General features: G+C 52.4%; 2 protein-coding genes across 5 annotated transcripts; one reads left to right on the forward strand and one right to left on the reverse strand.

The window, feature by feature from the left end:
• Window positions 1-2,548: 2,548 nt before the first annotated feature.
• On the forward strand, window positions 2,549-18,881 carry HNF1A (HNF1 homeobox A). Of its 3 annotated transcripts, none has more exons than XM_088828254.1 (10): window positions 2,549-2,880; window positions 10,473-10,672; window positions 12,341-12,527; window positions 13,478-13,719; window positions 14,588-14,739; window positions 14,852-15,053; window positions 15,725-15,916; window positions 16,939-17,081; window positions 17,140-17,284; window positions 18,607-18,881. In XM_088828254.1, exons 1-10 carry the CDS (start codon window positions 2,549-2,551, stop codon window positions 18,732-18,734), a joined length of 1,923 nt encoding a protein of 640 aa, XP_088684380.1. In that variant the 3' UTR covers window positions 18,735-18,881. The 3 variants fall into 3 exon arrangements, with proteins under 3 accessions (XP_088684380.1, XP_055261237.2, XP_088684381.1); XM_055405262.2 differs by having other exon boundaries at window positions 16,939-17,060; XM_088828255.1 differs by lacking the exon at window positions 15,725-15,916 and having other exon boundaries at window positions 16,939-17,060.
• Window positions 18,882-19,428: 547 nt separating this feature from the next.
• Window positions 19,429-29,938, reverse strand: C19H12orf43 (chromosome 19 C12orf43 homolog). 2 transcript variants are annotated; one of them, XM_055405265.2, is made up of 6 exons: window positions 29,783-29,938; window positions 26,182-26,224; window positions 25,890-25,988; window positions 22,226-22,299; window positions 21,591-21,681; window positions 19,429-21,112 (listed from the first exon to the last, which is right to left on the reverse strand). In XM_055405265.2, the coding sequence occupies exons 1-6, from the start codon at window positions 29,904-29,906 to the stop codon at window positions 20,776-20,778; spliced, it is 768 nt and encodes a 255-aa protein (XP_055261240.2). In that variant the 5' UTR covers window positions 29,907-29,938; the 3' UTR covers window positions 19,429-20,775. The 2 variants fall into 2 exon arrangements, with proteins under 2 accessions (XP_055261240.2, XP_088684382.1); XM_088828256.1 differs by having other exon boundaries at window positions 19,432-21,109.
• Window positions 29,939-52,947: the final 23,009 nt, after the last annotated feature.

The raw sequence follows: 52,947 nt of genomic DNA on the forward strand, positions 1-52,947 counted from the left end.
ACAGGGAAGCCTGACGTGCTGCGGTCCATGGGGTCGCGAGGAGTGGGGCATGACTGCGCAACTGAACACCAGCAGTGTAAGTAAATGGCAGAGCGATGCAGTCTAGTAAAGACAGGATCTGAGCCGTGAAAGTGATTTAAATGTTTCCAGTGGTACCATTATAGAAGTAAAAAGAAATGGGTGAAATTAAGGTTTCTAACTTCTAACGTAGAATGTTTAAAAATGTAGTTTTAAGACTGAGAACTTTTGGGACTTCCCCGGCAGTCCAGTGGTTAAGACTCCACGCTTCCAGTGCAGGGGGCATGAGTTCGATCCCGGGTTGGGGAACTAGGGTCCCATAGGCCACGGAGTGTGGCCCCGATTTTTTTTTTAAATACACACACACAAAAATAAAATTAAAAAATGTTCACCTGAAATATTGTTGTTTCGGCCAGAGGCATCAGCCACAGTTCAGGTGCTCAGTGGCCACACGGGCCTCATGGTTGCCGGATGCGTCAAGGAAGCGCAAAAATGAAGACTTGACCAGCCCCCTTTTCCCTCTGCTGGCCTGCAGCGAGAGCCTCCTGGCCAAATGACGTCTTCTCCCTTCCACCTTCCACTGTTGTCAAGCATGACCCCGGCTCCTCAGACCCCTGAGAGGTGCCCCAGCCCCGGGGCTCCTCAGCACCACCCCACCCACTCCAGGCAACGGTGTGCACCCCTCGTTCTGGGGACTTACGGCCACCCAAGGGAACAGACAGAAGGAAGTTTTGTCCAGTGGGAAGTGAGGGAGGGCTGGAACTTGCCTCTATTTAACATTTGATATTTTTTGTCATCAGATTTTTGGCATTAATTAAGAAATATATTTTATTCATATATTATAAAGTTTGTCCGTTTAAAATGCAAAATTCAGCTGTTTTTAGTAAAGTCACAGAGTTGTATAACATCACTCAAGCAATGTTAGAACATATCCATCGTCCCCAAAGAAACCTTGTTCCTACCAAATAGCCATTCCCTGCCCCTACCCCCATCCCTCCAAACCCTGGCGACCATGAATCCACTTTCTGTCCATATGGACTTGCCTATTCTGGATGTTTCCTATACGTGGGATCATGCAAATAGATGGCCTTTTGTGTCCGGCTTCTTTTCACTGAGCATGTCTTCCAGATCCATGCCTATTGTTGTATGAATCGGGACTTCACTCCTTTTTGCTGTGTGTGCTCAGTCGTTCAGTTGTGTCCAGCTCTTGGCGACCCCATGGACTGTAGCCCGCCAGGCTCCTCTGTCCATGGGATTCTCCAGGCAAGAGTACTGAAGTGGGTTGCCATTTCCTTCTCCAGGGGATCTTCCTGACTCAGGGATCGAACCCAAGTCTCCTGGGTCTCCTGCATGGCAGATGGATGCAGAGCCATCAGAGAAACCGACACTCCTTTTTGTGGTTAGATAATACGCCATTGTACTGATGGACCAGATTTTTTTCTATCCAATCTTTCACTGATGGATATTTATGTCTTTTTTATTTTTTGGCTATGGTGAATTATTTTGTCGTGAACATTCATGTGCAGGTTTTTGTGTGGACATTTCTTTTAAATTATTTTAAGGTTTGCATTAATTTAGAATTTTTAATATCCTTATTTAAACTATTATTTTATCTAGATTTACTGAGTTTTTCCATCATCCTCTTAAAATTTGCGCCTGAGTCAAGAACTTGACTAGCCTCACCCTGCTTCCACCCTGCAGGTCCTGTCCCTGCTAGCTACGTGACTTTGGGTGAGATGCTTACTCTCTCAGAGCCTCAATTTCCTCTTCTGTAAAACGGGCATAATCCCTGTGCCCACTCATGGCTGTTAGGGGGCTGCATGGAGGTAATGGCGTGAGCTACAGACCCAGTCCACAGCAGACGTGAGTCAACGAGTTTGTCCTCCTGGGAGGCCTGGTGCCCGGGCTGGCTGTTGGGGGTGTCCCCAAATGGATGTGACCTTGCCCTGCCCTTGAGGAGAGTTGGCCCAATAGCCTGGAAATCCTTGCTGCTTCTGTTCCCAAGGGTAACCTGCTGTTTGGTGCTCTTGCTCCAGCCTGACCCACTATGAGGTCCTGCGGGGGTGGGACCAGATGCTGGTCACCCAGAGGCCTCCCCAGCTCCCAGCACCTTGCACCCCAGCTGTCTGGGCCCCCCATCACCGCCTCCCCCACCCTCCACTCTGCCCATTCCCATTGAAGGCCGCGGCTCTACCACTCTCTGCACGGCCATGAGGCCTGCACTGCGCAGGGTGAAGTCCAAAGTTCAGTCCCTTCGCTAAGCACACGGATAAATATGAACCTTGGAGAATTTCCCCAGCTCCAATGTAAACAGAGCGGGCAGGGGCCCTGATTCACTGGCCACTGGGGCCAGGTTTGGGGGTTGGGGGTGCCCACAGGGCTTGGCTAGTGGGGTTTGGTGGGGGGCAGTGGGTGCAAGGAGCCTGGCTGGGGCCTGCCTGCGGGCCGGCCAGCACGGAACCAGCCCACGCGGTTGGGGGAGGCGGCCGGCTCGGTGGCCCCGGGCCGCGTGGCCGGCCCTAGTGGAGCCATGGTTTCTAAACTGAGCCAGCTGCAGACGGAGCTCCTGGCGGCCCTGCTCGAGTCAGGCCTGAGCAAAGAGGCGCTGATCCAGGCGCTGGGTGAGCCGGGGCCCTACCTGCTGGCCGGAGATGGCCCCTTGGACAAGGGGGAGTCCTGCGGCAGTGGCGGCGGCCAAGGGGAGCTGGCCGAGCTGCCCAATGGGCTGGGGGAGACCAGGGGCTCGGAGGATGAGACGGACGACGATGGGGACGACTTCACGCCACCCATCCTCAAGGAGCTGGAGAGCCTCAGCCCGGAGGAGGCGGCCCACCAGAAGGCTGTGGTGGAGACCCTGCTACAGTAAGGACCTCTCCCTTGCCCCCCGCGCCCAAGGAGCCCTGAGAGAGGGACCCACCCTCGGCTTCTGCCTGGCCCTTCCCAGTCCAGAGTCCCATGGGCTGTAGCCTGGTTGTTGCGATGGGGACAGGGCCCGGTAGAACTTGGAGGTGGTGAGAGGGGGGTTCTGGCTTGGAGGCTGGAGTCTCCAGCACCCGATCCGGCCCTCTGCAGGGTCCCATCCCCATGAGCCAAGGCTTCCAGCCCAGAGCTTGGGAAGTGGGGCATGTCCCACAGGGGAACCCCAAGATGGGAACAAAGCAGAGAATCCACAATTTGAGTACCCGGGGAGAGAACTGGGGAAGGGGTGGTGGTGGGAATTTTTAGCTACCAGGCGCATTTCTAGTCCCCAATCCTAACTTCCCTGCTAAGCATTGCGGTATACCCCTGGCTGGTGTTTTGGGGGGCCCCTTTGGCCTCCCAGAACCCGAGCTTTCAGCCGGAAGAACCCAGGTCTTTCTTACCTGCAGGAAATGGAGCCTCAGGAGGGGAGCTACTCCCCTTTCCAGCACAGCCTCAGGCCCCCCCATCACCAGAGGGTACCACTAGAAACCTCCCCGCTCTGTACCCCCACCCACTGGCTGGCTCTCCCCATCTCCTGGAGGACGGGGTGGGTCTGAGCCCTCTGCTCCCCTCTCCTCAGCAGAGCTGAACTGGTTACTAATTACCCACGGGCTTTATTATTTCTCTTTTGTTTTATAAATTTATAAATGGCAAAAGGCTCTGATAAGGCCTGTGATCATTAACTTGTAGGGCTGGTGGCCTGGGGAGGCCTGAGCCAACTCCGACTTCCCCCCAGGCGGGGGTGGGGGAGATTGGAGGTGAGGGAAGGGGAGCCTGGGGGCTGCAGGGACAGCCCCCCTCCAAGGCTCTGTAACCTCCTTCCTAACAGTCCAGGGAGGGGTGCCTGGCTAAGGTTTCACAGGTGTCATTTCGGGCAATATTGAGATGAACTCTGGAGGAAGCTGCATACAAATAAGGATGAGGAAAGGAAACTGGGACTCAGAGAGGGGAAGGAGCTGGACTAAGGACACCCAGCTGGGGCTCCACGTCCCTCTCTTGGGTGCCCTCGATCGCCAGGACCGGGGTCAGAGCTGGGGGCAACTGGGGGTGACTGGAGGGTGGGTTGCTGACGAAGAGTTCCCAAAGACAATCTCTTTTCTGTCCAAGGTCCAGATCCCAGCCTGGGGTGGGGGAGGGCGGGATCCATCCCTCAGGGAGCCCTCAGGGCCTGCCAGGCCTTCTGAGGGCCAGGGAGGGGGCATGGGAGCAGCCAGGGCCCCCTGACTTGGCAGGAGGAGGAGGGCAAAGGGCCCTGCCGGGCTGCAGGGGAGGGGCATAGAGTCAGGCATCACCAGACCCAGGGAGACGGCAGCCTGGACAGGGTGGGGCTGCTCCAGAACTGCTCAGGACCCCAGATGGGCCTGGGGGCTTTCACAGGGGAGTAGGGGGCGGGGGGTACCAAAGGCCTTACCTGGCTGGGTGGGGCCTTTTGACCAGTAGCCCCTTCAGTGGGATGATGGGTGGACGGAAAGGCTTGATCCACAGCACGCGAGCGGGAAGCAGGGGTCAAAGTGCTCCCTGGGGACCAGCAGAGACCTGGAGGTGGAGGGAGAGAGGGGAGACAAGAAGGAAGAGACAGGGGCATGGGGGGAGTCTTGGGAGATGGAGAGAGAGGCCTGGAGAAGCAGAGTGGAGCGGAGGAGCCAGGAGGGGCCTGGGGCTGACATGCAGCTGGGAGACGGGGCTGGGGAGAGAGCGAGGTGCCCCAAGCTGCGAGGGATCTGGAGTGCTTGCCTCCCGCCCCGATTGGGTTTTCTTTAATGCTAACAGCATGCTATTTACTTTCCATTTAAATTTGAGATGTTGCTATAAATTATCAACCAGCTCCTTGTTCCTGTGGAGTTTATAACTAACTACCTGGGTTACTTATTGTTCAGGTAACAAAAGGGATCCGAAAACACCCTGAAGGGGGAAAGTGGGGCCTCAAGCCTTAGGACACAGGCTGCAGAGGGGTGGGGGACCCCCATGGCGGCCCTGGTGGGGGTGGAAGTTGAGGCTGGAAAGGCTGGCAAAGGGGCAGGACTTCCCCAGGAAGCCAGGTGTGGCCCAGTGTTATATGGACATGTCTCTTCTGGTCCTGCCTTGGTTTCCCTGACCTGGACAATGAGTAAAACTCACACTCCCCACCCACCCTGGCTCCCTGACCTCTTCCTCAGGTACCTCTCCCCCTGCCACCACTTTCCTCCACTTACACTACACTGACTTCACTGATTCCCACCTCAGGACCTTTGTACATGCTGTACCTTCTCCCTGGAACCTTCTTTCCAGATCTTCCCATGACCAATTCCTTCCCCTTTTTGCTCCAATATCACCTAGTTGGGGAGGCCCTCCCTGATCACCCCATCTAAAGGTAGGTCCCAGCATCATCACTCTCTCTTCCCCTATTTTCGTTGACTTTCTCCTGAAATGTATCATTACTTATGATCATCTCATTTGTCTGTTTTCTGTCTCGGGCTGTGACTACCAAAGCTCTTCCGGAGCTGTGTTCACCACTCAGACCCCTGATCTCCATCCAGTCCGGTAGCTGACACACTTCATGAATGAATGAGTGACAACAAGGTTTCTCGGAGCCCTGGGGACATCTGCTGCTATGGCCAAGGGAGGAGCCTGTCCCCAGGGCTCCTTCCTGAGTGTCCTCCTAGGCCCTCCTATACCTGAGTGGCTCAAACTCAAGGGTCTCTGGTCCTCTCCATTGGGCAGTACCAAGGCCCGGAGACGCAGGAAGACAGGGGCTGAGGTGGGACAATCTGACACCCCTGACTGAGGCCAGCCTGTCTGGACTTGATCCCCAGCTCGGCCGGGGCTGGCAGCTTCAGTTTTCTGAGCTCTCTGCAAGGCCGAGCTTGATCATAACGTTTACCCACAGGGTTAAACAGCGTGTAAGTGCAACAAAGGACTGCTATTGTCAATGGTCCCATCTTACAGATGAGCAAACTACAGCTCAGAGAGGCAAGTGACCTGCCCGAGGTAGTCTTACAAAGCAGTAAGGCCAGGTCTTGGACCCAAGTCCTCCACACTTGACACAGCACCCTGAGGTCGCATGCCTGTCTTTGACGCGTTCATCTCCCTCTTTACCCTCCTCCATCAGTCTCACTGTTAACCACTGACTGACTTCCATGCAGTGCTCCAGGGCTCATGTGCTCAGTCACTAAGTCATGTCCGACTCTGAGATCCATGGGCTGTAGCCTGCCAGCCTTCTCTGTCCATGGGATTTCCCAGGCAAGAATACTGGAGTGGGTTGCCATTTCTTCCTCCAGAGGATCTTCCCGACTCAGGGATCGAACCTGCGTCTCCAGCACTGGCAGGCGGATTCCCTACCACTGAGCCACCTAGGAAGTCCCTTAGGGCTTATGAAGGGCTTACAAGTGCATGAAACTCATTTTCTCCTCCTGAAAACCTATGAAATATTATTAGCCCCCTATCATGATTGAAGAAACTGAGGCACGTGGAGGTTAAGCAACTTCCCAGAGCCAACTGGAGGGTGAATGGTAGAGCTGGGGTTCACGCTGAGAACTCGGCTCCCCTCTAGATAAATAGCCCTTCAGGCTGGTCTCCCAACTCTGCAACCTTGGACCCACCAAAATCCCATGGGCCTGTAAGCAAGAGGCCCAAAGTCTCAAACCTCTGAGGGACTCCAGAACCAGCAGGAGGTGGGAGGAGGGAGGGAGATATGGGCAGATCGCCACCATTCCTGAGCCCTCTTCCCTCTGCTGTGGGGCTGGCAGGCCCCAGGACTAAGCTGTGGATGTGATGATGGAGGTGGTGGTGGTAACAACATCGTTCCACTTACTGAGCACCTACTAGAAACTCATCCAGTTCTCCCAATAGACAACTGGGAGGCAGACGTGGATCTATCATCCTGTTACAGGGCGGATGAGAGGCGTGTACATGACGGGCGTGAGGTCACAGTGGTGGGATTCCAACTGGGGATTGGTTTAACTCAAACCCATTAGCGTGAAAACAGGGGATGCCTGGAGACCTGCCTTCTTGATTCTGCCTTGGGGAAAATGTTCTGAAAAGAGCCCTGTTCTTGGAGACTGTGTGTGTGTGTGTGTGTTTTGTGGAGGTGGAGAAAGCAGAAAACAGAGAAAAGACAGTGTGTGTGGAACAGTGACACGCAGAGACACACGGGGTCAGATGGACAGGGAGAGACAGCAGACCTCTAATTTGGGCCCGGAGAGGCGCTGCTGAAGGAACACTGGGCTTCTTCTCTCTGGAGAAGAGACGGAGGGAGGGAGGCCCTCTCTCTCGGAGGGGGGATGACTGCAGTTGGGGGAGGAGGGAGGCCATCGGCAGCCCAGCCCCGGAATCAGATAAACATGTTTGCCGTGGAGCACAAGGCTGGACTTTGTCCTGCCCTTCCCTCCCAGGACTGACTGGCATCTGGGGAGCGGGCGGAGGCGGCTGGTGGTGGGGAGGAGAGGCTTCTAAGGGCCCCTGAGAGCAGGGAGCCAGGGCCCAGGGAGCTGTCAGGGGTGCAGGCGAAGCGAAATAGCCCTGAGTCCCGGTGAGGTCCCCTTGGACAAGCACACACCTTTCTGACCCTCAGTCTTCTCACCTGTGAAATGAGCCGACAAGTAGCACCTACCTCCTCGGCTTAAGATTTAAATGACCAGCCCTCAGCACAGTGCCTGGCTCACTGCGAATACCCAAAAACATGCATTCTCCCGGCCACCAATCAGCTACTGACTGTTGATTGTTTTAATCGCATCTGCCCCTATCTTCCCTTCCTCGCTTCCTGTATGGGAACTGCTGATAAAACAGGATGAAGTCAGAGGGCCAATGAGGATGAAGGTCTCTGTGCCCTTGTGTCTCAGAAGGGCACCGTCAGAGGGGCAGGCCAGACTGGGTCCTGGAGGAAACAGAAGGGCCAGGGGAGAAGGCACTGCGGGGTGGGTTTTAGAGTGCTGGGGGCGGGGTTAATTTGCTTTTAGATTTTTTTTTTTTCATAATTCAGCTTTAAACATGTTCTATGTAGAATATTATCAATATATGACATTGATATATATGATACATGATCCTGTATCATATAATTTACAACGCAGAGGAGTAACAGAGCAAAGCCCCGCCTCGTCCCTTCCCGTCCCTAGCATCCAATCAGCGTCTCCAGTTCATTCTGTATCCTTCCGGTATTATATGTGAACACAAGCAAATACATAGAAAATTTCTTTTATCCCACTGAAAAAAGTTTTGTTTTTTTTTTTAAATTTGGCTGTACCAAGTCTTCATTGCGGCATGCAAGAGCTTCGTTGCCTCGTGCGGGCTCTTAGCAGAGGCATATAGGATCTAGTTCCCTGACCCGGGCCCCCTGCCTAGGGAGCACAGTCTTAACCACTGGACCACCAGGAAAGTCCTTGTCCCACTTTAAATTTTATTTTTTTAAAAATATATAATTTTACTTGTCTATTTTTTTGACTGTGCTGGGTCTTCGTGGCTGTGTGGGCTTTTCTCTAGTTGCAGCGAGTGGGGCTACTCTCTAGTTGCAGTGTGTGGGCTTCTTATAGTGGTGGCTTCTCTTGTTGGGGAGTACGGGCTCTAGGGCATGTGGTCGTCAGTAGTTGTGGCAGCTGGGCTCGGGAGTTGTGGCTCCCAGGCTCTAGAGCACAGGCTCAGCAGTTGTGGCGGATGGGCTTGGTTGCCCTGAGGCATGTGGGACCTTCCAGGACCAGGGATCGAACCTGTGTCTGCTGTATTGGCAGGTGGATCCTTTACCACTGGACCATTAGGGAAGGCCCCACACAGCAGAGGTACCAGACAAATTGTTCCAGCTGGGCTTATATAGAGCTTTCTCAGTGGGTTTGTATGGCTACATTGGAGGGAGGCACCGCAATTTGGTTGATCAGCATCCTTTTGCTGGACGTTTAGGTTGTTTCCAATCTCTGGCTGTGCCACGTGACACAGCAACACAATTGTCTCCTGCATAAGCCATCCGTCACACACGCCAGGATTGGAAGCAAATCGCTGCGACAAGGCGGTGGGAACACGGGCTTGGGATTGCACAGACCTGGGTTCAAATCCCAGTTCTGCCTCTCTCAGCACAGTTGTATCTGACACAGGATGTAACAGAAGCTCAGGAGAGGTTGAAGGGAAGAGAGGAAGGCTGAGCCAGAGCAGGAGAGGGAGAGGCAAGAATTTACATCACACAGGCAGCCTGACCCTTTCTGTTTCCCACGGTGAGCAGAGGAGGCTGAGTCACAGTGGCCTCAGGTCCCTTGAATCCCTCCAGTGACAGACTACATACATTTTTTCTTACAAGAAGTTCTTGGGATGCCAGCCCATAACCTTGGGACTCTGAAAAACTAGCCATCCACCTCAGCGCTGTGTGGAGACTGGCCACGCCACTGTCTAGGGTTTAGTGCAGATTTTCAGGAGGCATTTTGATGCTATGTAATTTTTACCAGATAAGCCGACTTAGAACTAAATCCCTTGAGCTGGGGTGGGACTCTTCTGGGCTGACCCCATGACCGTGGGCAAGAGATACATGAGGCAGTGCTTTGAGCCTCAGTGACCCTGGCTGTCAAGTGGGAGAATCATGTTTCTCGCCTTCTTGGCAGATCCAATTTTTTTTTCCAGTGGGTCACTCTCATCTGTACATCCACCCACTCACCCACCTATCCATCCACACATCCATCCATCCATGCTTTCAACTGCTCAGCCATCCATCTACCTTACCGCCTACTGAGCCATCCCTCTACCATCTACCCACCAACCATCACATTGCTTCATCCATCAGCCATCCTGTCACTCGCCATCCACCATCGAGCCATTGATCATCCCGTTACCTATCCATCCATGCTTTTATCCACTTATCCACCCATCTACCCTACCATCTGTCCATCCATACACCCACCTATCCATCCATTTATCTACCATCTGCCCATCAACCATCCCATTTATCCATCCATCCATCCTCTCACCCCCCACCCACCATCAGTCCATTGGCCATCACATCACCTGTCCATGCGTGCATGCATGTATACATACACTCAATCACTCGTGCAGTCACCAAGGGCATACTCTGTGTCAGGCCTATGTTGTGTGCTGAGAACTAGACAGTTCCTGCCCTCCAGGTGTTTACAGTCGCTCAGAGGATAAGACACAGTCACAAATAACATTTCTAGGTAGAATGAGGAGGGGTTTTAATGGAGGCACAAAGGTGAGGATCCTCCCCATGGGCCTGTGTAGCTTCCAGGGGGAGTCTGTTTAAGTCTACATGTGTGTCCGTGTGTCACTGTGTGTTTCTAAACCTTTATCTGTTCCTATGTGTGTGCAGGGCTAGTTGGGGCTGTGTCTACACATCGGCCACGTGTGTGTGTCTGTGAATCTCTGCCCCCATGTCCTTGTATCCTGACATGAGTGCCCATACTTCCCCGTCCCTGAGTCAGGCCACAGGCCCCTGGGCTCCACACCTGCCTCCATCCACCATCCCCGCCTCCCGGGTGGACAGGGCTCCCAGCACCCAGCCCTGGCTCAGCAGACCATCCTTCCCCCAGGGAGGACCCGTGGCGTGTGGCCAAGATGGTCAAGTCCTACCTGCAGCAGCACAACATCCCGCAGCGGGAGGTGGTCGACACCACTGGCCTCAACCAGTCCCACCTGTCCCAGCACCTCAACAAGGGCACGCCCATGAAGACGCAGAAGCGAGCCGCCCTGTACACCTGGTACGTCCGCAAGCAGCGAGAGGTGGCCCAGCGTAAGTAATGACTGACAGCAGCCCCATCTTCCCGGCAGGGCCTGGGACTCCCTGCAGCTCGAGGGCGGGGGGCTGGAAGTCTCGCCCCCTCCCCATTCCTCGGATAGGCAGACGGACAAAGTCGAGGAGCGGGTGGTTGCGGGGGATTCAACCAACATGTATCACCTGTTCTGCAGGAGGCACTCTGGGGGAGGGGAAGAGGGTTGATCCTGGGCATCGAGAGATGGATGAACTGGGTCCCTGCCTTCTAAGAGCGTTCTGTGAAGAGGGGAAGCCGGAGGACAAATCTGCATGATTTGGTGAGACAAGAATTAAAATGTGATAACATCAACAAGAGTCAGCGTTTCTGGAGCACGCACCATGTGCCAGGCCCAGCACAGGGCACCAGAGGGAATGTTTCCAAGTGTCGAGCTTGCAGAGAAGGAGCTCTTCTTCCTCAGGGAGGCAGGGGCATCAGGAGGGATCACATGAGGAATATGACCTCTCGACTAAGTCTTGAAGTATCAGTTGAATTTCAACCCCTGAAGATGTAGGGAAGGGTGTTTCAGGCAGAAGGAACAGCAGCAGCGAAGGCTCAGAGGCGAGGTGTACGGTCAGGGAACCCTCCGCTGCAAACCTGGGGAGAGCTAGGAGCGCTCTCATTCAGGGCATGGTGGGTTTTCTCACCTGAGATTCATACCCCACAGAATCCCAAGTGCACCTCCACACTTTTGAGCCTAAGTGTAAAAAAGATGTTTTTTGATGTTTCTAATTATCCAGGGTTTTTTTTCAGGCAATACTCATACTTAGTTGTAATAAAACAGAAGAAGGATTTTACAATAAAAATTAGGTGTCTTCTCCTAAAGCAGCCACGGTCATTCCTAGTCTCAGATCCTTCCAGAGGTATCATATGCACATACTGCTGCTGTTCAGTCACTCAGTCAGGTCCAACTTTTGCGGCCCCAGGGACGGTAGCCCCCCAGGCGCCTCTATTCCTGGGGCTTCCCCGGCAGGAATAGGGTGAACGTTGAGACACCAGGGATGACCCCTGTGCATACATGAGCCATATACTATATATATATATATGTATATACACACATATATTTTTTTCCCTGCTGTTTGAAGGGCAGCTAGCTGTTCTGTTATTTGGAGTTGCCATTAACTGGCCTCCTACCAAAGAATCAGCTGAGAAAGTGGCTGGTCTCTTCTCTCCTGGCTAATTCTTGTACTTTAAGCTTGATTTTCAAGTCTAGAATGTTGAAAATAACTCTTCAATCTACTCAGGAGATACAAGTTCAGGTTTCTGCTCTACTGTGTGGCCCTGGAAAAATATTTAACCTCCCTGACCCTCAGTTACATCATCTGTAAAATGGGATGGCATATGTGTCAAATGTGAATAAAAGGTGATGCTTACCTGGAGTCTTGTATTGAGGACTGTGAGATTATATCTTGGCCTAATAGAAAAGTATGCAGGGGTTGATTAGTGATGTCTGCCTTGGACACAGGTGAGGCAAGGGGTGACATGTGTGCTGTGTGTTTGTCATCACTGGATTAGGCGATTTCTGGGGTCGAGCTGTAAGGTCCTCTGGCTCAGCACCCTAGGAATGAGAAAGAAGCAGAGGCATGCTCAGGCTGATGCAGGAAGGTGGGACTGGCCAGTGTCCTGCTCACAACTCTCTGTGCCCACAGAGTTCACCCACGCAGGCCAGGGTGGGCTGATTGAAGAGCCTGCAGGAGATGAGCTACCGACCAAGAAGGGGCGCAGAAACCGTTTCAAATGGGGCCCAGCATCCCAGCAGATCCTGTTCCAGGCCTATGAGAGGCAGAAGAACCCCAGCAAGGAGGAGCGGGAGGCACTGGTGGAGGAGTGCAACAGGTAGAATGGTTGGCGGTCAGCAGGGCTGGTTGGGTCTGGGCTGGGGAGAGGCTGGGGAAGGTAAGGAGGGCTCTGGATCCTGAGGGAGTCTTCCCTGGTTTTTACAGCTCCTGGAAATGGCAACCCACTCCAGTGTTCTTGCCTGGAGAATCCCAGGGACAAAGGAGCCTGTTGGGCTGCCGTCTGTGGGGTCACACAGAGTCGGACACGATTGATGTGACTTAGCAGCAGCAGCAGCAGCAGCTGTTGGCCCAGGAGTTCTCAGTTCCCGTTCAGGGCCTAAGACCTAGCTCTATTTCTGGCACTCACCCCCCACCCAGGGGTCCCCAACCTCCAAATCTAATGCCTGATGACGTGATGTGGAGCTGATGTAAGAATAATAGAAACAAGTGTCAGTCACTCCCTCGTGTCCGACTTTTTGTGACCCCATGGACTGTAGTCTGCCGGGCTCCTCTGTCCATGGAATTCTCCAGGCAAGAACACTGGAATGGGTAGCCATTCCCTCCTGCAGGGGATCTTCCTGACCCAGGGATCGAACCTGGGTCTCCTGCACTGCAGGCAGAGGGATGCCCCAACAGAAACGAGTGCACAATAAATGCAATGCCTCTGAATCGCCCCCAAAGCATTCCCCGCTCCCAGCCCATGGAAAAATCGCCTTCCACGAAACTGGTCCCTGGGCCAAAATGGCTAGGAACTGCTGCCCCACCTACCCAAGCGCCCCTGAGTGGGGCTGCTCGTCTCCCCCCGCCCCCTCCCCACCCTCCCCCTCCCCTGTACTGTGCTCCCTCTGTGTGAAGAGACTCAGGAGAGGCTAAGCCGTTTGCTCAAGATCGCCGAGCAGACTGGGCTCGCAAGCCAGGTCTGTCAGCTTCCGCAGCCGCTCAGGTAGAGAGCCCTGCTTCTCAGAACCCTCCCCAGCCCCGGGAGGCTCACAGTGCCCATCTCTGCAGGGCGGAGTGCATCCAGAGGGGGGTGTCGCCGTCGCAGGCCCAGGGACTGGGCTCCAACCTCGTCACAGAGGTGCGTGTCTACAACTGGTTTGCCAATCGCCGCAAGGAAGAAGCCTTTCGGCACAAGCTGGCCATGGACACGTACAGCGGGCCGCCACCAGGGCCAGGTCCCAGCCCTGTGCTGCCTGCCCACAGCTCCCCTGGTCTGCCCCCGCCTGCCCTTTCCCCCAGTAAGGTCCACGGTGAGTGCCATGTGGGTAGGGGGACTGGGCAGTGGGCAGACGGAATATGGGGGTAGGTGGGAGAGTTGGGGAGCACCGCCCAAGGACAGCAGCCACACAAACCACTTAGCACCTCATTATGGCTCCAGCTCTATTCGCACTGCCCTGTCCACCTAACCGCCTCCACTCCTCTGACCACTCAGCTCCACCCACTGCCCTCTCTTCTGTCCTCTGCATTCACTCCAACCCCACTGGATTTCGGTTACTGCAATTCATTCCCAGTCAAACCAGCTCAATTCCTTTCAGCTCAGTTCAATTGAACTCAATCCAGTTCAACTCACTATAATCTGAGTTTCATTTAAATTTCATACAGTTTGGTTCAATCCCATTCCCAATGGATCAGTTTAACTAAATGTATATCAAGGAAATTCAGTTAATCTTGTATCGCTCAGTTCAATTTCAATCTAATTCGATTTGATCCAGTTCAACTCAATCAATCTCAGTTCATTTCGGATTTGATTCAGCTTGATCAGTTTCATTCAACTAATTCCAATTCATTCTATTCAAGTTTGCCATGGTTTAATTTCATTAGCCTCAGTTCAGTTTGGCTCTGTTGTCTTTCATTGAGCACCGACTGCATGTCTGGTATAGCCCTGGGCAGTGGGGGCCACAGAGCTAATAAAACACAAAGCTTGTGCTCAAGGGGTTGAACAAGCAGCCAGCACAGGGCGTGGCAGGAAGTGGATACTCCAGCAAAATCTGCTGGCTGTATTGTATAGAGAAAGATGGTGCGAGTGGCCCGAGCTAGCCTATACAGTTTGGGGTGTTGGGGGCCGTGGACTCAGGCAGGGAAGTGGGGTGCTGAGGCTGGACACTGCTCCCACTCCAGGCGTGCGCTATGGACAGCCTGCCACCAGTGAGGGAGCAGAGGTGCCCTCAAGCAGTGGCGGTCCCTTGGTGACAGTGTCTGCACCCCTGCATCAAGTGTCTCCCACCGGCCTGGAGTCCAGTCACAGTCTGCTGAGCACAGAGGCCAAGCTGGTGAGTGTCCCCCCACCTCGCCCCCATCTCCCCTCAGCTGGGGGATTCTGGGGCAGTCCCCAGGGAGGCAGGGTGGGGCCCCGCCCTGACTCAGTCTGGCTTCCCCTCCAAGGTCTCAGCCACGGGGGGCCCCCTGCCCCCGGTCAGCACCCTGACGGCACTGCACAGCTTGGAGCAGACATCTCCAGGCCTCAGCCAGCAACCCCAGAACCTCATCATGGCCTCACTTCCCGGGGTCATGGCCATTGGGCCTGGAGAGCCTGCTTCCCTGGGCCCCACGTTCACCAACACGGGAGCCTCCACGCTGGTCATTGGTAAGCTGGTGGGGCTGGAAGGGGGCCATCTGGGTGAGGGGCTCATGGGGGCTCCCGCTGAATCCAGGAATGGGGAGAGCCACTGGGACTCATTCATTCATAGATTTATTGAGTGCCTGCCCCATGCTCCACCAGTGATACACAAGTGAACCAAAGAGCCCCAGAACTCAGTCACCCAAGTAGGGGAGGCAGACAATAAATATACTACATAAGTTACACAGCACCTGAGACAGTGAAACAGCCACAGGAAAATGGAGCAGCGTAAGGGGGACTGACATTTTCTAGGTTTTTTTTTTTTTTTTAAAGCTCAGAAAGACTTTATTCACAGAACTATTATGCAGAAGCTCAATATATGACAGACAGGGAGTTGCTGGGGAAGGGGTACAGAGAGTTAAGCTCCAGGGCCTTTGCACTGCTGTGGAACCCCAGGGCACCAAGGAACCCTCTTTGACACACTCCCTGCCCTTATAGTGAGCTAGCAGCTCAGAGACGGGAAGTCACTTGCCGGGCCTTAATGCAGTGCAAGGCTGTTTCCGGATTACCTCGTCCCCTCCTCCAAGCCACGGACTCTAGGAGGGAGGGATGGTACCCCTAGGGGTCCGGGCTGGGCCTGGGGGTGCTGCGGAGGTGGCTGGAGGCTTGGCTGACCCCTGCCCCTCCCACCGCTCCAGGCCTGGCCTCCACGCAGGCACAGAGCGTGCCGGTCATCAACAGCATGGGCAGCAGCCTGACCACCCTGCAGCCCGTCCAGTTCTCGCAGCCGCTGCACCCTTCCTACCAGCAGCCACTCATGCCCTCTGTGCAAAGCCACGTGGCCCAGAGCCCCTTCATGGCCACCATGGCCCAGCTGCAGAGCCCCCACGGTGAGCACCCCTTGGCCCTCTGCTGGGGGGTGGGGTGGTGGGAACCCAGGGGAAGGGGCGGCATGGCAGATGCTGTGGTGTGGTCTGATACTCACAGAAGTGTGAGTGCTTCTGTGACGGGGGCTCTGGGGGTGCTCAGATGCACGTCCATGGGCTGACTACATTTCAGGGTGTGAATACACGTGGTCATGTGTACACACCCACGTGTGCCCTTGGGGCCACGTGTACCTCTCAGCTTTTAGAAAGGAGATATGGTGCATACACCATGGGGACATAGAACACTCCCAACAAGGCTTGGTCCAACAACCCTTCGTCAAACTCCATGGTTTCTGCAGCCAAAGGGAGAATTCCACGAAGCAGGGTTAATAGACTCAGGACCGGCTTCGCAGCAGAGGAGCTCTAGTACCAACCTGATGAACACCTGTTGGTTTTCAGACCTTTCTGGGACGTGGACTCTTGGATGAGGGATTTGTGGACCTGAACATCTGTGTGTGTGTGTGGTGGAGGGCACCATTTATGTGTGTATGTGGGTGGCTGTGTTTGTATCTGAGTCCACGTGAGCATGTGATTTGGGTTGCTTTTCTGCTGGCATCTGTGTGTTTTGCGGGGGCTGGGACTGCAGATGAAACGCTGGGTTCTGCTGTGGAGAGGGATGCTGGAGGTGGGGGATAAAATGCGCCCCCTCACCAGGGCGCCGACTCTTCCCACCGGGGCCGGTACTGAGTACCCCATCAGCACCTGTGTCTCTGGGTCCCTTCCACACCTGCGTCCTCCAAGTGATGGCGGGGGTGGGCTCCCCGCCTCCCCGCAAGACAGGCAGAGCAGGCCCCGGCGGTTGGGGACAGCGCCCATCTCTTCTATCTGGAACTCCCAGGTTTTAGCAATCGGCCCTGAGTCCCCGACCATTGCCCCACCGGGGAGCTCACCAGGCCCACGCCCCGGCCTTGAGGCCCCTCGTGGGAGGAGCCCAGCCGGACCCAGGTGCCATGTCTGTACCCTCCTCTCTCCTCCTTCCTGGCCAGCCCTCTACAGTCACAAGCCCGAGGTGGCGCAGTACACCCACACGGGCCTGCTTCCGCAGACCATGCTCATCACCGACACCACCAACCTGAGCGCCCTGGCCAGCCTCACGCCCACCAAGCAGGTAAGGCCCGGCCGGCCCGCCGTCCATGCGCCCTGCCCCAGCCCACGCCTGGGGGGCTCAGGAGCTGCGCTTCTGCCAGGTCTTCACCTCAGACGCTGAGGCCTCCAGCGAGTCCGGGCTTCACACGCCGGTGTCTCAGGCCACCACCATCCACATCCCCGGCCAGGACCCTGCTGGCATCCAGCAGCTGCAGCCCAGCCACCGGCTCAGCGCCAGCCCGGCCGGTGAGCCCCCGTGCCCCGCAGCCCCGCTGGCTGTCCCCGCAGCCGAGGAGGGAGGTGGGCGCGGCGGGTGGGGGTGAGGACATGCGCGGGGGCACCGGTGCGCCCCCGAAGTGAGATGAGAGGGGTGTGAAACCACAGGAGGCGGGCCTGCCCCCGGGGACTGCAGTTAACTCGGTGGAGGAAGCAGCTAATCGGAAGTAGGGCGGGGTCGGGAGGCGCGGGAAGGGCTTGCTATGGGCGCCGGAAGAGACTCGTGGATGCGCTGCTCTGGCTCAGCCTTTGGCATTCTTTGAATCTGTTGCCAACAGTTAAAACATTAAGAGCTTTCACACTTTTCTGGCTTCTCCTGGGGAGTCAGAAGGACTCGTGTTTCCCCGTAGCGACTACAGAGCCCGCCACGTCCCACCCGAACCCTGCATTTCCGTCCCCCGAGAACCCGAGTCTGCAGCCCGCAAGGCCACGGTGACGAGCAGGCACTGTGGAGTCAGGCTGCTGGGCTCTGAGACCCGGGGTGGCCACTTGCTAAGTGTGAGTCTTGGGGTCCTCCATCCAGCCCTGGAGGCTGCAGGGACGGTCCCTGAGGGCGCCGCGGTCCAGGCTCTGTGCTCGGCCCATTAGGAGGGCGGCAGCATCCCTGTTTTCCAGATGAGAAAGCACTCGAGGAGGAGAGGGACTTGGAGGTGGTGAGGCCAGGACCCGGACCCAGGTCTAAATTCCACGTCCATTCATTAACCATGTGAATCAGTAAGGGTTCTCCTGAGACACAGACCAATAGGGATATATATACACACGTATTTAAGGAATTGGTTCATGCAACCCTGGGGTCTGCCAGTCTGAAAGCTGCAGGACAGGAGGCCCTGCTGGTCTCCTCTGGGAAGCCTCAGCTTTTGCGCCAAAGGCTTCGACTGATTGGATGAGGCCCACCCACACCATCAAGGGAAATCTCTACTTAACATAAACTAGGTGTTAACCACATCTGCAAAATACACGGCAATGTCTGGACTGGTCTTTGGCTCATGACTGGGTACTAACAGGCAAAGCTGATGCATGAAACTAACCACGACGCCAGTTCACCAGGGCTCCTCTGACGTGCTCACTAAACTGTGCTGGGGCTGTGGGGGCCACACCCTGGCAGCCCTGGAGCCAGGCTGGGTTAATAAGGCCTGAGAGCTGAGGTGTGACTTTGGAGTTCTAATAACCTGCTAAGACTCAGGAGGTGGTGGGGTGCTACTTTCCCATCCCAAACCCTCAGGGACAGTGGTGGTGGGGCGTGGGGTCGGGACAGGCGTGGCGGGCACCAGCCGCCTCCTCTGCCTCCGCAGTGTCCTCCAGCAGCCTGGTGTTGTACCAGAGCTCCGACTCCACCAATGGCCACGGCCACCTGCTGCCGTCCAACCACGGTGTCATCGAGACCTTCATCTCCACACAGATGGCCTCTTCTTCCCAGTAACCACGGCCTCCCAGGGGCCCTGGAGCCTCCAGTCTGCTGGAGGGGTGACCAGGACATCTGAGCCTGCAAACCTTTACTACTCACCAGGCAGCTGCTCATCCCTGGAAAACTGCGCCTCAGTCCCCATCCCCATCCTGCCAGCTTCAGAAACGGAGGCTTCTGAGGCGCCCCAACCTGAGGCAGGTTGCTTCAGTGCACAAGTGGGGACCATGGAGAGCTGGAGAGCAGAGCCTGTTCCTGGTGGGTAATGGGGAGGGACTGTCCCTGCTGCCCAGGGTAAATCTTGTCGCTTGGCACACAACCACCCCGAGGCTGGGAGCCCTTGCACCCCGCAGGTAACTGCCAGCCACACTTCTCAGGACAGCAGCCCGTGTAGCTGGCAGTCATAGGTCAATGTGGCCCCAATTCTGTCACCTATGCCCCAATCAGGCCACTCCACCCAGCCCCCCTGCTATTAACCGCATGCCCCTTTGGACCTACCTGTCCCCCACTCACCTAAGCCTCACCTGAGTGGCTCCTCTGAGCCGGGGCCTGGGGAAACGCAGGCCTCTCCAGCTTTCCTCCTCCAAAGCCAAACCTCTCTCCAGCCCATGACCTCCGGTTTCCTTTGACATTTGTCCCCCACTGAGCACCACACCTTCTGAGGCCAGCCTGGCATCCTGCATCTACTGGAAAGCCCCCCACCCCTGCAGTCCTAGCCATCTTCCCTGCCCCTGGTGGGAGCCTGGTGCCAAGCCGAGGCTGTGGGGCGGCAGACCCTTCCCGGCTGCGGGAGTGAAGCTGCTGAGCTCAGAAAGTGCAAGGCCGGGGAAGCTGGCAGAGCTGAGGGGCCCAGAGGGAGAAGAGGCAAGATCAGTGGAGAGGTTGTGCCTGGGAGCTTGGAGCCAGCTGGCTGAGGGGAGGGGTTCCTAGCCCTGACCCCACCCCTCCGAGGAGGCTGAAGTTGAGAGACAAGGCAGCCCTGTCAGCCCAGGGCTCACGTGCCCTCATCTCCCCGGGGGGGCTGCTGCAGATAACCCGGCCCTCGTAGACCACCTCCATCCTGGACGGAGGACAGGGCGAGGGGAGAACTAGAATCAGTGCAGCCTGCAGTCAGCTGAGAGCGAGCCTATACATTTATTTAACTTTTAGTAAAGTAAACGTGGACCATGTTGAACATCTTGCTTGTCGTGGAGGTGGGGTTGGGCAGCGGAAGCGGGCTCGGGGCCTGCGGAGGGGCGGGGCTGGCACGCACACTCTCACATCCCACCTGTCTTCCCGGCTCCACCGAATCTGTGAGGCCAGGCCACCGAGCTGGAACGCCACCTTCACCGTGAACTTCTGCTCCTTCTTGCAGGACACGTGGGTCCAGGAGCCCCAGGCCACGAGTGCTGTGACACTTCCTGCAGTCTTGAAGTTGGGGTGTGGGAACACTTCCTGGGGTGTAGGCAGGCAAACCCCACCTGCATGATGCTTATCAAGTTCCGCACTGACTCAGGGCAGCACCCAGATCCCTCTGTTACATTTCTGTTCCCTCGACATTTTCCATAATCTGGCTGGCTCAGAGACATGATCACGCATGGCATATTCACATTGTGGAGACAGAAAATTCTGGAAACCTGGGTGTGGGGGCAGAGTAGATCTCTCTCTTTCTTTTCTAGGCAGTGTTTTATGAAGTCTGTTTGGAGGGAGACACACAGGGGCTCTGGGGCCTCGGGGACCCACCCCACCTTGTTTTCTTCAGGTCGTCTCCTGCACCAGGCTGAGGTGGTGGGAGCTCTACTACTTGGCCTTCAGCCTTGAGTAACTGGGAGTCTCCTTCTTCCTGGGGCCACAGAATGTTCTGGTACCACAGGTCTGCCACAGCCCAGTGGGAACACAGGAGGGCAGGCCCTGCTCACCCTATGACCGCTTCTTGGCCCCGATGCTTGGGCTGGCCCCAGTCATGGGCAGAGCCTGGACTCGCCAGCCAAGTTCTTGCATTGGAGAAGGACTCACGGCTCGGACAGGTTAATCCCTGTGGGAAGCCTGAGCCAGTGAGCTCCCGGCCCGCACGCTGGGCTCAGTTCGAGGGCACAGCAGCAGCGCTCTTTGTTGGCGGGGACGGGGAGGCCTCACTGGCCTTCTTTGCCTTTTTCTTCCGCTTCTTCTTTTTGGTCCCAGGGGGCGTCTGGTCTCCATTGAGCTGGGCAGACTCCTTTTCCCGCCTCCCGACTGCGGCCTTGCTGGTGGCAGTAGCGGCCACGTCGGCGCTGTCCTCCTTGGCTTTCTTTTTCAACTTCCTTTTCTTCTTTTTCTCCACGGGGACAGGGCTGTGGATGGTGGACTCCTGGAGGATGTCGGAAGCGGACACAGCCGCCTCTCGGCAGCGCCGTAACTCCTCGTCGCTATCATCGCTGCTGCCGGGGAGGGCGAGGGGAGTGTTAGTGGGACTCGGGATGGGGCCCCAAAGCCGCCGCGCACTGTCCCAGGCCAGGCCACCAGACAGAGGCCAGGGAGAGACAGCGGTATGTGGAGAACTCAGGCTTGGCTGGGGGGCAGACCTGGGTTCCCACACAGGCTTCTCTCCTTCCAGGCTCCGTGACCTCGTTTCGTGACTTAACCCCTCCGACCCTCAGGGTCTTCACCTATCAAGTGGGGATCTTAACAGAGCCCAGGCCTCACAGGGATGTCCCAGGAGTGTGGTGTCGGGCACGAGATGGGTGCTCCGAGAGCAGTCAACATCCAGCCCCCTCCCACTAAGCTACTGTCTCCAACTACCTGGCGGGACTCTTCCTGGGTCCAGGCCTGACTGGGGTCCATGTGGTTATCTATGGGTGGAGATGCGGGGGATCTGGCCAAAATGAGCGAACCTGAGGAGAGGACGTGTCATCTCACCTGGAGCTGGAAGGCAACCGTTTCCGGCGGGGCTGGGGAGCAGCTTCCTTCTCGGGGCCTCCGGGGATGGATGTGAAGAAAAGGCGGAAGCCTGCAACCCACGGGGACAGAGTCGGCACCGTCAGGGCTCCCAGGTGCCAAGGCTGCCCCACCTCTGCCCTCACGGAGCCCCCGGTCCAGAGGGTATTGCTCCTGTCTAATAGAGAGCGGTGCCTCGCAGGATGAGAGGCAGCACGCTTCTGCCTGCTGCAGCGAGGGGACCGGGTGCTTGAGGGGTTGCCGGCCACCAGGTCAAGCCAGCAAGTCTCCCGAGGCTTCTGGGACTCAGCAGCTGAGCTGCCCGCCTACGGCAGCTTGCAGAGAAACAAGTGAGTCGGGCATGGGACAGAGACTCGTGTACAAGAGGCTATGGGTGCAGCAGGCGCTCCTGCTCAGGGTCACCTCGGGCCAGTGGCCCCATTCCTGGCCCCAGCTCCCCTCATGGGTCCCCCTGTAAACAGGGTCACCATAACATCTGCCTCAGACAGGGCCTGCAGGCATGAAGGAAGATAATATGCCAAAAGGGCATTTCGTAGCTCCAGACTCACAGGAGGGGCTTAATAAAGAAAGCTGTTATTAACAGTCGAGCTGCTCACCGTCATCCTCCAGGGCGCCTCTTGGCACCTCGGCCTTTCTTGGCTCCTTCACGATTTCTGAGATGGTAATGGAGCTACGGGAAGAGACGGTGGATTTAGGATGAGATTTTGAATAAGAACAACGGAAACTCTTTTTAATTAAAACTTACTTTTGTTGTTGTTAAGTGGACAGAACAGAGTAATGCAATGTTACATGCGGAGGCACAGGGCCCCCAGGCTGATGGAAACATGCCTGCTCACAGCCATAACGTGGTGAAGAGCCCCTGTCAGCTCAAACGACGGTGACTCATTGGTTCAAACCCTACTTTATCCCACAAAGTGCTGAAGAAGTTTTGAAGATACTCACAGTACAACAGAATGCAACTTCAAATCAGGCAAAGAGAAAATGAGAGCAAGAGGGACAGAAAGGGCCAGCAGTGTGGCCAGGAAGCCGACAGATTTGCTAGATAGAGGGCACACGTTTGGTTCTGAACTTCCTGGCAGCAAACACGAAAAGGGAAATATGACCGGTTGAGGAAAGAACGTTTCAGAGGTTCAGCTCCTAGAACAGGCAGACCTGCTTTTTGGTTTTGGCTTTTTTCTTTTCAAATTTTTAAAAAGCTTGAGTTAATACATATTGACACACAGTGCCAAGAAATATGGGGAGATTCCATGTATTGCCCACCTGGTGTCTCCCTTGGGTAACACTGTGTGTAACTAACATCCATGATACAACTGAGAAACTGACTGTTACAATCCACTGACCTTTCTCAGACTTCAGACCTGGGTTTTAAGTTCTGATTTTTGTCACTTACTAACAAGGGACTTCATCTCTCTGAACCCATGTTACCCCTCTGAACACTGGGAGTGATGAGACTCCCGGCCTCCTAGAGCAGCTGTTACAAGGTTCAAATGAGAAAGTGGATTCTAATCCCTGAGCATGGAGCCCGGCTGTGAACCAGTAAACGACAGCTATAACGATGATGAAGATGATGACTGCTGTAAGATAAGCTATCAGTGCAGTTTCCTGGTGGCTCAGTGGTAAAGACTGAGCCTGCCAATGCGGGTTCAACCCCTGGTCTGGGAAGATCCCACATGCCATGGGGCAACTAAACTGGTGAGCCACAACTACTGAACCTGTGTTCTAGAGCCTGCGAGCTCCAACTACAGAGCCCATGTGCCACAACCACTGGAGCCCATGAGCCTGGAGCCTGTGATCACAAGTGAAGCCACTGCAGTGAGAAGCCCTCGTACCTCAATGAAGAGGAGCCCCCGCTCGCCACAACTACAGAGAACCTGAGCAAAGCAATGAAGACCTGGCACAGCCGGAAAAAAGATAAGCGATGCGCTCCACAGGACCCCTTTCTCTAGCACAGACAAAGAGGGGAGAACGGCCGAGACCAGGAAGCAGGTCTTGGGGAGTGCTGGTGAGGCAGTCACCTCGCAACTGCACAGACCAACGCTCTCAGCAGTATCCTTGCGGCAAACAGAATGATGTGCTGGGTGCTTCTCCTAACTGCCTTGTGTAGGTGCCAGAGGCCTCGTCCTGCACGGGACACAGTCTGGGGAGAGGGAAGAGAAATGATGCCAACAGGGTCCTGACCAGGACCAGGGTATCTAACCCAGTGGTTCAGTGTCAGTCAGCAGGGACATTAGGCATTGTCACGGCTGGTGGAGCAATGTTACTAGGATCTCATGGGTAGAGGCGAAGTACGCTGCTAAGCCTTCTACAGTGCTCAGTACAGCCCCACACAACCATGAACAATCTGGGCCAAAATGTCCGTGATGCCAAGATAAGAACCCTGATCTAACACAAGGGACCAACTGGGGTATCATTTCTATGATTCAGTCATGTCTGATTCTGTGCGACCCCATGGACTGTAGCCCGCCAGGCTCCTCCGTCCATGGGATTCTCTAGGCAAGAATACTGGAGTGGGGTGCCATTTCCTCCTCCAGGGGATCTTCCCAATCCAGGGATCGAACTCATGTCTCTTATGTCTTCTACACTGGCAGGCGGGGTCTTTACTGCTCGCACCACCTGGGAAGCCCTTAAAACACAGATACTGGCTCAGGGTAGCTGTGCATACTGTGTGCATGCTAAGTCAGTTCTTTGGAGAGAAATAAATACAGAACACTGCAGGAACTATCCTGATGGTGGGTGACCAACACCCTGGTGGATTTCCACCTGGGGAAACGCTCATCGTGGATCACTGCAATGCCAGGTGGCCCTGGTTACCCTGAAGCCAAACAGTCACTGAGAAAAATCACCCCCTTGGATTGAGATGCCCAATTGACCTTCCTAAACATGTTAAGCACATTCCCAGATTGGGGACTGGCACTAAGGCCATGGGGGTGCAGGCTGCTGAGGGCTGGCCCAAAGCTCTGTCTGGATTAGCAGCAACTGTGCACTTTGGGAGGGCTCATCTGTCCTTTATGATGGTTACTTCAAGTTGAAGGACTATGGCCCAAACATCCTGAGTCTCCCTTTCGAAACCTGCTAGGGCTTTGTCAAGTGAGGATGGATCTAGCCCAGCCTGTCCCGGACCGAGTCCCATGCCATGCCACTGGTCATCCATGGAACAGAGGCACTGTGGCCAAACATGCTTGGAAGATGCCGGGCTAAACAAAGTTACACAGGTCTCTTTACTGCAGGACTTCTCAGAGCCTTGAAGACACTACTAAGAATCTAAATCTCCCAGGGCAGGGCTTCCCTGCTGGCTCAGTGGTAAAGAATCCACCTGCCAATGCAGGAGACATGAATTCGATCCCTGATCCAGGAAGATTCCACATGCCGCAGAGCAACTAAGCCCATTAAGCCAACTAACAAAACTACCGAGCCTGTGCTCTAGAGCCTGGGAGCCACAACTACTGAGCCCACATGGTCTAGAGCCCTCGCTCTATAACAAGAGAAGCCACTGCAGTGAGGAGAGAAAAGCCCGCACAGCAACGAAGACCCAGCATGGCCAAAAATAAATAAATACAATTATAAAGATAAATTAATTAACCTCCCAAGGCACAGTGGGTATGGAGAGTATAGCATTTCTCCACCTCCTCTTTGCCGCTGGAACCCTGGTGCCCAGAGCCACACTCTGGACTCGAGTTTCTGGGCACCTACTTTAGGAATGCTGATCTGCATCTTTTTTTTAAGTATTTATTTGGCTGTGCTAGATCTTACTTGCGACACACAGGATCTTTTCTTCAGCTGTGCCATGCGGGAGCTAGTTCCCTGACTAGGGATTGAACCTGGTCCTCCTGCACTGGGAGCACAGAGTCTTAGCCACTGGACTACCAGGGAAGTCCTGCCGACCTGGATCTTAACAGATCATATTCTCCAAGCGCCTGTCATGCCCTCTTGTGGTGGGAATAAGCTCTTGCATCTCGGGGTCCCCTCTTCCTTTCGGGGTCCCCTCTTCCCTGCAGCAGGAGAGCACAGTGGTTAAGAGCAGGGCCCTTGGAGTTGAGCCCACTCTGCTCCCTCCTCCACGACTGCAGGCACATGCTTCTCACAGATGGGAGCCTTTTCCCACAGCTGGAGAACACAGACAACGACAGGACCTGCACGGTAGGGTGATGCCTTGTGCTTACCACGGTGCCAGCTTACATCTGCTGCGCTCCAGGCCTCGGGGGCCATTACTCCTGCAACGAATGAATGAGGGCAGGAAAAGAGAATGTAGGTGCTTGTTACCTGTCCAGCAGGGCTCCCAGTTTCTTGGCCACGTGGGCTCGGAATCCGGGGGTGGTCTGAAGTTCGTTGCTGTCTTGTTCGTGCTCATCCACCTTGTGCCTGCAACACATATGAAAGGACCTCATCTCCTGCCAGTTCAGAGGCTGCCCCAAGAAGGTGGGGAAGACATGTGTCTTGCTCACCCTGACATACCAGGTCTAGCAGGGAGTGCGTGGGGTGCGGGAGGGGGCAGGTGGCAGGGGCCAACATCGATGAATGAACAGATGACACTTGAACCCAAAGTGCACAGTACCTGAGGCTTGGCTGGTTGGCTGGCAACTTAGCATTTGTAGCACCTGCGGAAATAACGAACACTGAGATATTCACAGAGGAAACAACTATACCATCTGGTGTGTGTTGGGCACTATTTTATGGGATTTATGCCTATAACTTGCTGAATCTTTCCAACAACCTGATGGGACTAATGGGGGTGGGGGTGGAGGTGGAGCAGTCACCATCCCCCATTTACAGAAAAGGAAACTGAGGCAAGGAGATATAAAATAGCTTGTTGTTATTCAGTTGCTAAGACGTGTCTGACCGTTTGTGACCCCATGGACTGTAGCCTGCCAGGCTCCTCTGTCCATGGGCTTTCCCAAGCAAGAATGTTGCCATTTCCTCTTCTAGGGGATCTTCCTGACCCAGGGATCAAACTCATGCCTCCCACATTGGCAGGTGGATTCCTTACTGCTGAGCCACTGGGGAAGCCCTGTTAAATAGCTTAGCCAAACAGCTAACAAGTGACAAGGATTGGGATGAGGATCCAGGCTGTCTGGCTCCAGAGCCCCCTCTTCATCACTATGCTGAATGAGCACCTCTAAGTGTACTTTGATTTCAGCATTTATTGAGTGCCCACTGTGTGCTTGTCTGTGTGCTAAGTGCTCTGGAAGAGAGAAATGAAGAGGGCTCAGTTATGCTGATCACTGGACTGGGAGTCTGGCTGGGGTCTCAGCCTCCTCACTCCAGAGAGGCACCTTTCTGGCAAGTTCATTCATTTAAGAATTATTTTGCTGAGCAAGGTATAGGACCTGGGGATACCATGGTGAACAGACACCAGCCCTTGTGAAGTTCACATCATGCAACCTCTCACTCAATAAATATTTGTGGAGCAAGTATGAGCCACGGTTGACTCTAGGTACTGGGGTTGGAGGGGTGAAAGGAATAAAGGCAGGATAAGTAAAGAAGCAATTGTAGAAGAAAGGAAAGCATTACATATGAAGGGAATCACACAAAGCATGACGATGATGGAGAGAAGGCATGTAACCCAGTCTCCTGAAGAGATGGTGTCTCAGCTGTATTAAAGGATAAATGGGAGTCAGACAGGAGGGGGAAATGAGTCCATGATGAGAGACCAACCACATAACTGCTGCTCTTTACTGGGTCTTTAATGTGTGCCAAGCACTGCAGATACATCATCTCCGCTCCTTACCCCCACATTACAGATGAGGAAATTTAAATACAGTGAGACTTAAGTACCCTGCCCAAATTCTTCCTGCTAGTGAGTGGTGGCAAGACTATTTTTTTGGGCTCCAAAATCACTGCAGATGGTGACTGCAGCCATGAAATTAAAAGATGCTTGCTCCTTGGAAGCAAAGCTATGACCAACTTAGACAGCATATTAAAAAGCAGAGACATTACTTCGCCAACAAAGGTCCATCTAGTCAAAGCTATGGTTTTTCCAGTAGTCATGTAGGGATGTAAGAGTTGGACTATAAAGAAAGCAGAGAGCCAAAGAACTGATGCTTTTGAAGTGTGGTGTTGGAGAAGACTCTTGAAAGTTCCTTGGACTGCATGGAATTCCAACCAGTTCATCCTAAAGGAAATCAGAATATTCTGATTTTCTGAATATTCTGAATATTTCTGAATATTCATTGGAAGGACTGATGCTGAAGCTGAAACTCCAATACTTTGGCCACCTGATGGGAAGAAGCAGTTGCTTCTTTTTCTGAAGCTGGGAAAGATTGAGGGCAGGAGGAGAAGGGGATGACAGAGGATGAGATGGTTGGATTGCATCACCGACTTGATGGACATGAGTTTGAGTAGCTTCCAGGAGTTGGTGATGGACAGGGAAGCCTGGCGTGCTGCAGTCCATGGGGTTGCAAAGAGCTGGACATGACTGAGTGACTGAACTGAACTAAACCGAGTGAGTGGTGGAGATGGAAAGACATTCCTGCACACAGGAAATAAAAAGAAAACAGCAGAGTTACGGTAACCACAGATGAGAGGACATAGTATGGTCTGGAGCCTAGTGTGGAACGTGTGGCAGGAAAGCAAGCTGCGAATCGATTACCAAAGGGTTTGTAAGTCCTTTTATTTACTTATTATTTTAACTTTTACAGAAATTATTTATTTACTCAGCTCTGCTGGGTCTTAGTTTCGGCACTCTGGATCCTTAGCTGCAGCCTATGAACTTCTTAGTTGCAATATGCAGTCTAGTGCCCTGACCAGGGATCCAACAAAGGCCCCGTGCGTTGGGAACATGGAGTCTCAGCCACCAGGGAAGTCCTGAGGGCTCGTGAGTCCTTTTAAACAAAAGCAGGAGTTAACCTTGCTTTGCCATGACCTGCTCTCGCAGCCTGGATCCTTCTCAGAATAATCTTTTAGATGCAAAAAATACAACACATAGGATTACAAAGGAAACTAGTAACAGTGAAATTCAGTTATCATTAAGAGTAAAAAGCAAAATTTGGGATACTTTAATATATGTGCTTCTTCATTAATGTATTAAATAAGATCTACTGATGGGCCTAAAAATTACTGTAATTTTTTTAAATTAATTTATTTATTTCTGGCTGAGCTGGGTTTCCATTGCCGCCTGAGGGCTTTATCTAGTTACAGCAACTGGGGGCTACTCTCTGGTTTCCGTGCTCCGGTTTCTCCTTGCAGAAAGCAGCTTCTCTTGTTGCAGAGAACTGACTCCAGAGTTTACCAGCTCTGTGGTTTTAGCGCTCAGGACTTAGTTGCCCTGTGGCATGGGGGATCTCCCCGGACCAGGGATGAAACCAGTGTGCCCTGAATGGGCAGGTGAATTCTTAACCTCTGGACCACGAGGGAAGTCCAAAATTACTTTAATTTTAAAGCAGGAATGAATGGAAACGATTTTTTTTCCAACATATTATTGTGAATAAAATATTTTTGATATATCTGAAAGACTAACAGGATGTGAAAGTCTGAGACTTTTGTTAAGACAAAGTGACAGGTATTGCCGAAACTACTGCAGTTGTTTACACGCATGACGGAAAGAGAGGCTAAATTTCAGAGACCAGTGAAAGTGAGATGAAATATTTTTCCCATTCAAATTCACAGGCCCTCTTCATTCTATCCACCATTGGGTGCCCTTATGTTAAGGGGTCTGGGATTTATTCCCAGGGCACTAGGGAGTCAGTGAAGGGCAGGAAAGACAGTGAAGGATGGGAAGGCAGAGTCTGACATGACTGAGGACTGAACAGCAAAGGGAGTCACGGTCAAGGGGGTGTGGGACACAGCTCGCTGGCAGCCACAGACAGTGAGAAAGTGTTGGAGCCGAGGAAAGGCTGGACCCAAGAATCCAGCTGTCGCAGTGATCTCCGAGGAGGGGCGGGCCGCCCAGGGTGCAACAGTTAGGGTGGACCCAAGGAGGCGGAGTCAAGAGATACTCTGGTGCCTTGGTTTCCCTGACTGGGATAATGGAACAACCCGCCCCGCTACCCTTGTCCGTATTTTGACTCTGAATCCTACTCTGAACCCCACCCAGGCCGTGGAGCCTCCTCAGGGAAAGAAGTCGAGTCCCGATGACACCCTCTTCACCGTCCATCCTCCCAGGCCGCAGGGGAAGACCATACGCTCTTCGGCCAGACTCCCCGAATATAATCCCCTACCGACTCTTGGCTTCTCCGGACCCCTCGGGCGCTGCTCCAAGCCCCAAGCTGGCATCGCTGCCTCGCGGCACCGTTCCAGCTCCTCTTCATCGCTGCTGCTGCTGCTGCTCTCCAGATCGCTCATGGCGCCACTGGGTGCCGCCACCTCGAACCACCGCAAAGGATTGTGGGGAGGGCCTACGGGAGCGGTCGTCCTCCTAGGATCCCAAAAGGGAGCTGAAAAACGCAGGGCATTGTGGGGATTGTAGTTCTTAGACTCAGGCCATCATTGGTCTGAGCGACTGAACTGACTGACTCAATGTCTGATCATTGGTCCTAAATTGTCCTGAAGGGTTTCCTGAAACGTGAGAGCTGGAAGGGCCTAAGAGATCAACAGATCTATCCTTGATGAGGAAAATAAGACCTATAGACAGGAAGGAATTGCCTAAGGGGTTAATGACAGTCAGGATCGGTTCCCTTGTTTTGGTCCAATGCACTTTGATTCAGTTCAGTTCAGTTCATTTCAGTCGCTCAGTCGTGTCCGACTCTTTGCGACCCCATGAATCACAGCACGCCAGGCCTCCCTGTCCATCATCAACTCCCGGAGTTCGTTCAAACTCATGTCCATCGAGTCGGTGATGCCATCCAGCCATCTCATCCTCTGTCGTCCCCTTCTCCTCCTGCCCCCAATCCCTCCCAGCATCAGAGTCTTTTCCAGTGAGTCAACTCGTCGCATGAGGTGGCCAAAGTATTGCAGTTTCAGCTTCAGCATCAGTCCTTCCAGTGAACACCCAGGACTGATCTCCTTTAGGATGGACTGGTTGGGTCTCCTTGCAGTCCAAGGGACTCTCAAGAGTCTTCTCCAACACCACAGTTCAAAAGCATCGATTCTTCAGCGATCAGCTTTCTTCACAGTCCAACTCTCACATCCATACATGACCACTGGAAAAACCATAGCCTTGACTAGACAGACCTTTGTTGGCAAAGTAATGTCTCTGCTTTTCAATATGCTAGCTAGGTTGGTCATAACTTTCCTTCCAAGGAGTAAGCGTCTTTTAATTTCATGACTGCAATCAGCATCTGCAGTGATTTTGGAGCCCAAAAAAACAAAGTCTGACACTGTTTTCACTGTTTCCCCATCTATTTCCCATGAAGTGATGGGACCAGATGCCACAATCTGAGTTTTCTGAATGTTGAGCTTTAAGTCAACTTTTTCACTCTCCTCTTTCACTTTCATCAAGAGGCTCTTTAGTTCCTCTTCACTTTCTGCTGTAAGGGTGGTGTCATCTGCATATCTGAGGTTATTGATATTTCTCCCGGCAGTCTTGATTCCAGCTTGTGCTTCTTCCAGCCCAGCGTTCCTCATGATGTACTCTGCATATAAGTTAAATAAGCAGGGTGACAATATACAGCCTTGATGTACTCCTTTTCCTATTTGGAACCAGTCTGTTGTTCCATGTCCACTTCTAACTGTTGCTTCCTGACCTGCATACAGGTTTCTCAAGAGGCAGGTCAGGTGGTCTGGTATTCCCATCTCTTTCAGAATTTTCCACAGTTTATTGTGATCCACACAGTCAAAGGCTTTGGCATAGTCAATAAAGCAGAAATAGATGTTTTTCTGGAACTCTCTTGCTTTTTCGATGATCCAGTGGATGTTGGCAATTTGATCTCTGGATCAACTTATTCTACAAATTTGGAAGTCTGTTTGGGCATCAGACGTACCTTAGGGACCTTTGTGTCTGTGACGGGGTGGGGTGGGGGGCAAGGGGCTTCCTAGGTGGTGCTAGTGGTAAAGAACCTGCCTTCCAGTGCAGGAGATGTAAGAGATACAGGTTCAACCCCTGGGTCAGGAAGATCCCTTGGAGAAGGGCCTGGCAACCCATTCCAGTATTCTTGCCTGGAGAATTCCATGGACAGAAGAGCCTGCCGGGCTACAGTCCATAGAGTGGCACACGACTGCAGCGACTTAGCAAGCACGCACGCACGTCTGTGGTAAAAGTCACATAATATTTTGTTTTGGTTTAGTTGCTAAGTTGTGTCTGACTCTGTGTGACCCCATAGACAGCAGCCCACCAGGCTCCGCCGTCCCTGGGATTCTTCAGGCAAGAACACTGGAGTGGGTTGCCATCTCCTTCTCCAACAACCCCTGTGTATACACGCATATAAAATCTAATATTCTGGCCATATTGAAATTTCCCCAATTGTTCCCAAATTATATTCTACAGATGGTCCATCCACACCAAGATTCAACCAGAGATCTTGCATTGCATTTAGCCATTATGGATCTTAAGTCACCGAGTTTACATTGTGCTCATCTGTAAAATGGGAAGACTAGTGCACACTTCAGAGGGTGTACAAATTAGAGACAGTACATGTGAAGGGTTTAAGCAAGTGCATTCAAAATATGCACTACTATTATTAGCTTCCTTACTCAACTTGCTCTGCTCAAGGCAGCAGTGTGTTGGGATGCTGCATCTTGAAATATCAGTAGCATAGACTAGGGATAATGAGGCAAGAGGTCCCTAGCATCCTCAGAGACATGGACCCACGGGTTGGGTTTTGCCCAGCCCTGGCTGGGAAATGGAGGGGACCGGTCTCACCTGGATCACCTTCAGCACCTTCTGGTCCAGTCCATGGTCCCCCTGGAAGTGCTGCTCTCTCAGGAACTTCTCCACGGTCCGCACAGCCCTCATCACGTCTTCCTTCCACTCCTTGATGTTATGCTGTAACTGAGCCACGAAGGAGTTCAGCCTAGAAGCTGGGGTGTCAACCAGCTCCAGGAATACTGCCATCTGTCTTGAGAGTACCACTGGCGGCTAGGTGGACAGTTATGCTACCTACCTGCTGGCACACTCACCCTTCTTTAAGGAATGCTCCTCTCCAGGACCCTGTGGAATAAAGGACCAGAGTGGAGAGGAGACCAGGGGTGTCCGGCTGACCTGGGGCTCCTCTTTATTGAGGCTGTGTACTGTGGCTGGTGCACCCCAGACACTGATGATGACTGGAAGGTCAGGTGCCACCTTAATGGGTGAGGCTTTCAGTCATCCTTCCTGTGGCAGGTTTCGTGTCTCAACTGTTAGTTTTCCTTTTATAAGTTGCAAACTGACATTGGCTTGAGGATGGCCCTGGAAGGGGCAACTCCCCCAGTTGGATGGTATCCATCAATCCCATCCCCCTACGTTGTCATCCAAAACAGGCTGACAAAGAGCAGGGACTCGCTCTAGGTTGAGCTGAAGCATGGGAATTCTAGGGTCCCCAGTACAAACTCTGGAATTCCAGTCTGCCCTTTAACCTTAACCTCTTAACCTCTCTGACCTTCACATAAATATCCTTAAAATGGGTTCAGAAATAATACCTATCCCATAGGGTGTGTGGATTAAGCCTGAGAACATTTAGAAGAGAAAGTATTATGTATATATTGGACTTCCCTGGCAGTCCAGTGGTTGAGACTCTGTGGATCCAATGCAGAGGGCATGGGTTTGATCCCTAGCTGGGAAACTAGGATTCCACATGCCTTGTGGCCAAAAGCAAAAAATAAACGCAATTCATTTCATCTAGTGAGGCTTTCCAGGTGGCTGAGTGGTAAAGAACCCGCCTGCAAATGCAGCAATATGGGTTCAGTCTCTGAGTTGGGAAGATCCCCTGGAGAAGGAAACGGCAACCCACTCCAGTATTCATGCCTGGGAAATTCCATGGATGGAAGAGCCTGGTGGGCTACAGTCCATGGGGATCACAAGAGTCGGACATGACTTAGAAACTAAACCATCTTCCATTTCACATGTGTGGATAGTGAGGGGTGATGGTATTTGGGAGGTCAGTCGCAAGTAAGGTGGTTAGGGAAGTTCTGAAAAGGAAATATGTGAGCAAAACATGAAGGAGGCAAAGAGTGAGCTGTATGTACATCGGAGGAAATAATGGGAGGAGGAGCAAGTACAAAGGCCCTGTGGTAGCAGTGTGCCTGGTGGGTGTGAAGAACATCAGTCTGATGGAAATGGGATGATCAAGGGGGAAAGTGGGAGGGGACGAGGTTTGAGCAGTACAGAGTGGGGGGCAAATTGTGGAGGATCTTGAAGACTACCAGGACTCTGGCTTTTACTCTGAATGAAATGGACTTCCCTGGTGGCTAAGATGGTAAAGAATCTTCCTGCAGTGCAGGAGAGCCAGGTTTGATCCCTGGGTCAGAAAGATCCCCTGGAGAAGGGAATGGCTACCCATTCCCGTATTCTTGTCTGGGAAATGCCATAGACAGAGGAGGCTGGCGGGCCACAGTTCATAGGGTGGCAAAGAGTCAGACATGACCGAGCAACTAGCTTTCACACTGAATGAAGTAGGGAACCATGGGGGAGTTCCAAGCAGAAGAGGGACATAGTTGGACTTTGAACAGAATCACATTGGCTCCTGGTGGGAGGATTAGATTAAAAGTGGAGTGTGGGAGAGGCTGTGAGAGCAGAAGCAGGAATTCATTAAGAAGTTACTGCAACGGTTCAAACAAGATATGTGGTGGATTGGCTCAGAATATTAGCAGTGAAAGGCAAGGAGAAGTGGTATTATTTATTTTTCTTATGGAAAATTTCAAACATGAACAAAAGAATATAATGAATGTCTACGTGTCACCTCCCACTTCAATAATTATCAAAGTTAAAGTGAAGTTGCTCAATTGTGTCCGACTCTTTGCCACCCTATGAACTGTGGCCCACCAGGCTCCTCTGTCCATGGGATTTTCCAGGCAAGAATACTGGAGTGGGTTGCTACTTCCTTCTCCAGGGGATCTTCCCAACCCAGGGATCGAACTTCGGTATCCCGCATTGAGTGCAGACTTTACCATCTGAGCCACCAGGGGACTCCTCCAACAATTATCAACCTATAGACAATTTTTTATGTTTATTCAGGCCTTCTGCCTATTTGTGTGTGTGTGTGTGTGTGTGTGTGTGGCCATGTGGCTTGCAGGATCTTAATTCCCCAATCAGGAATAGAACCTCTGCAGTGGAAGTACAGAGTCCTAATTGCTGGGCCTCCAGAGAAGTCCCAATCTAGAGACAATCTTTCTTGAATGATGTCCCCATCTCCCCTCTTGTATTATTTGTAAGTGAATCCCAGACATCACAGGGGCTTCCCTGGAAGCTCAGTCAGTAGAGAATCTGCCTGCAATGCAGGAGATGTGGGTTCAATCCCTGCATTGGGAAGATTCCCTGAAGAAGTAAATGGCAATCCACTCCAGTATCCTTGCCAGGAAAACCCCATGGACAGAGGAGCTTGGCAGGCTACAGTCCATAATGTTGCAAAGAGTTGGACACAACTCAGTGACAAACGCACGCACACAGCGAAGACATATTTAAAGCCATGAGTCTGGATGACTTCACCAAGAGAGTGAGTATAGAACAAGATGAGAAAAGGACTAAAGATTGAGCCCTGAAACACTTAATAATATTAATAGATTGGAGAAATGCAAGCATCTAGCAAACAGGAATGAGGGGTATCGAGGGAGGTGGAAGAAAAATCAGGAGTGTATCTTGATAGCCAAGTAGAGATGTTGTTCTGCGAAACAGAAAGTGATCCACTGGGTCAAGTGTCAGTCAAATCTGCACTGACTTTGTCCTGAGGGCAGTGGCAAATCAGATGAGTGACCAGAGGAAAGGTTACCGTTCTGGGTAGATTGGCTTGGCTGCTTCTGTAGGGAGAGTGGATTGCAGGAGGCAAAGGTAGATATAGGCAGACATGTCAGGACGCTGAACTGTGGCCCAGGTGTTAGGGAAGGTGTCCTGGACTCAACTGGAAGCACTGGAGGTAGGAGAAGGGATGGGATTCTAGGTCTACGTTGAAGGAAGGGAGGACAGGATTTGGTGACCACGGGGAGGAGGTGAGGGAGAAGACAGGATGGCTATCATCCTTCTGGCTTGGGTACCTGGGTAATGGGTGAAGGAATAGAGACAGGGCAGGAACAGAGCCACAGGTAGAGAACGGACATGTGGGCAGGGCTGGGCTCAGTGGCAGAGGGGAATGAATCGGAGATGGGAACTGACATACATACACTACCACGTGTAAAGCAGACAGCTAGGAGGTACCTACTGAATAACACAGGGAGCTCAGTTCTGTGCTCTGCGATGACCTCGAGGGGAGGGATGGGGGCGGGTGGTGGAAGGGTGGGAGGGAGATTCAGCAGTGAGGGCTATATGTATGCATATAGCTGATTCACTTTGTTGTGCAGCAGAAACCAACACAATGTTGTAAAGCAACTCCACCCCAAATGAAAAATAAACAAAAACAAAGGGAGGAAGGCACAGGAGGAATGGAAAGCGGGGAGGTCTAGAAGGGTAACTTTTTAAGCCAGAGAGCTTCAAAGAGGTGTCCATATTGCTTATGTTTCTGGTGAGTTCAGGAATCTAGGCTTGAGATGCACCCAGGAGGCTGCGGGTGATCATGATGGTTCAAGTGCAGGGAGAGCTGGGAGCAGAGGCCAGGTTGGGGGGGTGCTGAGTAGTAGGTTGGGTGAGGGGCGTGAACACCAGGAGTGCAGATAACCCTTTTGAGAACTTCATTGTGAAGGATGGAGAAAGACAGGGTGTGAACTGGAGGAAGTGGTGAGGTAAAGTCTGTTGAGTGTCTTAAATACCGTTTGTGGACAAATAAAATGAAAACCCTCCATCATGACACATTTCAGTGTAAACGTTCCAACTGGCTAACCCCAAATGGAGATAATCACATTTTAATTACATAAATTCTAAACATATCCAGATTTCCCGAGTTTGGTGGTGCTTGGCCCTTAAACATTCCTCTATTACAATGGTTTAAATGACAAGAGCAGTTTTGCAAAGGGTAGTCAACAATAAACTGAGATTCTAAACATTTGTCCAATGTTTATAATGACAGATAATGAGGTTCAAGGCAAAATAGAAAAGTTATTCTAGCAGTGAACGTTCAGACTTGACATCGTAGTTTAAAAAATTTTTTTGGAAATATAATTGATTTACAATGCTGTATTGGCTTCAGGTATACAGCAAAGTGATTCAATAGTTTCATGGATTATACTCCATTTAAAAGGCTTCCCCGGTGACTCAGTGGGTAAAGAATCCACTTTCAATGCTTTAGATGCAGGAGATGTGGGATCAATCCCTGGGTTGGGAAGACCCCGTGGAGGAGGGCCTGACAATCCACTCCAGAATTCTAGCAGAGAATTCAATGGACAGAGGAGCCTGGTAGACTACAGTCCACGGGGTCACAAAGAGTCGGACACGACTGAGCGACTTCACTTTCACTTTCTGTGCTGTAGAATGGTTCAGTTCAGTTGCTCAGTCATGTCTGACTCTTTTTCACCCCATGGAAGCACACCAAGCTTCCCTGTCCATCACCAGCTCCCCGAGCTTGCTCAAACTCATGGCCATTAAGTCGGTGATGCCATCCAACCATCTCATCCTCTGTCGTCCCCTTCTCCTGCCTTCAACCTTTCCCAGCATCAAGAGCTTTTCCAATGAGTCAGTTCTTCACATCAGGTGGCCAAAGTATTGGAGTTTCAGCTTCAGCATCAGTCCTTCCAATGAACACCCAGGACTGATCTCCTTTAGGATGGACTGGTTGGATCTCCTTGAAGTCCAAGGGACTCTCAAGAGTATTTTCCAACACCACAGTTCAAAAGCATCAATTCTTCAGTGATCAGCTTTCTTTATAGTTCAACTCTCACATCCATACACGACTACTGGAAAAGCTATAGCTTTGACTAGACAGACGTTTGTTGGCAAAGTAATGTCTCTGCTTTCTAATATGCTGTCTAGGTTGGTTATAACTTTCCTTCCAAGGAGCAAGCGTCTTTTAGTTTCATGGCTGCAGCCACCATCCTCAGTGACTTTGGAGCCCAAACATAGAATAGATATATCCTTGTGCATGTGTGTTGTCACATTAGTTGTGTCACTCTTTATGACCCCATAGACTATAGCCCACCAGGCTCCTCTGTCCATGGGCTTCTCCACGAGTGAATACTGGAGTGGGTTGCCATTTCCTTCTCCAGGGGATCTTCTCAATCCAGGGATCAAACCTGCGGGGGCGGGGGTTGGTGAGGGAGAACAAACAACAACAGGTTCCCTGGCTTACTCCTCCCCAAGGGGGATGGGCAAGCTTCTTCCTTATATGGGTTGAGGGTAGGGGTGTGTCCATGGGTCGGGCCAGAGGGGTGGCTTAGGTGTTTTGCCCACCCTTCTGGTGGTGGTGTGTGCAGGGGTAGTGGGGTGGAATGGGCAGTACCCTGTTTTTTGCTCTCTACACCCGTTTTTTGCTCCAGGCTCCTCAAAAGTGGCAGATGGGTCTTTTTGATCTTTTGGGTCCAGAGTTTGCCCCAACTGCACCCACAGGCAGTTATTTTTAGTTCCCTGCAGTTTCGTTGTATTTTGTTGCCTGAGGAGAGGTGTGTCCAGGTGCAAGCATTGGAGCAGTGTCGCAGGTCCAATCTTTCTCAGATTGTGTGTTGATTTTACGGTTTGTCAAAATGCCACCCAGTTGAGCATGTTTCTATGGGGGTGAAAGAAGAGACAGTGGTTAGAAAGGGTGTGGGCTTGGCCTTAGGAAGGAGGAAGATACATAAAGAAGGGCTTTCTTTTCACTTGTATACCTCTAAATGCAAACCCTGAGACAATGATTTGCATAAGACTTGTTTTAGGAGATGATCCCAAGGGATGGGTGTGGGGGACTGAGAAGGAGGGAAAACCAATCCAAGAAATATCACAGAATCAATCACTATTGTGGCAAGCTGAGGTTTTGTTAGGGCAAGCACGCTGACTGAAACTGCCCACCCTGGCCAGGCACCGTAGTGACCATTTGGATGAATTGTTTGACAGGAGGTCCTGGTAAGGAACACAGAACTAATAAACCACCACCAAACAGGAGAGCTCAGGAAAGGTCAAAAAGTGACATCACGTGTCCAACCACCTCCCAGAATCCTTCTCGTTGGCATCCATCTTGGCTGAACAAAGCATGTACCACCAGGAAGGACTCTGAGTCGGAATGATTGGCTAAAGACAACCTGGAAAGTAATCGCATCAATATAAAACCCGAGACTGCGAGCCACATGGCAGAGCAGTTCTCCTGGGTTCCCTTACCCTGCTGCTCTCCGTCCAGGCGTCCCTTCCCAATAGTCTCTTGCTTTGTCAGCATATGTGTCTCCTTGGGCAATTCATTTCCGAGTGTTAGACAAGAGCCCACTTTTGGGTCTTGGAAGTGGTTCCACTTCCTGCAACAGTTTGATCTCGCTGGAGAAGAGCAATGTAGAACAGGCAACAAAATTATCTGCCTGAGAGGTGGAGGAGGGGAGTGTGTGCTCACTAGTTCCTGTCTTTCCAGGGGCAAGGCTGGCCCCTGCAGTGTTAAGCCCCTACAACGTCCACATGTGCTCAGAGTTGCTTGGAAGTCCTGTTAAGACACAGTCTGGTGAGTCCCACCACCAGAGGACCTGACTCAGGTAAGCCTGGGATAGTTCTGAGAATTTGCAGTTCACAGAGATTCCCAGGTGATGCCAATTCTGCTGGTCTGGGGTCCATCTCTACTTTTGAGAATCGATGAGTTAGAGGTTTGAGTAGTGAAAGATGATAACATGTAGGAAAAGGGTAGTTGACCCAAAGTCTGGAGTTGTGAGCCAGCATTAAATGTTCTGGAATTATAATTGTTTGTCCACATCTGATGTGTTTTGAGAGTGATGAAGAATGATTGCAGGACCAGCAAGGGGTAAATGATCAAGGATCCTGAATGCCAAGCAAAGGAACTTAATTCTGTAGGTAATAAGAGCCTATCTGAAGGATTTTATTTTATTTTTTTACTTTTTTTTTTTTTTTAGAATCCCTGACATTTACCAAGTCTCTCAGCATTTTATTTTATTAATAATTTTACCTGCTTTTATCTTTGGCTGTGCTGGGTCTTCATTGCTGTGAGGGCTTTTCTCTAGTTGCCATGTGTGAGCTTCTCATTGTTGTGGAGTATGGGTTTTAGGGCACGGGGGTGCAGTAGTTGTGACTCCCAGGTTCTAGAGCATAGGCTCAATAGTTGCGGTGCACGGGCTTAGTTGCTGCTCAGCATGTGGAATCTTCCCAGATCAGGGATCGAACCTGTGCCTCCTGCATTGGAAGGAGGATTCTTTACTACTAGCACCATCTAGGAAGCACAGAAAGGTGGGTGAGAAGCAGCAATTCGAACAGACAAGAATGATCCTGTTTATCCCTACCTTGGCCTCATTTTACCCTGGGCTTCATCACACTTTCAATCATCAAAACACACTTTTAATATTTGGTGCTTGTAGACATCACAATGTACTACTCTTTACAACCCGTGAATGAGACCACAGGAAACTGTAAACAGGTCTGGCTTTCTATGTCACCACAATGCGTGCTCAACTGCTTCAGCCACGCCCGACTCTTTGAGACCCTCATGGACTGTAGCCCGCCAGGCTCCTCTGTCCATGGGATTCTCCAGCAAGAATGCTGGAATGGGTTGCCATGCCCTTCTTCAGGGGATCTTCTCAACCCAAGGACTGAACCTGTGTCTCTTCGCATTGGCAATCGGGTTCTTTACCACTAGCCCTACCTGGGAAGCCCAACCACTTGGACAAGCCGGTACTTTCCCACACTTGATCAACAGATCACTGACACATAAGGACTGTGCAAAGTCATGAGAAAAAAACTTTATTATACATTATGAAGCTAACATGAGGGTTCTGGAAGGAAGACAGGGAGAGGGAAGGAGTCAGCTGTAAGCAACGGGGGAGGGGGTGGGCAGCGGAGGGAACAGGACTAGGGCCTCTGTCTGCTGTCCTGAGGACTGACCACTGGGATGGGACAACAGCCTTGAACCACCCACCTTTGAGAGGGGAAGATGGAAGGCAGGGGAAGGGAACAGAGTGCTGTGTCTCCAGGCACCCAGTTTGCTCTGGAATTAGAGGGGTTAGGGCTAGACTTGGGTTTCACATGGAAACAGGGCCCATATGAGGCCCAGCCTGGGAGGAAGGTGGACACTGTCTGTCCCCAAAGTTCTCGGCTCAGGTCTTCATCCACCTCTTAGACCCCAAGGGAGTGGGTCTTGCCCTGGGGGAGGAGGACTTGGTTGATGGCCCAACGGTCTTGTGTCCAGCCAAGTCCTGAGCAGGTGATGGGTCCCTAACAGCACGGCGTTTCCTGGCTGTGACCCCCCTGGAGCTGGGGCTGCTGGGGGTAGAGGGTGGGATGGACATGCCCCTGAAGGCAGCCTTGGCTGGGGGTGGGCTGTCTTCTCAGCCGGAAGTATGGGGGCTCTGCCTGGGTGCACCCCCAGGCATGTGACTGAAGATGGGGGCAGTAGCGCCTCCAAAGCGGGGCTTATTCTTAGCCCTGGGCCCCATGGTCACCATGGGGGGGCTCTGGCCAGGAAGGCCCCAGGTGTTCCAGGCCACCCTTCCCGCTCTGCTGTGTGTGGTTCTCCGGGTTCCCCTTCTTTCTGCTGAAATACTGCGAGCTGCAAAGGGGCAACTGAGATCCAGGACAGACGCTCCACTCCCAATGCCCCAAGGTTCGGCCAAGACTCCTGGCCTGCAGGGGGCTGTGCTCGATCCACCAACTGTGGAGCTGCGTGGCCCGCTGTTGGGCCCAGCACTGGGCATGGCCTGGGGCACGCAGGTGGCAGCTGCAGAGTCAGGGTCAGGGGCTGGGCCGGATGGGAATGCAGCTGGGGTGGCAACCAAGGACTGCTGGGTGCTGGCTTGGGTGCCCATGGGGGAGTTGGTGGGTGGAGCTGGGGGCCCTGGAGCAGAGGTTGGGTTCCCGGTTAGGGCTAGAGTTGCTGGTTTTCCTTAGTGCAGAGAGTGGTCCCAGGCGGGGGCTCCGCGCTGCTGCACATCAGGGGCCCCAGAGATGAGCTGCGCAGGCGCTTCAGTGTGAGAGGAGCCGCTGAACCCGAGTCCAGGCAGGCTGGTGCTGACTGTGACAGAGGCCACGTTGTCCCTTGGGGGCGTCTGCAGGGCCTGGGAAGATGGGAAGAGGCTCCTGCTGGAGCCAGGGGGAGACCCGAAGAGGGGAGACTGGGAGGGCAGAATGGTGCCCATGGGGGTGACCTCAGTGTCAGAAGCGGGGGTGGGGAGCGAGATCTCCAGATGTGCAGGGTGAGGGTCTAGTTTGGAGAGCAGACAGGATGAGCTGGCTGGTGGGGGGCAGGGATCGAGGGTCAGATACGGGAGGGGGGCTCTGGAGGGTGAAGACAGGAGAGTCCAGTCACATGGGTGTGGGGGACCCCATGCCCGAGGAGCCGGGCGCTGCAGGGAAGGCCGGTCCGGCATCCTCCACAGTCGGGCCCCACGCCGGGGGCTGGGAAGGGCCTCCTCCTCCTGCCGCGTTCCTAAGAGGCCCCTAGACGGGCTTCTGCTGGAAGCCGGGAAGCCCAGCCGCACCCGGGCCGGAACCAGGCTTCCCGTCGCACCCTCCGTGCCTGGCGCCGGGGCCGAAGCAGGGGCGGAGGGGCTTGGGGGCCGAGCAGACAGGCCCGCGCTGCCCGATCCTGGGGAGGAAGCGCGGGTGGGCAAGGTGAACGGGGCGGGGGGCCGTGAGTGGGAAGGAGGGCCGGGAGGGGCTGGGACCGGGGCGGGGGGGAGAGGGGCCCGGGGGAGCCGTGCCGGCCCCTGACCAGGGATGCGCAGAGGCGGCCCCTCCAGCAGACGCCCGGGCGTCCGCTGGCGCTGGGGAGGCCGACTCCTCTGGCCTCTCTCGGGCCGAGGAGCCCTGCCGGGGGCCGGAGGGCCGGCGCGCGCGGGGAAGGGACGGCAGGGCTGCGGGGCCGTGGTCTCAGCCCGCAGGGCGCTGCTGATGCGCGGAACGCCGCTGCTTTCTCCGCGTCCAGGTCTCCGGCGGTGACTCGGAACCCGGCTCAGAGGGTGCGGGCAGCCTCAGCGGCGCCCCTCGCCTGCGCGGCAGCAGAGGAAGCGGGGCCTTCGGGGCCTGGGGCTGTCCGACGGGCGGGCGCCTTCTCCCAGGTCCGTTTCTGCCGGCTGTTGCTCTGGGAAGCCACCGGGGCCGCACAGGGCGGCGGCGGGGCCCCCTCGCTTGCTTTCCTCGAGGACCCCCGGGGCAGCCCTCGCGGTACGCGGGGGCCCGTCCTCCTCCGCCCTGGCGGGAAACCTCGGGTGGAGCCGTAGGAGCTCGCGATGGCGTTTCTTTGGGAGCAGGAGCTCACACAAGAGGTCTGGAGTTTCTTGGTGGAGCTGTCTACTGAGCTCTTGGCGTGGAGGCTTCTCCGCAGAGGCCCTGGCCTGGGCACGAAGGCAGGAGGTCTCCCTGGGCCCCCAGGGGCCTAAATGCTGATCGTGCACCCCGAGAGCCATCGGGGCCCTTTTTCTGATGGTCCTTCCCTGTGAATGCGGGGTCTCGCTCCTGCTGGGCCGTCCCCTTCCCGCTCTCTCCCAGGGCCCTCCTCACCATCTTCTCTGAGCAGGAGCCCGGGGCACAACTGAGTGTGGTGGGCGGCACGGGGGTGACCTGCTGCTGGCGCCCACCACACACAGTGACCGTGCCCACTGCGGACGCTGAGCCGCGGCACATCGTGGAGATGCGAGCACCCAGCACCGTCTTCCTCTGCTGGCGTCGCCTGCAGAGGGAGGTGAGGACCCCCAGGAAGGAGCGCAGGGTCTGCGGGATCATACAACACCGTCTCAGAGACGCTGTGACAAAGCGCAGATGCAGAGTCACCGGATACTTGTGGGCTGGCTCGCGAGTGGACAGCGGGGCACGGACAGCTGGGTGACCTGGGCCGGCCACGGAAAACCGGCGGGTGCGGGGATCGGGCTGTGGGCGGCCAAGCCCGCCTGGCAGGTGCTGGCCCCGCAGAGCCTGGGGTGGGGGTGAGGGGCAGGGCCCGCCCAGGTAAGTCCCCATAGGGCACGTGGGTGGGTGATCGGCGCTTGGATAGAGAACTGGACTCAGAGAGCTCAGGTTCAGCTGCCAAGTCAGCCAAAGGTGAAGCGAGCACTGCTTGCCATGTTGCTGGGGCGCAGCTCTAGAACGTGTGAGCAAAGAATGGGCGCGCGTGTGCGGGGCGCGCGAAGGTTCTAGAGGGATGGCGCATGCGCGCGCGCGCGCGCGCGCGTGTGTGTGTGTGTGTGTGTGTGAGTGATGGCGCATGCGCGGGTGTGTGTGTGTGTGTGTGTGTGTGTGTGTGTGTGTGAGTGATGGCGCATGCGCGGGTGTGTGTGTGTGTGTGTGTGTGAATGAGTGATGGCGCATGCGCGCGCGCGCGCGTGTGTGTGTGTGTGTGTGTGTGTGTGTGTGTTGGAGGTGTTTGCCTTGAGAGTGATGAGCTTCCTGACAAGACAGGTGCCCCTGCCCCTTCTCCCGGGCTGCGTGTGTGTGTGTGTGTGTGTGTGTGTGTTGGAGGTGTTTGCCTTGAGAGTGATGAGCTTCCTGACAAGACAGGTGCCCCTGCCCCTTCTCCCGGGCTGCGCTCTCATTGTACAGGCTCGCTCCCTGCGCAGCAGAGTGGGGACAGCGGGGAGCAGGGTGCCGGCTCGGCCGCCGCTGCACGGGGCGGCAGCTTTGACATCAGAACTGTGGGTCCTCCTGCCCTCTCACCTGGTTCCACTGGAGAGGAGAGCTGCTAAGAACAGAAGCGCCCAGGCCACTGGGATCTGCTGGGGTGACAACTGAAATGGCGGCCAGGGCAACTGGGAGGGACCTATACTCCCTGCATATTTCCCATGTGGGAGAGGAGGAGTCTAAGTTCCATGGGTACTAAATAACACAGAGAGATGTCCTAATCACAAACAAAATCCATTGTGAACTCAGGAATAACTCAATGCGCTGGACACACCCCATAGGTCAACCACACCTCAGCACTGAGAAACTCTCCTGCCTTTTTTTTTGTTTGTTTCAGCTGAGCTCAGACTGAGTCTTAGCCTTTCTCCATTACTGCAGTAGTCTTCAACATCATCTTCCTCGCCTGTTTAACTTTTTGTTCCTATTTTTTTTTAGCGACACCGGGCATGAGGGTTCTTAGTTCCCCACTGGGGTTGGAACCCGCAGGGTTCCCCCTGCAGTGGAAGCTGGTGTCTTAACCACCGGGCCTCCATGGAAGTCCCCTGTTTAACTCGTTTTGGGTGCAATTTTTGCTTTGACCACAGTAAAATGTAGAGGCTTTACAGCAAGATAGATTTTGTTACCCTTTGCTCTCTGTTACAGTCGTCATGGGCTTCTCCCCACTCCCCCCCTCAACCCCCCCACCCCCGCTTGCTGCGTTAAGCGTTAACAGCTTGCTGTTAAGTCCCCAGTGGGCAAGGGAAAGAGAACGCTTTTATAGAGGGGAAAAGGAAGTTGGGCGGGCTCTAGAAAAGAGGTCATGGCTTTTCATTGGCTGAAACCTTGCCAGGAAAGAAAAGGAGTCTTCCTTCTTCCTGTTGTGCTCTGCTATGGTCAAAGGGCAGGAGTGACATACTGTACACTCTTCTGGGTCATAAAATAAATATGAGTGGATAAATACCACCCACTTGGTCAATGAATAAAATCACACTATTAATTCATAATTTTTTCCACCTTAAAACAATAGCCATTTATTATCACACAGTTCGGTAAGTCAGAACGTCCATTCTGGCTAAACTGGATTCTTTACTCAGGGTCTGGAGGTGTGAGGCCAGCTGACTCCTTTTATTGTTTTAGATGACACCCAGAGAACCAGAAAAGTGTAGGGAGGATGAAAATCAAGAGAAAATATAAAGGAAGTCAGACTGATTTCAAATTATTACTTTTTTAAAAACTAATTTTTGTCCATACTTTGAGGCATGCAGGATCCTAGTTCCCCCACCAGGGATCAAACCCTGCATTGGAAAAGCAGAGTCATAACCACTGGAACACCAGGGAAATCCCTCAAATTATTACACACAATTGTTTATCATCCCACAGTAACTGTTTGCAGCCTACTTTTTTCCGAATATCTTTGTATTTGTCCAAAATCAAGGCCACAGACTCCGCTTTCTACTAAGTTTATCTCTTTAAAGAATTTTTAAGATCACACCAATGGGCTTCCCTGGTGGTTCAGTTGGCAAACAATCCGCCTGCAATGCAGGAGACCAGGGTTCAATCCCTGGGTTAGGAAGATCCCCTGAAGAAGGAAATGGCAACCCACTCCAGTATTCTTGCCTGGAGAATCCCAGGGACAGAGGAGCCTGGCGGGTACAGTTCATGGGGTCTCATAGAGTGAGGCATGATTGAAGCAGCTTAGCACGCACAATCCAAATAAAACTGGTAACAGACTCTGTTAGAAATGTTTATAAACTGTCCCGGGAGAGCAACATAAAGCAATGTTTTGCCTGGAGACAAAAGGTATGGTTCCTAGAGTAAGGAACAGCTGATCAATGGGCATTGGGTGCAGTGGAATTTCACTATCATTCAGGGTTAAATGCATCCTGGAAGATGGAAAGATGAACATTTACCTATGAATTTAAACTGCTGTAATTTTTAATATTGTCACCCTGCTTATTTAACGTATATGCAGAGTGTGTCATGCAAAATGCCAGGCTGGATGAAGCACAAGCTGGAATCAAGGTTGCTGGGAGAAATAATAACTTCAGACATGCAGATGACACCACCCTTATGGCAGAAAGTGAAGAAGAACTAATGAGCCTCTTGATGAAAGTGAAAGAGGAGAGTGAAAAAGTTGGCTTAAAATTCAACATTCAAAAACTAAGATCATGGTATCTGGTCCCATCACTTCATGGCAAATAGATGGGGAAACAGTGGAAACAGTGACAGACTTTATTTTCTTAGGCTCCAAAATCACTGCAGATGGTGACTGCAGCCATGAAATTAAAAGATGCTTGCTCCTTGGAAGAAAAGCTATGACCAACTTAGACAGCATATTAAAAAGCAGAGACATTACTTTAGCAACAAAGGTCCATCTAGTCAAAGCTATGGTTTTTCCAGTAGTCATGTAGGGATGTGAGAGTTGGACTATAAAGAAAGCTGAGTCCTAAAGAATTGATGCTTTTGAACTGTGGTGTTGGAAAAGACTCTTGAGAGTTCCTTGGACTGCAAGGAGATCCAACCAGTCCATCCTAAAGGAAATCAGTCCTGAATATTCATTGGAAGGACTGATGCTGATGTTGAAATTCCAATACTTTGGCCACCTGATGCAAAGAACTGACTCATTGGAAAAGCCCCTGATGCTGGGAAAGATTGAAGGCAGGAGGAGAAGGAGATTACAGAAGATGAGATGGTTGGATAGCATCACCGACTCAATGGACATGAGTTTGAGCAAGCTCTGGGAGTTGGTGATGGACAGGGAAGCCTAAGAGCAACTGAACTGAACTGAACTGAATTTTTAATAATATTGTGAGGAGTAGATAGTCAGGATATTGTAGTTATAAAGAGACAGAAACGATTACAAAACTAAATGGTCACAGGATCAGATAGGTCCTTGTCTTCTGGTGGATATTCAGAACGTGGAAGGGAGGTGAGAGGTCTGATTTAGAACAGGAAAGAGCAAGTTCCTTTCATAGATTTTGACACAGTGCCACCTAGCGGCTTGCTGTGAGATGGCTAGACCCTTTTCTGGTTACTGACTCAATGGACATGTTCAATCCCCCAGTTGTGTCTGACTCTTTCAAACCCCATGGGCTGCAGCACACCAGGCTTTCCTGCCCTTCACTATCTCCCAGAGCTTGCTCAAAATCATATCCCTTGAGTTGGTGATGCCATCCAACCATCTCATCGTCTCTCATCCCCTTCTCCTCCCACCTTCAATCTTTCCCAGCATTAGGGTCTTTTCCAATGAGTCAGCTCTTCGCATCATGTGGCCAAAGTGTTGTGAGCTTCAGCATCACCATCAGTCCTTCCAATGAATATTCAGGGTTGATTTCCTTTAGGAGTGACTGGTTTGATCTCCTTGCTGTCCAAAGGACTTTCAGCACCACACTTCACAAGCCTCAATTCTATGGCGCTCAGCCTTCCTTATGGTCCAACTCTCACATCTGCACAGGACTACTGGAAAAACCATAGATTTGACTATGCAGATCTTTGTCAGTAAAGTGATGTCTCTGCTTTTTAATATCCTGTCTAGGTTTGTCATAGCTTTTCTTCCTATCGTCTCTTTTAATTTCATGGCTTCAGTCACCATCTGTGGTGATTTTGGAGCCCAAGAAAATAAAGTCTGTCACTATGAATGAACTCAATGGACATAACTGACTCAATGGACATGAATTTGAGCAAGCTTTGGGAGACAATGAAGGACAAGGAAGCCTGGTGTGCTGCAGTCCATGGGGTTGCAAAGAGTCAGAACGACTTAGTAGATGAACAGCAACAACATTAATCAATGTTAAATATGTCTGCAACTGTCACTCAAGAATTAAAGCCTGTCCAGGGTTTAAAATATTTGAAGAAAAAAATCCAAAATATGTGGGAACATGTTCAACAGCAACAAACTCAAATTTCTTCGAGGGTTTAGTAATAAAGGTATTTTTTTAAAGTAAAATTTATAAACTTTCATTACGACCTCATATTTGAATCTCAAAAACATTTAAAATAAGCATCATGATCTTTGATACACCTACGTTATTATATTTCCCTATGCCATAAAACATGATGATGGCAATAAGAGATTTCTTCTTTCCAGGCACTGATTGACAATAAACGAACTCAAAGTTTTCCTTCAGGTCTGCAGATATTCTTTACAGTTTCAGAATTCTAAGAACTTTCAAATGCAAAACTCAGGTAGTATTAAAGAAGAAACTTGAGATTCCTGTTTCCAGTGTCACTGAATAGCTCATATTTTCCAGTTACTTCAGAATACTGGAGACACACGATCCATGGCTGCAGTACTTAAAGATGCACTTCCAGTCAAGTCAGGGAGATACTAGGACCCAGATACATGGAAGAGTTAAATGTGAAGCCTCAGTTATCAAGTGCTTTTGGGTGGATGTTTAGCACAGCCTGTCAAAGAATGCTCAAACTACCGCACAATTGCACTCATCCCACATGCTAGTAAAGTAATCCTCAAAATTCTCCAAGCCAGGCTTCAACAATAAGTGAACTGTGAACTTCCAGATGTTCAAGCTGGTTTTAGAAAAGACAGAGGAACCAGAGATCAAATGGCCAACATCCGCTGGATCATTGAAAAAGCAAGAGATCTGTATGCAGGTCAGGAAGCAATAGTTAGAACTGGACATGGAACAACAGACTGGTTTCAAATCAGGAAAGGAGTACATCAAGGCTGTATATTGTTACCCTGCTTATTTAACTTATACGCAGAGCACATCATGAGAAACGCTGGGCTGAATGAAGGACAAGCTGGAATCAAGATTGCCGGGAGAAATATCAATAACCTCAGATATGCAGATGACACCACCCTTATGGCAGAAAGTGAAGAAGAACTAATGAGCCTCTTGATGAAAGTGAAAGAGGAGAGTGAAAAAGTTGGCTTAAAGCTCAACATTCAGAAAACTAAGATCATGGGATCTGGTCCCATCACTTCATGGCAAGTAGATGGGAAACCAGTGGAATCAGCCCCAGACTTTATTTTTGGGGGGCTCCAAAATCACTGCAGATGGTGACTGCAACCATGAAATTAAAAGACACTTATTCCTTGGAAGGAAAGATATAACCAACCTAGACAGCATATTAAAAAGCAGAGACATTACTTTGCCAACAAAGGTCCGTCTAGTCAAAGCTATGGTTTTTCCAGTGGTCATGTATGGATGTGAGGGTTGGACTATAAAGAAAGCTGAGTGTTGAAGAATTGATGCTTTTGAACTGTGGTGTTGGATAAGACTCTTGAGAGTCCCTTGGATTGCAAGGAGATCCAACCAGTCCATCCTAAAGGAGATTAGTCCTGGGTGATCATTGGAAGGACTGATGTTGAAGCTGAAACTCCAATACTTTGATCACCTGATGTGAAGAGCTGACTCATTGGAAAAAACCCTGATGCTGGGAAAGATTGAGGGCAGGAGGAGAAGGGGACGACAGAGGATGAGATGGTTGGATGACATCATCAACTCAATGGACATGGGTTTGGGTGGACTCTGGGAGTTGGTAATGGACAGGGAGGCCTGGCGTGCTGGGGTTCATGGAGTCACAAAGAGTTGGACATGACTGAGTGACTGATCTGAACTGAGCAGAGCCTGGGAATCAGAGCAGATCAGTTGATGCCTCTGTGTGTCCTGGGTTCCAGGACACATGTCCAGGGAGGAGAGGTGGGATTTTAGCCCCTGCTGAGTAAGATCTTGAAACATGGATTCCAATCAAACATAGGAGGCTTTTATTGTTATTTTACTTATTTTTTAATGATTTTGGCATGCCTCAAGTCACATAGTTCCCCAAGTAGGGATTGAACCCATGTCCCCTGTATTGGAAGGATGGAGTCTTAACCACTGGACTGCCAGGGAAGTCCAAACATAGGAGACTTTGAAAGTCTAGCACTGCCAAAGATAGTGGGCAAGGAAATGCTTTACCGCTGACCCAGGGGAAGGTGGGCAATCACCTCTCTGTGCAAATCTCCAATTGGGAAAAATATTGTAAGTAACTTCGGGATCAAAGGGTTGAGTCCCACCCACCTGGGCTCTGCGAGGAGCAGGAGGTCTGCTGACACAGGTGGGACTGGTGACCCTGATCCTCCCAGATCACGCTCAACATTATAAGACCCGCAGAGTAGAAATGGGCAGGGACCTGGAATGCACCTTGTCCCCTAAAAGTCATCTTTCTTTCTAATTCCCCAGCCAAACTTTGCCCCTCAATTAAAAGAAAATTAGAATGCTTTAAGGGCTTCCCTGGTAGCTCAGCTGGTAAAGAATCCACCCACAATGCAGGAGACCCCAGTTTGATTCCTGGGTTGGGAAGATCCTCTGCAGAAGTGATAGGCTACCCACTCCAGTATTCTTGGGCTCTTCTGGTGGCTCAGGCAGTAAAGAATCCACATGCAATGTGGGAGACCGGTGTTTGATCCCTGGGTCGGGAAGATCCCTTGGAGGAGGGCACGGCAACCCACTCCAGTACTCTTGCCTGGAGAATCTCACGGACAGAGGAGCCTGGTGGGCTACAGTCCATGGGGTTGCAAAGACTCGGACCCAACTGAGTGACTAAGCGCACAGCACAGCACCGTGCTTTAATAATAATAGAACCATAAATGTTATGGCCTCAGTCTATTTCAGTAAGAAAAGGTCACCGAACATACTGCTTTGAAAATAACATACAAATTGCATTTGTTTTATTTACAAAATCGGAAAATAAAAAGAAATGCAAATAACTTAGAGTCCTAACTCCTTAACATACCCCCGAGGTAGCACTGCATTGAATTTCTTTCGCATTCTTGTGTTTTGTTTGAGTTTTATTTGTATGTAGAAAGTTGGCAGAACCTCAGCCTGAGAAAAGGTGAGCCATGAGGTGACCCAGGCCATTCCACAGGGCTCCACAGAGGCTGAGGGGGTCCCCAGGGGTTGGGCAAATCTCAGCCAGGTGTGAATCCTGCAGCTTCCCCTACTTGATGTCAGGGTGACTGCATGCCCACAGGGAACTGCCTGCTTGTATGAGCAGGAACCTTGGTGCCTCTGTATGCCTCATCCTTTTCCAAAGAGGCCTGAAACGGGGGTGGGGGGGCATCAAGGGCATGTCACACTGTCACTACACTGATCACATGAGGAGCTCCCTGTTCCCCTTGAGAAGGTCAGGAGGACAGGATGTTGAACCAGACCAGGACGCTTTCCACAAAGAACACAACGCGACCTGCGCCTCCCAAAGTCCTGCATATGGTGGTCCTGCAGGCACGTACGGCCCCTCTTTGGGGCCTGGGAAGAACTGGATATCCATTCCCTGGGACATGTAGTCAGTTCACCCTTCACTCGCTGGCACTGACGGGAACCATCACTCATCTCCCCTGCCCGGTCGCGTGCCGTGGTGGCCACCCCAGGGCGCTCCTCTGGTTTGGGGGTTTTCCTGAAGTGCACTGATTCGTCTTCTGCATTTCCTCCTACCCTCTCTAACACTCACATTTCCTCTTCTTGCTCTTTTTCATCTCCTTTTACTTTATTGATTCATTCTTTTGCATCCAGGACAGGAGGATTTCTGGAATTAGATTCCTGATGGAATAAACTTTTTCTAGAAAAATTTGTGTAATCTTGAGAGCTGAAAGGCAGAAAACAGCTGTGCATGTCCAGAGCCATCCAGTGCACGAGACCCCCGCCATAGGAGGGGTACCCAGTTTTCTGATGCCCAGCCCACCTCTATGCTGACCGTGCAGGATTGCTCAGCACAACTCAATTGTGCAGACTGGGGTCAGGTGTCAGGATGACAATGGGAACGCCAGGGAGGGAGGAGGGCTGGAGAGAAATTTTTCTAGACATGGAAGATCTCTGGACCTCAAGTGTCTGGACAAGACCAAGTTCTTTAGGATGAAAATCATAAGAAGGAACGGAGAAGAGCAATGAAGAGGCGTCTACCAGTCGAATATAAACAGAATTTAAAAAGAGAGACATAAGTAGGAAATTAACTATAGGCAGACTGCTGGTCTCCGTAACTCAGTCCTCAGAATCTGTAACACAGGCTTCTGCGTGCACGAGGGCAGTAATGGTGATGGAATGGCCTTGGGAAAAGAAAGCACAGAGTTAGGGTGGGGGTGGTTCCTCAAGTCCCTGCTGCCCCCTCTAACATTTCCACCCCTGGGAGTGCCCTGAAACCAGGGTTAAACTTGAGGCTTCCCAGGTGGCTCAGAGGTTAAGAATCTGCCTATAAAATGCAAGAGAGTCGGGATTGATCCCTGGGTCGGGAAGATCCCCTGGAGAAGGGCATGGCAACCCACTCCAGTATTCTTGTCTGGAGAATCCCATGGACAGAGGAGCCTCGCTGTATAGTCCAGTTCAGTCCAGTCACTCAGCCATGTCCAGCTCTTTGCGACCCCATGGACTGCAGCACGCTATATAGACCATGAGGTCACAAGAGAGAGGGACACCACTGGGCAACAGAGCACAAGATCAGCACGTGCAAACCTGAGGACAGGGCGCGGCAGTGCTCCCGGGAGACCTGAACGTGCAGGGGGAGTGTCTGCTAGCGTCTGGAGCACACACGAGGGACTCTCTCCAGGTTCAAGGGTTTGTGAGGGGGTCGTGTCTCACCAGACAGCCTGTCTTGTAAATCAACACCAAAACCCCACCCCAGAATGCTAACACTAATTCCCGAGAGATGCCAACCAAAGGTTTTGGGGCTTGGCACTGGCAGAATCAGGAA

This window comes from Moschus berezovskii, chromosome 19 (assembly GCF_049115385.1).
Source record: "Moschus berezovskii isolate FMDL1 chromosome 19, NW_MosBer_1.0, whole genome shotgun sequence".
Classification (NCBI taxonomy): domain Eukaryota; kingdom Metazoa; phylum Chordata; class Mammalia; order Artiodactyla; family Moschidae; genus Moschus; species Moschus berezovskii.

Excerpts from the sequence above, each read along its gene's own strand:
- C19H12orf43 (XM_055405265.2), bottom strand. The coding sequence starts at position 29,906 with ATGAGCGATCTGGAGAGCAGCAGCAGCAGCAGCGATGAAGAGGAGCTG. Across the intron at positions 22,300-25,889 it reads CTGGGAGCCCTGCTGGACAG|CTCCATTACCATCTCAGAAA; the intron begins GTAACAAGCACC and ends CTCTTCCCGTAG. Across the intron at positions 21,682-22,225 it reads AGGCGCCCTGGAGGATGACG|GCTTCCGCCTTTTCTTCACA; the intron begins GTGAGCAGCTCG and ends CGTGGGTTGCAG.
- HNF1A (XM_088828254.1), top strand. The coding sequence starts at position 2,549 with ATGGTTTCTAAACTGAGCCAGCTGCAGACGGAGCTCCTGGCGGCCCTG. Across the intron at positions 10,673-12,340 it reads GCAGCGAGAGGTGGCCCAGC|AGTTCACCCACGCAGGCCAG; the intron begins GTAAGTAATGAC and ends CTGTGCCCACAG. Across the intron at positions 14,740-14,851 it reads TGAGCACAGAGGCCAAGCTG|GTCTCAGCCACGGGGGGCCC; the intron begins GTGAGTGTCCCC and ends TTCCCCTCCAAG.